Below are 72,089 nucleotides of genomic sequence, written 5' to 3' on the forward strand. Positions count from 1 at the left end.
AAAGGCTTTAATATTTATTAACAAAAAATTAAAAATCTATCTATCTATCTTCAACCTATCTATCTAAAAGAAGAGACATGAGCTAACTTTTAGAGCAAAAGAAGTAAGGGAAAGCAACATTTGATGAATGTTCTCTGGGTGTTAGAATTCTGTGTTGGGTAACCTGAGACAGTGGAAGACATCGGGCTTTTGAGTGAGTGGGGTCTTGATTTTGCTGCTTAGTTGTATACCAACTATGTGGATTTGAGTATGTTTTTTAAAAATTTCTCTAAGCCTCATTTTTGTCTGTAAAGTATGGTGCACTTTTAATTTACAAGGTAATTGTAGGGAAAGTATCTGAAGCACAGTAAGTAGGCATTCAATACATTTTAATTTTCTTTCTTTAATCCACAGTGGAATAAATAACACAAATATTGCATGATTTGTATTAACTCACATAATAGAAGTAGACTGGAACTCAGTTTTTTGACTCTCAGCCCTAGTGGAATTAAGTAATGACTCTAAGCTGGATCATTAGAGGGAGTTAATTTACCTATACTGGAATCTAAGTTATTGAGTCTTGAAGTCCTGTCCCCTCAACCCCCTCAGCAGATCATCTCATTTGTATATTTCAGATTCTCTCTATATTTCCTCTTCTCTAATAGCCTCACTGTGGGAAACTGCTTCACATACCCTTAATGTCTATGTTCTAATGAAGAATTGAAGACCAGTAAACCTTTGAAACTTTAATCCTAGAAAAAGTTGGTAAAGCCTGAAACACATCCAAGTATTTGGAAACAGAATGATTCTCCATTTCATCTTTTTTTTCTAATTACTTTGTTGTCGTCATTAGGAAATCTTAAGATTTTCATCAGTGATCATCATGGAAAAATGAACAAAATAGGTAATATAAGAGAAAATTTAATGTATCTAAATAATTTTAAAAAAATGAACAAATGCCTTGCAAATTCTATACTTCCTTGTGCCAAATAGCTTCATAATACAAAGAGAGTATTTATAAATGTCTACTGGTACTTCTATGTATTTAGTAAGTAGAACTTGTCTCACTTTCGCTTAATATACTCCCCAAAGCTGGTAAAATGTTGCTTAAAATAGGTTTAAGAGTCTGGGTTAGTGGCCTTTTAATTGTGCCAAATGGTTTATTAGAGAAGAAGCTGACCTCTGTTTATTGGCTGGATTCATTTCCAGTCAAATCCAATGTTGCTTTAGTCCTGATCCTTTTCTTGTTCTAGTTCCTTTTTCTCATTGCCCCCACAGCTTGTATACTCACCTTTGATTGCATTTTTATTTATTTTTATTTTATATTGGATTATAGTTGATTTACAAAGTTGCATTAGTTTCAGGTATACAGCAAAGTGATTCAGTTATGTATATACATTCTTTTTCAAATTATTTTCCTATTTTGGTTATTGCAGTATATTGAGTAGAGTTCCTTGTGCTATACAGTAGGTCTTTGTTGATTATCTAATTTAAATATAGTAGTGTGGGTAAGTCAATCCCAAACTCCCAATTTTTCTCTCCCCCTACTTTTTCCCTTTGGTAACCATAAGTTTGCTTTCTAAAGTCTGTGCGTCTGTTTCTGTTTTGTAAACAAATTTATCTGTATCTTTCTAGATTCCACATATAGGTAATATTGTATAATATTTTGTTTTTCTCTGTTTAGCTTGTTTAACTTAGTATGATAATCTCTAAGTCCATCCAGTTGCTGCAGATGCTATTATTTCATTTTTTTAAATGACTGAGTAATAGTCCATTGTATATACCACATCTTCTTTATCCATCCATTCATTGGGCAATGGATATTTAAGTTGCTTCTACATCTTGGTTATTGTAAATAGACCTGCAATGAACGTTGTGGTGCTTGTGTCCTTTCAAACCATAGTTTGCTCTGGATATATGCCCAGGAGTGGGATTGCTGGATCATATGGTGGTTCTATTTTTAGTTTCTTAAGTAACCTCCATACTATTCTCCATAGTGGCTATATCAATTTACATTCCTGCCAGCAATATAGGAGGACCCTCTTTTCTCCACACCCTCTCTAGTATTTATTGTTTATAGACTTTTTAATGATGGTCATTCTGACTGGTGTGAGGTGATATCTCATTATAGTTTTGATTTGAGTTTCTCTAAAAGTTACTGCTGTTGAGCATCTTTTTATGTACCTCTCAGCCATCTGTATATGTTCTTTGGAGAAATGCCTATAAAGGTCTTCCACCCATTTTTTGATTGGATTTTTTTTTTGATATTGAGATGCATGCATTGTTTGTAAATTTTGGAGATTAATCCCTTGTTAGTTGCATTGTTTGTAAATATTTTCTCCCATTCTGTGGGTTGTCTTTTTATTTTATTTATGGTTTCCTTTGGTGTGCCAAAAGCCTTTGTTTCATTATATCCCATTTGTTTATTTTTGGTTTTGTTTCCATTACTTTAAGAGATGAGTCAAAAAATATATTGCTATGATTTATGTGAAAGAATATTCTTCCTATGTTTTTCCTCTAAGAGTTTTACAATATTTGGTATTATATTTGGATGTTTAATCCATGTTCTTGGATTGGGAAGACTCAATTTTGTCAAAATGATTATGCCACCCAAGGCAATCTACAGATTCAATGAAATCCCTGTCAAATCACCAGTTTTTCACAGAACTAGAACCAAAAAAATTTAAATTTGTGTGGAGGCAGAAAAGACCCTGAATGGCCAAAGCAATCTTGAGAAAGAGAAATGAAGCTGGAGGAATCAGGCTTCCTGACTTCAAACTATACTACAAGACTATAATCATCAAAACAGTATGGTACTAGCACAGAAAACAAATATAGATTAATGGAGCAGGACAGAAAGCCCAGAAGTAAACCCACACATGTATGATTGGTTAATCTATGAGAAAGGTTGTTGTTGAGTCACGTTGTCTGACTCTTTGTGACCCATGGACTGCAGCCCACTAGGCTCCTCTGTCCATGGTATTTCCCAGGCAAAAATACTGGACTGGAGTCACCATTTGCTACTCCAGGGGATCTTCCTGGCCCAGGAATCAATCTCATATCTCCTGCTAGTCTCTTGCATTGCACACAAATTCTTTGTGCAATCTGGGGAGCCACTGGGGATTTTGACACAGAAGGCAAGACAATACAATGCAGAATAAATGGTGCTGGGAAAACTGGACAGCTATATGTAAAAGAATGAAATTAAAATATTCTTTAACACGCATACATAAAAATAAAACTGCATGTGTATTATTTTAAAAGGTCCTTTCTGGTTATCTCATAACTCAAACACAGAAATCTCTCACAACACAGAGGACTATGACTTAGCAGTAGTAGTAGTGTTAGTTGCTCAGTTGTGTCTGACCTCTTTTTTGATCCCATGGACTGTAGCCTGCAAGGCTCCTCTGTCCATGGAATGCTCCAGGTAAGAATACTGAACTAGGTTGCCATTCCTTTCTCCAGGGGATTTTCCTGACCCAGGGATCGAATCCAGGCCTCCTGCATTGCAGGCAGATTTCTTTACCATCTAAGCCACCAAGGAAACCCCAGACTATGACTTACACTCCAGCAAAACAACCAGTGCATGCAGTATGTTCAGTTTAAACTGACCTTCAGCGTCCCATATCTAAAATTATTTTCCCATTTTGGTTATTGCAGTATATTGAGTAGAGTTCCTTGTGCTATACAGTAGGTCTTTGTTGATTATCTAATTTAAATATAGTAGTGTGGGTAAGTCAATCCCAAACTCCCAATTTTCTCTCCCCCTACTTTTTCCCTTTGGTAACCATAAGTTTGCTTTCTAAAGTCTGTGCGTCTGTTTCTGTTTTGTAAACAAATTTATCTGTATCTTTCTAGATTCCACATATAGGTAATATTGTATAATATTTTGTTTTTCTCTGTTTAGCTTGTTTAACTTAGTATGATAATCTCTAAGTCCATCCAGTTGCTGCAGATGCTATTATTCATTTTTTAAATGACTGAGTAATAGTCCATTGTATATACCACATCTTCTTTATCCATCCATTCATTGGGCAATGGATATTTAAGTTGCTTCTACATCTTGGTTATTGTAAATAGACCTGCAATGAACGTTGTGGTGCTTGTGTCCTTTCAAACCATAGTTTGCTCTGGATATATGCCAGGAGTGGGATTGCTGGATCATATGGTGGTTCTATTTTTAGTTTCTTAAGTAACTCCATACTATTCTCCATAGTGGCTATATCAATTTACATTCCTGCCAGCAATATAGGAGGACCCTCTTTTCTCCACACCCTCTCTAGTATTTATTGTTTATAGACTTTTTAATGATGGTCATTCTGACTGGTGTGAGGTGATATCTCATTATAGTTTTGATTTGAGTTTCTCTAAAAGTTACTGCTGTTGAGCATCTTTTTATGTGCCTCTCAGCCATCTGTATATGTTCTTTGAGAAATGCCTATAAAGGTCTTCCACCCATTTTTTGATTGGATTTTTTTTTTGATATTGAGATGCATGCGTTGTTTGTAAATTTTGGAGATTAATCCCTTGTTAGTTGCATTGTTTGTAAATTTTTTCTCCCATTCTGTGGGTTGTCTTTTTATTTTATTTATGGTTTCCTTTGGTGTGCAAAAGCCCTTTGTTTCATTATATCCCATTTGTTTTTTTTTGGTTTTGTTTCCATTACTTTAAGAGATGAGTCAAAAAATATATTGCTATGATTTATGTGAAAGAATATTCTTCCTATGTTTTCCTCTAAGAGTTTTACAATATTTGGTATTATATTTGGATGTTTAATCCATGTTCTTGGATTGGAAGACTCAATTTTTGTCAAAATGATTATGCCACCCAAGGCAATCTACAGATTCAATGAAATCCCTGTCAAATCACCAGTTTTTCACAGAACTAGAACCAAAAAAATTTAAATTTGTGTAGAGGCAGAAAAGACCCTGAATGGCCAAAGCAATCTTGAGAAAGAGAAATGAAGCTGGAGGAATCAGGCTTCCTGACTTCAAACTATACTACAAGACTATAATCATCAAAACAGTATGGTACTAGCACAGAAAACAAATATAGATTAATGGAGCAGGACAGAAAGCCCAGAAGTAAACCCACACATGTATGATTGGTTAATCTATGAGAAAGGTTGTTGTTGAGTCACGTTGTCTGACTCTTTGTGACCCCATGGACTGCAGCCCACTAGGCTCCTCTGTCCATGGTATTTCCCAGGCAAAAATACTGGACTGAGTCACCATTTGCTACTCCAGGGGATCTTCCTGGCCCAGGAATCAATCTCATATCTCCTGCTAGTCTCTTGCATTGCACACAAATTTCTTTGTGCAATCTGGGGAGCCACTGGGGATTTTGACACAGAAGGCAAGACAATACAATGCAGATAAATGGTGCTGGGAAAACTGGACAGCTATATGTAAAAGAATGAAATTAAAATATTCTTTAACACCATACATAAAAATAAACTGCATGTAGTATTATTTTAAAAGGTCCTTTCTGGTTATCTCATAACTCAAAACACAGAAATCTCTCACAACACAGAGGACTATGACTTAGCAGTAGTAGTAGTGTTAGTTGCTCAGTTGTGTCTGACTCTTTTTGATCCCATGGACTGTAGCCTGCAAGGCTCCTCTGTCCATGGAATGCTCCAGGTAAGAATACTGAACTAGGTTGCCATTCCTTTCTCCAGGGGATTTTCCTGACCCAGGATCGAATCCAGGCCTCCTGCATTGCAGGCAGATTCTTTACCATCTAAGCACCAAGGAAACCCAGACTATGACTTACACTCCAGCAAACAACCAGTGCATGCAGTATGTTCAGTTTAAAACTGACCCTTCAGTGTCCCATATCTAAATGTCATCTTATCTAGAAAGTTTAAGGAAAGAAGAATTTTTTTCTCTGGTGCTTCTAATTTGGCCACTGAGAATTCTCCTCAATGCCTCATGCTCCTCCCTGACAGTACAGACGTGCTTTGAAGAATGCTTTGACTTCCACTTAGTATCCTTTGGCCACAGAAATGTTTTATCCATAGAATACTGATCCGCAGGTCATAGTAGAGGGAAAATCTCTGATTGTACACACCATATGACTCGTTTCTCAACAGAACTGCATCTAATTCAACTCTTCACAAAGGTTAAATATGTATACATTCCAGTTTCTAACCTTTTACCTGGTAGAGCATACCTGCTGTCTCACTGTTACCTTTCATCTTAGAGGGGAATATGTAATTCTTTTTGAATTATTTTAGAATACTTTTGGTGTAATTTATAATGGGTAATTGCCTTCAATTTGACTAAAGCAAATCATTGGATGGTCCTAACAGTCTGGAATATAATATTTTTTCATTATATTTATACTTCAGATGAATTTGGTCAAAGGAATTATGGGTATCACTGATAAATATACACTCACAGAGTAAAGGCAAATTAACATTGATTAAAGGAACTGGTAAAGTTTTATACACTTCTAAATTTCATATTTAGAGATTAAAGTGTTGGGGAAATTATGAATGAATGGAGTGCAGAGCACCTGGAAGAATGGAAAGTACTTTGGTTTAAGAATCAGAAACCTATACCTTGATCATAGCAGTGCTTCTAATTATGTGCACAATAGGGGCAAGTTAATCTCTTTGAGTCTCATTTACTTAACCTACAATAGATTTTGTTTGGGTGAGATTAAACATGATATTTAAATTTTCTAATGATTCTTTGGTAATTAGCATTTATTCAATGATGAAAAATAATGGAATTATAATTATATATAAAGCATATGTAATGATGGATATAAAGTTGCATATATATACATATAAAGCATATAAATGATGGATATATAGATATAAATTGTTTACCATTTAGAGTTAACTACCATATCAGTTCAGTTCAGTTCAGTTCAGTGGTCTCCAGTCATGTCTGACTCTTTGTAACCCCATGGACCACAGCACATCAGGCTTCCCTGTCCATCACCAACTTCTGGAGCTTGCTCAGACTCTTGTTCATTGAGTCAGTGATGCCATCCAACCATCTCATCCTCTGTTGTCCCCTCCTCCTGCCTTCAATCTTTCCTAGCATCAGGGTCTTTTCCAATGAGTCAGTTCTTCACATCAGGTAGCCAAAGGATTGGAGTTTCAGCTTCAGCATCAGTCCTTTCAATGAATATTCAGGACTGATTTCCTTTAGGATTGACTGGTTTGATCTCCTTGCTGTCCAAGGGACTTTCAAGAGTTTCTCCAACACCACAGTTCAAAAGCATCAATTCTTTGGTGTCCAGCTTTCTTTATGGTCCAACTCGTACATATACCCAGTTATTTGTACGTGTGTCACTACTAGTATAACAATAATTTTATTTTCTTTCACTAATAAAGTATATGACATGTTCTATTTATCACAAACATGACTTAAAATTTGGATAGTTCTTAAAATGTTAAAAGCTGGATAGAATATGTTCTAAGTCTAATCAGAGGAATGAGACTATTCTTTTGGTCTTTCATATAATTTCTTTCTCTAATAGTGGCTTGCAATCTTGAACACCCATTGATGAATTGTACTTTAGTTTGAAATCCAAAGGTGAAAGTGGTAAAAAAAGAAGTTTGAGTTTCTGGGGGAGGAGAAGATGATGGAGCATCAGATTCTGATTTAAGGAATTATCACTCATTTTGGTTAGATTAAATGTGCTTTGCTTTGATTTTTTTCTTTTAATCTGTAAATTTTGGGGATGATCTTTAAAGTCTGTACTAGTTTTCACATTGTGAACTTTGCCTTTTGATTTTATAGCAATAAACTTTCTACTCAAGGTATTATTTTTTGTACATATTTTTCTACTCCTTGTTATGTCTCTTTCTGTTTATAATAAACCCACATATTTTTCTTGCTAGGGAGGAGTATAATTTAATTGTTTTTATTTGACTAGAAATTACAGGACCCCATTAGCCTCCATTGCTAAGGGATATTTCAATTAATATCTTTGACAGAGAAAATCTGTGACTCATCAATATTATTTTCAGAGGTTGTGTGGTCTCAGGAAATAGCCACTTGGGGTTATGTTTAATAATGATTGCTCTGATAATCACAGTTGACTACAGTATCTGAGATCAACTCCTCAATATAAAACATTTCTTCTTATAAATGCTTTGGACAGTGATTAGACTGAGGAAAAGATAAATGTGATTGAGTTTTGCCTTCTTTGGACTTTGAATAGTATCCAGATATTTTCCTGTCATCTAGGTGTCCAAAGGTAGAAAAGAGAAATATGCATCTGACCCCATAGCAGAAGGCCTGTATTTGTTTTTGTGAGGATGAAAGAGAAGACAAAATGTAAGCTGATGAAAAGTTTATTGTCAATTTTTATGCAATACAGTTTTCTAGATCCTGTATACATGACAATAAATTAAAAAACAGCAGTACAGTGTTCCAGTGGTGGTACAAAAGATGCAAATATTCTAAATCTTAAACTACTACATTTTGTTGTTGTTGTTTAGGATACAGAATATGTTACAATGTTATTAGAGAAATTTTGGCTCCTAGACCACGTCTCTTAGCTTCTTGGATAGGTTTATCAACAATTAATAAATCAACCTGAAATATATAAAATTATTTTTAAATGCTCACTTTATTCCAGAGCATCCAATCACTTTGTCATATAGTTCTAAATATGTCCCAAATGCAATTTACAACCCATCCACTATTTTCTAAGAGCTCAATGATTATGGAGCCTTACAAAAAAAGCCTTGTACCAAACAAAAGAAACAGAATACAGTACTACAGTTAAATAGAAAATCAGACATATACCCCCACTACCAAAAGAAAGGATCATGTTAAATATCTTAATTCCATGTTGTGTGTTTCATTTCTCCTTTGGATTAGTTCTTATCTTGAGTTAGTTTGTCTTCCTTTGGTTTCAAATTATTATTCAAAGTAATAGCACCTTTGTTCTTTGATATATTCATAGAGTGGGGTATTGCTATCTAAGTAAAAGGAACCTGAATATGTTCTCTCTCTTCCATGGTAACCTCTGACCTCAGAGTCTCTTGTCTGCTTATCATCAACATCCTGATTGTATTTTCTCATGGTACCTGATGGACTTGATCCAGACTCTTGCTTTTGCCTTTCCCCACTCCATGTGGTTACATTGCTTGATAAATACCTAAAACTATTTTCTTCAATTCCCAAAGGGGCTTGGCTATCAAGTGAGTGACTGCCACTTGACTGCCCATAGCTGTCCCTTGACTGGCCATTATTAAATACTTGTCTTTCGTTGGTGCTGAATCCAGACTGACCCTGGATATGTCCTGATTGTCCATCACTTGATCCCTGTGCTGCTAAATTTGTGCTGGATCTTACCAGCTCATGAGAATATGAATCTCCTAAGTGCTGCTGGCTGGATTCATGTACATCTATTGTATTGAACTCTGATTGTCTATGCCTCAATTCTGATTGTTCATGAATCTTTTCCCCCCAGTACCCTTACTATCACTATGGGATCTTTGACTTCTAGTTGAACTAGAATCTGAATGGCTGTGGGCTGATAAGGGTTTTCCATGGTCAGATGCAGAGTGGTTACTAAGCTGACTGCTATGAGTAGACCCCAACCTTCCGGACTGAACATGAATATCTCTTGACTGTTCCTGAGTTGTGACTGAATGTCTATGACTAGATCCCTGTCCTTCAGTTGTACAAAATCCAGAGTGATTATGGGAATAAATTGACTGCCATTACTTATCTCTGATTGCCCAGGACTTGAATCTTGTCTTCCTATTTTGTCAGTTGCTTTTGATCCCATATAGTCAAAACTAGAAACTGATGGTCCATGACTAGATGCTCGCTTAGTGGTAGCATGGTCTGTTGACCTAAAAGGACTAGAATTGCGACTGCTTGTTCTGCTACCACCAGAAGGTCCATAACCAGACTGCCCATAGTCATATTCGGCACTCCCATAACTGCCATGTCTCCAGGCTTGATCTGATCTATGTCTTTGTCTGCTACTAATCTGTGATGTAGAATGACTTTTACCAAAATGGGCATGAGTGTGACTTGACTGTTTGTTTGACCATGTGGATTGTCCCTGACTAGAGTGCACATGTCCAGAGGTGTCTCCTGACTGCCCATGAGCAGATCTGTGTCTCCCTCTCACTGTGGCTCCTGACTCTCCATGTTGAGATCCAGCCTGCCCATGAGTGGATCCGGAGTGTCTCTCTGAGACTTCTGAATGCCTTTCACGGTCACTAGCCTCACTGTGACTTGATCCCCGTCTTCCTGTGTGACTGGACCCTGACTGTGTAGATTGCCCCTGACTGGCGTGGCCATGTCTGGTGGTGTCTCCTGACTGTCCATGAGCAGTTCCGTGTCTCCCTCTCACTGTGGCTCCTGACTCTCCATGTTGAGATCCAGCCTGCCCATGAGTGGATCCGGAGTGTCTCTCTGAGACTTCTGAATGCCTTTCACTGTCGCTAGCCTCACTGTGGCTGGATCCCCGTCTTCCTGTCTGACTGGACCCTGACCGTGTAGATCGTCCCTGGCTAGACTGGCCATATCTGGTGGTGTCTCCCAACTCTCTATGAGCAGTTCCGTGTCTCCCTCTCACTGTGGCTCCTGGCTCTCCATGTTGAGATCCAGCCTGCCCATGAGTGGATCCTGAGTGTCTTTCTGAGACTTCTGAATGCCTTTCACTGTCACTAGCCTCACTGTGACTTGATCCCTGTCTTCCTGTGTGACTGGACCCTGACCGTGTAGATTGCCCCTGACTGGCGTGGCCATGTCTGGTAGTGTCTCCTGACTGTCCATGAGCAGTTCTTTGTCTTCCCCTCACTGTGGCTCCTGACTCTCCATGTTGAGATCCAGCCTGCCCATGAGTGGATCCTGAGTGTCTCTCTGAGACTTCTGAATGCCTTTCACTGTCGCTAGCCTCACTGTGGCTGGATCCCCGTCTTCCTGCCTGACTGGACCCTGACCATGTAGATTGTCCCTGACTAGTGTGGCCATGTCTGGTGGTGTCTCCTGACTGCTCATGAGCAGTTCCGTGTCTCCCTCTCACTGTGGCTCCTGACTCTCCATGTGGAGACCCAGCCTGCCCATGAGTGGATCCTGAGTGTCTCTCTGAGACTTCTGAATGTCTTTCACTGTCACTAGCCTCACTGTGACAGGATCCCCGTCTTCCTGCCTGACTGGACCCTGACCGTGTAGATTGTCCCTGACTAGAATGGCCATGTCTGGTGGTGTCTCCTGACTGCTCATGAGCAGTTCCGTGTCTCCCTCTCACTGTGGCTCCTGACTCTCCATGTGGAGACCCAGCCTGCCCATGAGTGGATCCTGAGTGTCTCTCTGAGACTTCTGAATGTCTTTCACTGTCACTAGCCTCACTGTGACAGGATCCCCGTCTTCCTGCCTGACTGGACTCTGACCGTGTAGATTGTCCCTGGCTAGAATGGCCGTGTCTGGTGGTGTCTCCTGACTGTCCATGAGCAGTTCCGTGTCTCCCTCTCACTGTGGCTCCTGACTCTCCATGTTGAGATCCAGCCTGCCCATGAGTGGATCCGGAGTGTCTCTCTGAGACTTCTGAATGCCTTTCACTGTCGCTAGCCTCACTGTGGCTGGATCCCCGTCTTCCTGTCTGACTGGACCCTGACCGTGTAGATCGTCCCTGGCTAGACTGGCCATATCTGGTGGTGTCTCCCGACTCTCCATGAGCAGTTCCATGTCTCCCTCTCACTGTGGCTCCTGACTCTCCATGTTGAGATCCAGCCTGCCCATGAGTGGATCCTGAGTGTCTCTCTGAGACTTCTGAATGCCTTTCACTGTCGCTAGCCTCACTGTGGCTGGATCCCCGTCTTCCTGCCTGACTGGACCCTGACCGTGTAGATTGTTCCCTGACTAGTGTGGCCATGTCTGGTGGTGTCTCCTGACTGCTCATGAGCAGTTCCGTGTCTCCCTCTCACTGTGGCTCCTGACTCTCCATGTGGAGACCCAGCCTGCCCATGAGTGGATCCTGAGTGTCTCTCTGAGACTTCTGAATGTCTTTCACTGTCACTAGCCTCACTGTGACAGGATCCCCGTCTTCCTGCCTGACTGGACTCTGACCGTGTAGATTGTCCCTGGCTAGAATGGCCGTGTCTGGTGGTGTCTCCTGACTGTCCATGAGCAGTTCCGTGTCTCCCTCTCACTGTGGCTCCTGACTCTCCATGTTGAGATCCAGCCTGCCCATGAGTGGATCCGGAGTGTCTCTCTGAGACTTCTGAATGCCTTTCACTGTCGCTAGCCTCACTGTGGCTGGATCCCCGTCTTCCTGTCTGACTGGACCCTGACCGTGTAGATCGTCCCTGGCTAGACTGGCCATATCTGGTGGTGTCTCCCGACTCTCCATGAGCAGTTCCGTGTCTCCCTCTCACTGTGGCTCCTGACTCTCCATGTTGAGATCCAGCCTGCCCATGAGTGGATCCTGAGTGTCTCTCTGAGACTTCTGAATGCCTTTCACTGTCGCTAGCCTCACTGTGGCTGGATCCCCGTCTTCCTGCCTGACTGGACCCTGACCGTGTAGATTGTCCCTGACTAGTGTGGCCATGTCTGGTGGTGTCTCCTGACTGCTCATGAGCAGTTCCGTGTCTCCCTCTCACTGTGGCTCCTGACTCTCCATGTGGAGACCCAGCCTGCCCATGAGTGGATCCGATGCCTGGATTTGTGTTCCTGTCATACCTGGAGGATCGTCTCCTCTGATGACTCTGACTGAGTCCTGCAGAATGGTCTTTCCACTGTCCAGCTAGCCCTCCACTGGCTGACTCCATGGAATCCAGCCTGGATCTTCCCTGCTCTGTGCTTCCTGCCTGACTGGACTCTGGACCCAGGTGTGTAGATTGTCCCTGACTAGAATGGCCATGTCTGGTGGTGTCTCCTGACTGTCCATGAGCAGTTCTTTGTCTTCCCCTCACTGTGGCTCCTGACTCTCCTATGTTGAGATCCAGCCTGCCCATGAGTGGATCCTGAGTGTCTCTCTGAGACTTCTGAATGCCTTTCACTGTCACTAGCCTCACTGTGGCTGGATCCCCTTCTTCCCGCCTGACTGGACTCTGACCGTGTAGATTGTCCCTGGCTAGAATGGCCGTGTCTGGTGGTGTCTCCTGACTGCTCATGAGCAGTTCCGTGTCTCCCTCTCACTGTGGCTCCTGACTCTCCATGTGGAGACCCAGCCTGCCCATGAGTGGATCCTGAGTGTCTCTCTGAGACTTCTGAATGTCTTTCACTGTCACTAGCCTCACTGTGACAGGATCCCCGTCTTCCTGCCTGACTGGACTCTGACCGTGTAGATTGTCCCTGGCTAGAATGGCCATGTCTGGTGGTGTCTCCTGACTGTCCATGAGCAGTTCTTTGTCTTCCCCTCACTGTGGCTCCTGACTCTCTATGTTGAGATCCAGCCTGCCCATGAGTGGATCCTGAGTGTCTCTCTGAGACTTCTGAATGCCTTTCACTGTCACTAGCCTCACTATGACTGGATGCCCGTCTTCCTGTGTGACTCGACCCTGACCGTGTAGATTGTCCCTGGCTAGACTGGCCATATCTGGTGGTGTCTCCCGACTCTCCATGAGCAGTTCCGTGTCTCCCTCTCACTGTGGCTCCTGACTCTCCATGTTGAGATCCAGCCTGCCCATGAGTGGATCCTGAGTGTCTCTCTGAGACTTCTGAATGCCTTTCACTGTCGCTAGCCTCACTGTGGCTGGATCCCCTTCTTCCCGCCTGACTGGACCCAGACCGTGTAGATTGTCCCTGACTAGAATGGCCATGTCTGGTGGTGTCTCCTGACTGTCCATGAGCAGTTCTTTGTCTTCCCCTCACTGTGGCTCCTGACTCTCTATGTTGAGATCCAGCCTGCCCATGAGTGGATCCTGAGTGTCTTTCTGAGACTTCTGAATGCCTTTCACTGTCGCTAGCCTCACTGTGGCTGGATCCCCTTCTTCCCACCTGACTGGACCCTGACTGTGTAGATTGTTCCTGACTAGAATGGCCATGTCTGGTGGTGTCTCCTGACTGTCCATGAGCAGTTCTTTGTCTTCCCCTCACTGTGGCTCCTGACTCTCTATGTTGAGATCCAGCCTGCCCATGAGTGGATCCTGAGTGTCTCTCTGAGACTTCTGAATGCCTTTCACTGTCACTAGCCTCACTGTGGCTGGATCCCCGTCTTCCTGCCTGACTGGACTCTGACCGTGTAGATTGTCCCTGAGTCGCTTGGCCATGTCTGGTGGTGTCTCCTGAACGTCCATGAGCAGTTCCGTGTCTCCCTCTCACTGTGGCTCCTGACTCTCCATGTTGAGATCCAGCCTGCCCATGAGTGGATCCTGAGTGTCTCTCTGATAATTCTGAATGCCTTTCACTGTCGCTAGCCTCACTGTGACTGAATTGCCTTCCTCCCACCTGACTAGACCCTGTGTGAGCAGAATGTCCCTGACTAGAGTGGCCATGTCTGGTTGTGTCTTCTGAATGTCCATGAGCAGTTCCGTGTCTCCCCCTCACTGTGCCTCCTGACTCTCCATGTTGAGATCCAGCCTGCCCTTGAGCAGATCTTGAGTGTCTCTGTGAGACTTCTGAATGCCTTTCACTATCACTAGAGGACTGACATGAGCCTGATCTATGTTGTCCAAAGCCAGAAGACTGACTTGAACTTGACCCATGTTGGCCAAAGCCAGATGATTGTCCTGAGCCCAATTCATGATGGCCATAGCCAGACTGCTGTGATCTACATTCATGGTGTTCAAAGCCAGAAGACTGACCAGAGCTTGAACCAGCTTGGCCAAAGCCCGAGGATTGACCTGAACCAGATCCATGTTGGCCACAAGTAGACTGTCCTGATATAGACTTCTGGTGTCCAAAGCCTGAGGATTGAGCTGAGCCTGATCCATATTGTCCCTCACCAGAGTACTGACATGAGCCTGACCCATGTTGACCATAGCAAGCCTGTCCTGATGTAGACTCATGGTGTCCAAAGCCAGAGGACTGACCTGAGCTACATCCACAATGTCTAAAGCCAGAGTACTGACCTGAGCCTGACCCATGTTGGCCAAAGCCAGAATATTGACCTGAGCTGGATCTATGTTGACCACATTTAGAAGTTTCATTTGAACTACACCTCTTTTGATGAGAGTTTGAAGAGTTTCCACCGGAACCAGATCCATGTTGACTATAAGTAGAAGACTGACTTACTCCTGACCCATATTGTCCACAACAAGAGGACTGACATGAACCTTTTCCCTGTTGTCTTCCACAATTCTGTGGTTGACCACATGTTCTAGATCCATATCCTTTCTGCCTAGTAGACTGGCTACCGGAGCTAGGCTCATGTTGACCATATCCAGAGGCCCAACCTCCGGAGATACATCTATGACCTTCTCCACTACTTCCTGATTGATAACCTGATTGTGTATAGCTAGATTGGTTTCCTTGCTCTCCAAATCTACCTGCCTGACAAGAACTAGAAGTGGTTTTTCGTCTTCCACACCCACCTGAATTGCTGGAACCACATGCATGACTTTCCCTCCCACCATCTCCTGAACATTTAGAGCTAGACCCATGTTTTTGTCCTGCATAACTTGACTGAGTAGAGTTTGATTCATATTCATATGACAGACCACCATGACCTCTCCATCTACCACATCCAGACTTGTATTCATCCCCAGATACCCTAGAGGGGCTAACATGTGACTTGTTTCTTTTTCCCTCCAGTTCTCCAGAGCTGGAACCATGCCTTTCTTTGCCATTACTCCATGAGTAACCAGAGCTGGACCCATGGCGCCTTTTTTCAGATCCCTTTTGGTTCTCTGAGCTAGATAAACCACCTTGCCTTCCCAGCCTTCTGGAGCCGGACCCATGTCTGTGTTTTGGAGTTCCCCTAGAGCTCCCAGAACTATAACCATGCTCCTCTCCCTCACTCCAACTTGAATATCTGTAACCTGAGTTTTGTCCTGACGTATCCTCTTCTTCGCCTCCTGTTTCACTTTCTTCCTCTCGGTGTCGGTGACTACGCCTGCGCTTTTTTGACCCTGAAGCTTTGCAGTATTCTTTGCTGAGAACCTTGTTGCAGGCCATAGCCAGTTTGAATACCATCAGAAGAAACTCAGTAAAGTCCAGTCTTCGGTCATGATCTCGGTCCAGCATATGCATGATGATATCCACTGTGTCTGGATCATCTGGGTTCTGTGTACAAGCAACACACCAAAGAAGATCTGGTCAGCCTAGTCCATATGCTCAGCTAAAATATCTGGGTAAAGCTGTAGAACTGTGGGAGGCTTCCCTTGTGGCTCAGGAAAGAATCTGCCTGCAATGTGGAGACCTAGGTTCGATCCCTGGGATGGGAAGATCTCCTGGAGAAGGGAAAGGCTACCCACTCAAGGATTCTGGCCTGGAGAATTCCATGGGCTGTATAATCCATGGGATTGCAAAGAGTCAGACACGACTGAGGGAATGTTTGATGTTAGGTATTTTAATCCAATCAAGAAATACTTTCGGCTAAAACAGCCTAACAACACCTAGCAGGTGTGAAGAGGTAATAAGAAAGAATATAGGCCATTGGGATCCTCAGCGCATACAATTCAAGGACCTAAGCTAGAGAAGTAGATTCTCAGGTATGGTAAATAAGGGGGAGTTGAATAAACCAAATTCAGTACCTGGTGTGTTTAACATACATTTAAAACCTTGCCTGATAATATATTCTATGTTATGATCTATAACTTTGAAGCTAATAACTGAGTCCTTCCCAAGTAAATAGAAAAAAATATTCTTGTATTTTGTTTTCAGTTTTTAGTCACCTTGGTTACTTGATCAACACCCCTTATACATGTTTTCCCTCTCTATGTCTTTTCTTCCTCATTTGCTAGGGTAATTTATAAATTGATAGCACAAATTTATCATTTGCTTTTTTAGAAGGAAAAACCTGGGGACACGAAAAAGTCTGTGGTGAGAGGAAGAAAATGATCACCTCTTTAAAAATAAATGTTGCCTCAACAGACTTTCTGATGTCCCCCAAAAGTACCACTTATAGTGTGAGCTCAAAGACCATGGGGATTGTGCACTTTTTAGCTATTCCTTGGTCATATAACATAATGTACAGGATGCTAGCAGTTTTCAGTCCTGGTACATGATCCTCACCTTCAGAATTGGACGAAACTCTTTCTCCAGAAGTTCCTTTAGTTCATCCTTGCTCAGTGTGCCGCACTCCCCATCCTGTTTGGTGTATTTGTAGAAAGTATCAATTACGGTGACAACACTTCTCAAGAGATTGGTCATCTTTTTGCAGGTTTAAGTGAACCTGAAGGGGAAAAAAAAGATCCTATCATTCAATTTATTTTAAAATATAAACAGTTCTGATTTTAATAGTAGTCATCTTGATTTTTCAAATATCCTGTCTCTTTAAACCAAAATACCTCAACAAGTAAGAATAGGTCAGGGGTGATACAATACATATAAACACAGTGAAAGCTAATCTTGTTAACTTTGAGTTACTTTGCTAAGATCGAGCCATACATGGCATGTTATTTACTGATCTGGAGCTAGATTTCAGATCTCCATGTCCTGGATGAATATATTCTCTACATAGCATCTCTACACTTTGTGTACTTTGGTGTTCTGGGTGTTGTCTTGGGGCTTCCAAAATTTCTAGAACCACCGAGATATATTGCTCCAGTCTCTCTGGCTAGTTTCACTGTTTTTGTTTGTTTGTTTGTTTTTTAAATCGAATGTACCAGACCATCTAACATGCATACCTGCCTCCCCTCTGGGTACCAGAAGCTAAATTGGACTGTTAAGGGATTTAGCAAATTAACAGTGGACAAAGTGGGCTAACTCTACCCTGGTGCTTCAGAAGCATGAGATTGCTCTCATCAAAGCTTACAAGATATCCTAATCTCTGCTTTAACCAAATCTCTGTTTACTTTCAGTAATCAGGGGAAAAGATTCAGCAATGCAGACCGCAGTTTGACTAGAGGATGATTAGATCTTGGAGCTCTGAAAGTTGCCACTGAACAAGGATGGGTTTCTACAACAGTGCTGGTCTTTTCCCTATTTCAACTGGACAACCCAGAAAATATGGCACAAAAAATGACTAGGAAGAGAATGTGGAACAGCCTATAAGAAACAGATTTCTACTTACATTATTTTCCACAACAAAGAAAAATTTATTCTAAAAAGACCATGGAATAAACTAAACTGACCAAACAAATAAGCAAACTAAAAGAAGAAAAAAGAAAGAAATGAAAAGGAGGGAAGGCAGGAAAACCAAATATATATTAACTCTGTCTTAGCTCATACCCCTGGACTTATACCATGAACAATAGCCAACCAAATATCCACTGATGTAGCTGGATGAGTTTTCTCTCACCTGGTTCACCAAAGGAAAAAGTAGGATAAAGCCTGATGCAGCTTGCAGGGCGACAAAAGATTGAGCTAGTGGCCCTTATATAGCTAACATGTGGGTGCTGCCCTCTGTGGGTTGGACTGATTCATTTTCAACAATCCTATCTCCTCCTCTGTGTTTATCTTCCAACTTCTTCACATTCTCATCTCTGAGATGATTGCAGAAAGGCTGGTACCGGCCCACCCTCCAATATGAGAACATGTCGCACAACATTTTTCTCAGGGTCATACACTTCTGAAAAGCAGAGATTATGTTTTAGAGGACAAATGTAGTTCAATCCCTTTACTGTCCACCAAAAGTAGCAAAATGTAAGCTACTTGGCAGCATGTAATAGATGCTTATGTAATTGAAAATGAACCTGGGCCACCAGGCTAATCTAATTAATGTCTTTTTGCAATAATAATAGCTACTATTTATTGAGAATTTAGTATGTACTAGATACTGTGCTGAATTCTTTTCATATATCATCTCATTGAATCTCTACAACATTTCTATGAAGTTTGTACTGTATTCCATTTTACAGATGAAGAAACAGGTTCAGAGATCATAAGAGCCCTCTCTAAGGTAACTCAGCTTGTAAGTGGAGGAACTAGGGTTTGAACTTGTATCTATCTTATCATAAGGCCCTTTCTTTTAACCATTATACTAGCTTACCTCTACTATATACACCTATTACACAAAAAAGCATGCAGTTTTAGGAAATGTATGAAAGTATATAAAAGGAGTATTATCAGCCAGGAAGAGAAGAAACATACTTTCTGGAAGGCTTTTTTCTAGGCTATAAAATTATGTTAATGGGCTATACATAAAAGTCATTTTTTTCAGAAGTGTTCAAGTTGAATTTAGAGGGGGCTTTCTTCTAGCATTCTGCTATTCATTGGTAGTCTGGCAGTTTTGGGCCTAGACCCTTGGGAAAAATGTCATTTATGTACATAAAGTATATGAAATGTAATACCTGAGGGAACTGCCTGACATGGCAGTTTTACATGCTTACATATTTATTCTTTGCAATAGTCCTGTGAGGTCAGTATTATTGTCATTCTCATTTTACAAATAAGGAAATGAAAGCATAGAGAAATTTAATAATTTGTCCAAAATCACATCTCAGAAGTGGCAACACTAGAATAGAAACCCATACTGTCCAATGCTAAAGCCTGCCTCTTAATCACATATATACCACATATTTGGGGTCAGTCAGTTCCTATTTGGGTGCTCCTTCAGGGAAGCCATTTATTTTATTTACCTCACCATCTTAGACAATGCCTAGTACTTAGTTGGGAGAAGGCAGTGGCACCCCACTCCAGTACTCTTGCCTGGAAAGTCCCATGGGCGGAGGAGCCTGGTGGGCTGCAGTCCATGGGGTCGCTAAGAGTCAGACACGACTGAACGATTTCACTTTTACTTTCATTCACTGGAGAAGGAAATGGCAACCCACTCCAGTGTTCTTGCCTAGAGAATCTCAGGGACAGGGGAGCCTGGTGGGCTGCCGTCTATGGGGTCACGCAGAGTCGGATATGACTGAAGTGACTTAGCAGCAATGAACAAACCATAAAATTCAACCTTTTAAAGTATATAATTCAGTGGCTTTTAGCATATTCACAGAATCGTGCAGCTAGGTTTCAGTTAGTGTTCTTAAGTTTCTTCACTTCTCAATGCTTCAGTTTTCCCTCTGTAATAACTGCAAGGTGTTCTTAGTTTCAGGGGAATAAGTGGACACCTGTCAGATCATTTCAGCTGGAATTTTGGAGGACAGTTATGATCCTACCAGAGGCCTAAGCACTATTTGGAAAGAAGACAAAATAATGTAGGGATCAATTTGATGACACCTGCAGAGAATTTTCCTGCCTGGCTTCTGAAAGATTGTTTAGTCCAGTGAAGCAGAGGCCTGAAGTCAGGGGTTAGGGCACAACTCACCTTACCATTTCTCCGTGTCTGGACCTTCTTCGTACACTGTTTGCTCATCTCATCAGACTCTGATTTTAGGCCCATTTAGTGAAGTTGTGCACTGTTGGCAAAAGGATTGTCTTGAGAGGGAAGCAACACCTTAGAATATTAAAAACAACTTTCATTATATCTGTAAAAGTCCTAGCTTCAGGTTTTTTCACTGAATATCAGCTGCATTTTGTTTCCTATCTCACCGTATTCATGGGGGGCCTTCTCCAAGTTAAATGAGTCTCCTTCAGCTTCCTGTTAAGTTCAAAGGGAATTCTGTAAGGGCCTAAATGATCCTGTTCCTATCATTAAGAACCAAACATTTCCTCTGTGCTGGGACTCTTAGGAGTTTGGGGTTTCTGAACAAACTCGACTTAGAACTGATAACCTCAGAGTTGATCCAGGGACGCTGATAGCTATTAAATGTCTCTTTTCTGTAAAAACAATTTAGGGAACTGTTCTTGGCTCATAATATGATGTAGTAGGAAGAATACTGACTTTTCAGTAAGACAGACTGTTTTTATATTACAGCTCCAACATTTACTACCTATAATATCTCGGGCAAATTTCTAAATCTGAGTCCCTTTCCATTTCTGTGAAATGAGAATAATGTCAGACGTGAGACAAGATAATATTAGGGTAATGTTGACGACATAAATAAATTTTTAAAAAAGAATTTAATTTCTTTTCTTTCCTTCTTATGTTCAGGTTTAATCTGACTGGTAGGGGGTTATCAGTAGATTTTGGGGGGTGATGTTTCTTGGAGATGGTTCTTAACTGTTCCCTCCTGGTAATCTCTCTTCCTAAGTGAAATCAGAGGCCAATTGGGTTGAACTGTTGGAATCTAGCCTTCAAAGGAGCTTATATTTTCTGTTACGAGAAGTTTGTTTATGAGAAGTTTGTGGTGAAGATGGAACCATTAGCCGCACCAGCTGAGAATGTCCCCACACCTAGATCCATTTCTTGTTTTCTTACGTCACTGTTGATATCTCAAGATTCATATACCGGAGCAACAGAATCTCACAAAGAGACGTCTACTGACACATCTAGGCTTTTAGTCTATAATGGGAGGCTTCAGTGACTTGTTCTGTGAAGATGGAAGTGAGATGCGCCAGCTGGGGCCTCCAGATGCTTGTTGAAGTCTACTCAGGGCCATTTCTGAAGGCTGAGTTTCAGAAACTCAAGTGGTGTTTGCAGTCACAATATCTGTCACCTGTGATAACAATATGAAGAAGAGGCTGCTCCCCAATGGATATGGAAACTTACTGACTAGACAAACCCGACTAAAGAAGAAGGAACTTGAATTAGCACTGGAGTTTAGGATTCTCTAGATCATCTAGAATTTGTATTTTGACAATTTGCAACATATGATTATTAAGTAAGATGGGATTTTTTTCCCTTAAAACACATATAATCTGTACAATAAAAGTAATTTCCCTGAAAGGCTTTATATATATATGTTCAAAATGTTAACTGGAGCTCTTCCTTCAAAGCATTCAGAGCATCACATTCTTTTAAATATCACTTGGTAGGAGAAAATATTGGCTGTTTAAGCATGAACTTGATTTTTTGAATCATTTATAAGCATTTGGAACCAAGTTTCATTACAAAGAGAATAACTCATAAGATTGTTTAAAAGGAGGGAGAGTCCATTTTTAAGTATGAATTTAAAGTAACCAAATTAATTTATTCAGTACAGTGGCTCTCAGCAATAGCATATTTTTGAGGACTTGCTGTGCTCCTAAGGCCATTTTCTTTGTGTGAATGCGCTTCCAGTGGTGAGGCAGTCCAAGATTGTATGAAATAGTATAATGAAGCTAGATTAGGACTGAATATTGGCCTGGAGTCTGGCATCAGAAAAGACTGTTGTTATTCATTTGCTCAGTTGTGTCTGACTCTATGTGACCCCATGGACTGCAGCACGCCAGGCTTCCCCCTTCACCAACTCCCGGAGATTGCTCAAACTCATGTCCCTTGAGTCAGTGATGCCATCCAACCATCTCGTTCTCTGTTGTCCCCTTCTCCTCCTGCCTTCATTCTTTCCCAGCATCAGGGTCTTTTCCAATGAGTTGACTCTTCACATCAGGTTGCCAAAGTACTGGAGCTTCATCCTCAGTCCTTCCAATGAATATTCAGGGTTGATTTCCTTTAGGATTGACTGGTTTGATCTCCTTGCTATCCAAGGGACTCTCAAGAGTTTTCTCCAGTTTGAAAGCATCAGTTCCTCGAGATATAAGCAGAGAGTAACATGGAAATTTACAATACCATATGTAAAATATATAGCCAATGGGAATTTGCTGTATAACTCAGAAAACTCAAACAGGGGCTCTGTGACAGTCTAGAAGGGTGGGATGGGGAGGGAGATGGGTGGGAGGTTTGGGAGGGAAGGGTGGGACATGGGTATACCTATGGCTGATTCTTATTAATATATGACAGAAAACCATAAAATTCTGTAAATCAATTATTTTCAATAAAAAAAAATAATTCTTCAGCATTGAGCCTTCTTTATGGTCCATCTCTCACATCCATACATGACTACTGAAAAAACCATAGCTTTGACTATATGGACCTTTGTCTGCAAAGTGATGTCTTTGCTCTTTAACATGCTGTCTATGTTGTCATAGCTTTTCTTCTGAAGAGCAAGAGTCTTAAAATCAGAAAAAAATTGGCATCAGTTAAAGATTTATATGTACGTGGTACACACACTCATACACATTCACTCCTCTCTACACATATTCTCACACACATTTAATATACATTATTAAAGATTTATAATATGCAAAGGCCAGTGCTAAGCATGGTCTCTTCTATGAAGGTATATTAGTTTGGGATTATTTATGAGCCTCAGGTTTTCCATCACATCCTTTCAACAATCTTGACACTCTCCTGTTTGAAAGCATATTGAGGATTTGCGATTTTGGATTGCCCAGGATACACTATGTGCACACAATTACACAAATATATAGATATGTATATACATTTATTCATCCCCACACCATTAAATTTTAACAAGGGACAGACTTGCTGTACAGTACCAAAATAAGGCTGATTTTGCATGCCTTATGGATGAGGAGAAAATTGACAAAAAATATCTTAGACTGCCTAGGATGACATCTTTGTATACTTTAAAAAATTTTTATTCAAGTGTAGTTGATTTTCAATGTAGTGTTAATTTCTACTATACAGCAAAGTGACTCAGTTATACATATTTGTATTCTTTTTCATGTTCTTTTCCATTATGATTTAGCACAGGATATTGAATATAGTTTCCTGTGCCGTATAGTATGACTTTGTTCTTTATCCATCCTATATAATCATAGTTTGCATCTACTAATGGGGTGACATCTTTGAATAGGACTAGGGAAAAATAAATATAACACCTCTATGAGTTACAGCTATCAGGTTTTATTAATTTTGGATTAATTAGTTTTATTGATTGTTTCCATTATCTCTGATAATTTTGTTTTCCCTTTAAAATTAATTATGTTTATTTTGTGCATTAGTCACTCCATCTATGTGCTAATTTCTTGCCTCTGGGCACTAATGGTGCATCAGAGTTTTAGTCTTCTGGAGTTATCTAGCTTAAATCACTTCTGAGCATTTGGACTCTTAGAGGAAGGATAATAAAGTGGGATCTGTGGAAAAGCACATCTGCAACGTCTTACTTTTTCTTCAGGGGGAGGTTTTCTCCTTGGGGACTGGTAACTTAATTTATGGATACTATATCACCTCTTTAGCAAGATAATTGTAAAAGGCAGATAGAGTATTTCATGTAATTATTATGGGTTGACTAAAATCTCAGGATTGACCATGTTCTCTAACCCAATTGCCCCACCTCCTGCTCTTAGTATTGCTCTGGTCAAAGATACTTGGAGCAGAATCTGTTCCTTGAGGGTCCAGGACCCCTGGCATAGGGAGACCAATATTAAGCTTTTTGAGATGTTCAAAGATGACATCCCACTCATTTCTGAGATGAATATGGCTAGAGAGGCAGATATGCTCATGAAGAGTGGGGCTTGGGACCTTTGCTACAAGAGGAGCAGTTATTAGCCCAGACTTCTTTCTCATATTCATTCCCGAAGTCTGTTCCACACAGAAGAATTCAGGGCAAAGTCAGAGTAGGACTCTTAAAGAAATGTGTTTCTTGACTTCTCCCTAAAAATGAACACAAATTCTACAGCCAAGTTGTTGAGCCCAGTGATTAAGAGCATAAAACTTGGAATCTGACAGATCTAGGTTGGAATCCTGTCTCTGCCACTCACTAGTTATGTGACTTAATATCTCTTTAAATGTGAGGCATTTTCTTCATAGGTGTTGTTATAAAGCCTCAAAGAATTAAGTCAAGTGCCTGGAACGAAACACTCATTCAACAAGAGGTAGAAATTGCTGGGTTTTTGCTTAAAAAAAGCTGTCCTTTTTTTTATCTGATTAAAATACTGTGTTTTTATGCCTATTGTGTATGTTGCTCCTAATAGTTTTGTTTTGAGAGCTAAAATCATAAGTCAGATGTGCTCAGGATTAATTAGCATTTCTGGGCATCAGTACTGTACAAAGTGATCTATGATTGGTCAGCTTGGGGGAGGGTCTCGGTTCTGACTCAGTTGGCTGATGGATCACACTGATTAAAGGTAATTATGAGGCCAATAATCTAGATGCTATCTGTAGTGATGATGATGACACAAACTCCGTTCACGATGGATATAGAATCTTCAGATGAGAATTGTTCACTTTTACATCAGCAATTCAAAGCATAGGCCCTAGATTTGCTTTCAAGGGCACATCCATTGTTTCCTTCTTTCTTCTCCATTCGTTCTATGATTGATCCGCTGCCAGGAAGGGGGTCTATGGCATATTTATCTTGCTTTTACAATCTGTACCCTTTCTTCCTCTAGTTACATTCTAGCCTCTGGAAGCCCCTTCCTGGTTGTATATGCTTCCTAGCTACCTCATCCTCAGTAGGAACACTTACTCTACCCAAACTTTGAAACCATGGATTCTTTCAGAGTTTTATAGATAGAAAAATCCTTCTGTCCCTTTTCTTTCATAAAGAAGCTAGAGTCCTAGCAGTCTTTAATGGCTTATGGATTTATGGGCTTCTCTACCGCCTCTTACCCTCCTACCACAGAGAATTCTGATGAACAGATAGTTCTAAGGGTTTCGAATTGGCCTAAATGTCAGGGAGACATTAGCTGACTGAGGTGTATTTTGCAGTTTTGCCTTCTTCTACCTACATGTAAAGCTAAGCTATCAAGTTCAGCTGCTTCTTTCTCCTGCAAGCTGCTGAAGGCTGTTAGTGGCCGAAATAGCAAAACTCAGCCCACTTTAGGGCTTTATGTAAAGCCAGAGGCAAGCTGAGTCAGGTGCATACTAGGCAAGTTCAGATCCTGCCAGCCGTAGGACTGGTTCCCTCAGCTGTTGGTTCCAAAACCCGGCCATCTGGGGCCTCGGCTAAGCTATTTGTCAAGCAGCAACGTGAGTGATAAGACAGGCTGGATCTCTATTTTGAGAATGATTGTGAAGGGAGGGACCTTTATATTAATTTAAATATAGATTCTGTGGCCCCCACCCTAAGAAACTCAGAGGCTGGCTGCTCTAACCCACCTCTGCATCAACCCTGTAGCAGAGGACTGTACATCAGCTCTTAGCCAGTTTGAAAAAAGAGTCCCATATGCCTTAATTCTTATAACCAAGAAATATTCACAGGAGCTGATATGTACTGGGCCATTAGAAAAGAAATGGGAAAAAAAGGTATGAGGTAGAAAGTCAGTGCCCATTCTCTAGACACAACCTCAACCATAAGAGAACTAACCCTTAAACCTTTTGTGAAAATATAAAAGATAAATATGAGAGTATAATACAGAGTATAATACAGAGAACACTGGTTCATTATTAACTTCTTTCTTTCTCTCGTACCTCAAAGGCAAACTGTCAGCAAATCCTGTTGATTCTTCTTCCAGATGGTACCCAGAATCTATGCAATTCTCACCATCTTCACTTTTGCCATATGAATCCAACTGCCATTGTTTCTTGCTGGCTCACTTGCCTCCTAACTGATGTGCCTGCTTCTACTCTCAGTTTTGTACAGTATATTGTCAAGATTGTAGACCGCCTTGATGTTTTAACACAGAAGGCTGAGCATGTCACTCCCCTGCTTTAGAGTAGGTGGAAGCCCGAGAAAGACTAGAAGGTCTCTGACCTCATCTCTTGCTGCTCTCCTTACTCTCTCTTCTTTAGCCATACTAGCCTCCCTGGTGTGCCATGACCTTACCAGGCACGCTCCCGTCTCAGAGTCTCCTCTCTCTAGAGCACTCTTTTGCAGCTAGTGCACTCTCATCTCCTTTGAGTCTCTGCTTGATTATTGCCTCCAGGATCCTCCCACTTCCATCAACTAAAATCTAGGAAACAAAAAGGAAACAAGTGTTTTCACCCATTGGACAACAAACAACACAGGGAAAATAAATAAAGTGAGCAAATAATAATGTCTCCAGCTTAAAGCCTAGAGATAGATGCTCGCAAATAATAATGTCTCCAGCTTAAAGCCTAGAGATGCTCTATGAACTTTACAGGGAGAGAACACTTATAGGCTATAGCACAAGAGAGGAAATCTAAGCAGGGCCAATTCATTAAAAGAACATCATAATTCTAAGTGTTTAATGAACCAAAACTGAATAGAACTGCAAGAAGAAATAATCATTTATAGTCAGAGATTTCAAAAATCCCTCCAAGTTATTGATAAAACCGGTAGACAGAAAATCAATAGGATATGGAAGGGCTTCCCTGGTGGCTCAGATAGTAAAGAATCTGCCTGCAATGCGGGAGACCTGAGTTCGATCCCTGGAGAAGGAAATGGCAACCCACTCCAGTACTCTTGCCTGGAGAATCCCATGGATAGAGGAGCCTGATGGGCTACAGTTCATGGAGTCACAAAGAGTCGGACACAACTGACTTTCAGGTTATGGAAGTCTTGAAGAATAGTATTAACCAACTTGACCTAAGTGACAGTTTCAGAACACCCAAAACCAGAATATGCATTTTTTTTTAGGTGCACATGGAACATTTATCAAGATAGACTGTATTCTGGGCCATAAAACAAGTCTCAGTAAATTATAATGATTCAACTTCTACAGAGTTGATCACAATGGAATTAAATTAGAAACTAACAGAAAGTTGTCTGGAAATTCAAATATTCAGAAACCAAAACACACTTCAGGATAATCTGGGATTGAAGAACAAATCAAAGGAGAGATTAGAATGTATTTAACTTAATAGAAATGAAAAAAATATATGTTAAAATTTGTGAGTTGAAGCTAACTAGTGTTTAGAGGAAACTTTGTAGCACAAAAAAGTCTATATTAGAAAAGACAAAAAGTCTCAAATCAATGACATAAGCTTCCACTTTAAGAAACTAGAAAAAAGTAAAAGCAAATTGTACCTAAAGTAAGAAGAAAGGAGGTAATAAAGATAAGTGAATATCTCAATGAAATAGAAAACACAAACATAATACATAAAAGGCAGTGAAAACAGAATCTGGTTTTTGGAGGAGATAAACAGAATTGAAAAACCTTTAGCCAGACTAATTAGGAAGAAAGAGAGACAGAAAGGTGACATAAATTTTCAGTATCTTAATGAGAGATGGGACATCACAACTAGCATGGGGATGACCCAGAGAGATGTTGTGGGGAGGGAGGTGGGAGGGGGGTTCATGTTTGGGATCGCATGTACACCCATGGTGGATCCATGTCAATGTATGGCAAAACCAATACAGTATTGTAAAGTAAAATAAAGTAAAAATAAAAAAAATACAAAAAAAGGTTAATAAGGGAATATTATGAACAACATTATGCTAATAATTTAAACAACTTAAATGGATGAATTCCTCAAAAAATTAACTATTAAAGCTTACTCAAATATAAGTGACTAAATTGAATAGACCAATATTTATTAAGTTAATTGGTCAGTTCAGTTCAGTTGCTCAGTCGTGTCCAACTCTTTGTGACCCCATGGACTGCAGCATGCCAGGCTTCCCTGTCCATCACCAACTCCTGGAGCTTGCTCAAACTCCTGTTCAGTGAGTTGGTGATGCCATCCAACCATCTCATCCTCTGTCGTCCCCTTCTCCTCTTGTCTTCAGTCTTTCCCAGCATCAGAGTCTTTTCAAATGAATCAGTTATTCACATCAGGTTGCCCAAGTATTGGAGTTTCAGCTTCAGCATCAGTCCCTTCCAATGAATAGTCAGGACTGATTTCCTTTAGGATGTACGGGTTGGATCTCCTTGCAGTCCAAGGGATTCTCAAGAGTCTTCTTCAACACCACAGTTCAAAACCATCAATTCTTTGGCACTCAGCTTTCTTTATAGTCCAACTCTCACATCCATACATGACTACTGGAAGAACCATAGCCTTGACTAGACAGACCTTTGTTGGCCAAGTAATGTTTCAGCCTTTTAATATGCTGTCTGGGTTGGTCATAACTTTTCTTCCAAGGAGCAAGTGTCTTTTAATTTCATGGCTGCAATCACCATCTGCAATGATTTCGGAGCCCAAGAAAATAAAATCTGTCACTGTTTCCACTGTCTCCCCATCTATTTGCCATGAAGTGATGGGACCAGATGCCATGATCTTCGTTTTTTCCATGTTGAGCTTTAAGCCAACTTTTTCACTCTCCTCTTTCACTTTTATCAAGAGGCTTTTGAGTTCCTCTTCACTTTCTGCCATAAGGGCGGTGTCATCTGCATATCTGAGGTTATTGATATTTCTCCTGGCAATCTTGATTCCAGCTTGAGCTTCATCAAATCCAGAATTTTGCCTGATGTACTCTGCATATAAGTCAAATAAGCAAGATGACAATATACAGCCTTCATGTACTCTTTTCTCTATTTGGAACCAATCCATTGTTCCATGTCCAGTTCTAACTGTTGCTTCTTGACCTGCATACAGATTTCTCAGGAGTCAGGTAAGGTGGTCTGGTATTCCCATCTGAGAATTTTCCACAGTTTATTGTGATCCACAGAGTCAAAGGCTTTGGCATAGTTGATAAAGCAGAAGTAGACAGTTTTTTTCTGGAATGCTCTTGCTTTTTCTATGATCCAGTGGATGTTGCCAATTTGTTCTCTGGTTCCTCTACCTTTTCTAAATCCAGCTTGAACATCTGGAAGCTCTGGGTTCAGGTACTGTTGAAGCTTTGCTTGGAGAATTTTGAGCATTATTTTGCCAGCGTGTTAGATGAGTGCAATTGTGTGGTAGTTTGAACATTCTTTGGCATTGCCTTTCTTTGGGATTGGGATAAAAACTGGCCTTTTCCAGTCTTGTGGCCACTGCTGAGTCTTCCAAATTTGTTGGCATATTGAATGCAACACTTCCACAGCATCATCTTTTAGGATTTGAAATATCTCAACTGGAATTCCATCACCTCCACTAGCTTTGTTTGTAGTGATGATTCTGAAGGCCTATTTGACTTTGGACTCTGGGATGTCTGGTTCTAGGTGAGTGATCACACCATCGTGATTATCTGGGTCCTTAAGATCTTTTTTGTGTAGTTCTTCTGTGTATTCCTGCCAGCTTTTCTTAATATCTTCTACTTTTGTTCTGTCCCTACCGTTTTTGTCCTTTATTGTGCCCATCTATGGAGGTCAGGAAGCAACAGTTATAACTGGATATGGAACAACAGACTGGTTCCAAATAGGAAAAGGAGTACATCAAGGCTGTGTATTGTCACCCTGCTTATTTAACTCATATGCAGAGTACATCATGAGAAACGCTGGGCTGGAGGAAGCACAAGCTGGAATCAAGGTTGCCGTGAGAAACATCAATAACCTCACATATGTACATGACACCACCCTTATGGCAAAAAGTGAAGAGGAACTAAAAAGCCCTTGATGAAAGTGAAAGAGGAAGTAAAAAAGTTGGCTTAAAGCTGAACATTGAGAAAACTAAGATCATGCCATCTGGTCCTATTATTTCATGGCAACTACATGGGGAAACAGTGGAAACAGTGGCTGACTTTATTTTGGGGGGCTCCAAAATCACTGCAGATGGTGATTACAGCCATGAAATTAAAAGACACTTACTCCTTGGAAGGAAAGTTATGACCAACCTAGACAGCATATTCAAAAGCAGAGACATTACTTTGCCAACAAAGTCCGTCTAGTCAAGGTGATAGTTTTTCCAGTAGTCATGTATGGATGTGAGAGTTGGGCTATAAAGAAAGCTGAGCGCTGAAGAATTGATGGTTTTGAACTGTGGTGTTGGACAAGACTCTTGAGAGTCCCGTGGACTGCAAGGAGATCCAACCAGTCCATCCTAAAGTAGATCAGTCTTGGGTGTTCATTGGAAGGACTGATGCTAAAGCTGAAACTCCAATACTTTGGCCACCTCATGTGAAGAGTTGACTCATTGGAAAAGACCCTCATATGGGAAGGATTGGGGGCAGGAGGAGAAGGGGACGACAGAGGATGAGATGGCTGAATGGCATCACCGACTCGATGGACATGAGTTTGGGTGGACTCTAGGAGCTGGTGATGGACAGGGACGCCTGGCGTGCTGCAATTCATGGGGTCGCAAAGAGTTAAACATGACTGAGCGACTGAACTGAACTGAACTAAATGACTAGTGAATGCATATTTGTTAAATCTAGAAAAATGTTACTTATGAACCTATTTGCAAACCATAAGCAAAGATACAGACAGATAGCAAACCTACGGACACCAAGAGGGGAAATGATGGGGCGAGGGATGCATTAGGAAACTGGGATTAAGAAATGCACAATACTATATATAAAATGGTTGGATGGCATCACTGACTAGATGGACATGAGTTTGAGCAAGCTCCAGAAGTTGATGATGGACAGGGAAGCCTGGCGTGCTGCAGTTCATGGGGTTGGACACAACTGAGTGACTGAACTGAACTGAATATATAAAATAGAAAACCAATGAGAAGCTACTGTGTGGCACGGGGAACTCTACTCAATACACTGTGGTAACCTAAATGGGAAGGAAATCCAAAAAGAGGAAGAGTATACATACGCTTCAGTCGTGTCTGACTCTTTGCGGCCCTACAGACTGCAGCTCACCAGGCTCCTCCGTCCATGGGATTCACCAGGCAAGAATACCAGAGTGGGTTGCCATACTCTCCTCCAGGGGATCTTCCTGTCTCAGGCCCTGAACCCGTGTCTCTAACATCTCCTGCACTGGTAAGCAGGTTCTTTACCACTAGCGCCACCCATACATGTGTTTGATTCACTTTACTGTACAGCAGAAAGTAACATTGTAAAACAACTATACTCCAATAAAAAAATTTAAATATATACACTAATGGTAAATAAGCATGTGGAAAGATGTTCAGTATCATCAGTCATTGTATGTGTGCCTGCTCAGTCGTGTCTGGCTCTTTGCAACCCCATGAACCCCATGGATCCCATGGACCCTGCTAGTCTCCTTGTTCATGGGATTTTCCTGGCAAGAATACTGGAGTGGGTTGCTGTTTCCTCCTCAGGGGATCTTCCCAACCCAGGGATGAAACCCACTTCTCCTGTATTGGCAGGAGGGTTCTTTACCACTGAGCCTCCTGGGAATCCCAGCTATTAGTCATCAGGGAAATGCAAATTATTAATAAAACTACAATGAGATACCACTAACACCCAGTAGAACAGTCTCTTTTAAATCTAGTAATACCAAGTACTATCTAGGATACAGAGCAACTAGAACTCTTGCAATGAAAAAATGTACAGCTGCTTTGGAAAATTAACAGTTTCTTATGAATGTAAATGTACATTCACTGTCTGACTTCACAGTCTCACTCCCAGCTATTTATTTCAAATGAAGTGAAAATTTATAAGCACATAGAAGCCTGTAAGCAGATATTTATAGTAGCTTCACTTGTGATAACCAAAGACTAAAGACAACTGAAATGTCCTTCATATGATGAATCAGCCATTCAAACAAAAGTGGATTCACAGTTATACACAACAAAACTGATGAGTCTTAAATCCATTTGCTTAGTGAAAAAAGCCAGGCTCGGAAGGCCAAATTCTGTGTGACTCCATTTACGTGACCTTTTGGAAAAAGACAAAGCTATAGGGATGGAAATCACTTGTGCCAGATCCTGGGGCTGAAGGGAGAGGTTGGCTACAAGGGTACATGAGGGTTATTTTTTGGGGTAATGACACTGTGCTATGTCTTGATTCTGATGGTGGTTAAACAGACATTCGCATTTGTCAAAGCTTGCAGGATTGTATATTAAAAGGATTACACTTTAGTCTATGCAAGTTACATCTTAATAAAAAATTTCAATACATTTAAAACCTATTACCTTTATGATAACTTCTGTTGCTAGTTTATTGTTTCCTTTTTTAAAATTAATTTTTATTGGAATATAGTTGCTTTACAATGCTGTGTTAGCTTCTACTGTACAGCAAAGTGAATCCGCGATGTATACACTTATATCCCCTCTTTTTTGAATTTCCTTCCCGTCTAGGTCACCGCAGCGTAGAGCTCCAGAGCTATACAGTAGCTTCTCATTCATTCTCTATTTTATACATAGTATCAATCATATATATATGTCAATCCCAATCTCCCGATTCATCCCACCACCCTTTCCCTCCTTAGGGTCCATATATTCTTTGTTCTCTATATCTGTGTCTATTTCTGTTCTGTAAATAGGATAATCTATGCCATTTTAAAAGATTTCACATATATGCATTAGTATACAGTATTTGTTTTTATGATTTACTTCAGTCTGTATGGCAGTCTCTAGATCCATTCACATCTCTACGAATGACTCAGTTTCATTCCTTTTTATGACTGAGTAGCATTAAATTATGGGCTTCCCTGGTGGCTCAGAGGTTAAAGTGTCTTCTGGGTATATGCCCAAGAGTGGGATTGCTGGGTCATATGGTAGTTCTATTTTCAGTTTTTTAAGGAACCTTCATATTCTTCTTCATAGTGGATGTATCAATTTACATTTCCACCAACAGTGCAAGAAGGTCCCCTTTTGTCCACACTCTCTCTAGCATTTATTTTTCATAGATTTTTTGATGATGACCATTCTGACAGATGTGAGGTGATACTTAAAAATGGTTTTAATTTGCCTTTCTCTAATAATTAGTGATGCTGAGCATCTTTTTATGCATCTCTTGGCCCTCTGCATGTTCTCTTTGGAGAAATGTCTATTTAGGTCTTCTGCCCATTTTTTGTTTGTTTGTTTGTTTGTTTTTTGATATTGAACTGCATGAGCTGTTTAGATATTTTGGAGAGTTATCCTTTGTCAGTTGCTTAATTTGGAAACATTTTCTCCAGTTCCAAGTACTGTCTTTTTATCTTGTTTATGGTTTGCTTTGCTATGCAAAAGATTTTAAATTTAATTAGGTCCCATTTGTTAAAATTTGTTTTTATTTTCATTACTCTAGGAAGTGGGCCAGAAAAGATCCTGTTGTTATTTATGTCAAAGAGTGTTCTATGTGGCCACTCTATTTAATATCCCCTTTCCAGCACTCCCACTTCTGTTTCTCTTTGCTTTATTTTTTCCATAGTGATTATCATTAACCAACATACTATGTAATTTACTTATGTATTATGACACTATCTGTTATGGTATGTATCTCTCTGGTATGTAAATTCTATAAGGGTAGCACTTTATCAGTTTTACTTATGGCTGTATTCCAAATACCTGGAACAATGCCTGACACTTCATAGGATACACAAAATATTTATTGAATGAAATACTCTGGTTTCTCTCAGATTGTATAAATCTTTTCCCTTTGGTTTATTGAATACTGAATAAATTAATGAATAATATAGCATTAGGATATCTCCTGTTTTCTTATATTTCTTCCTAGTTTATTCCCTGGATAAATTATATAGACTCTCTCTTTATTCAGCTATCTCTTCTATAAAATAGGGTGATAACATATGCTCTACTTCAAAGGGCTTCATGAAGATAAAATGGGAAAAATGTATAAAAGTTTATTATAAACTCAATAGTATATAAAATATTACCATCATTATTATTGCTTCTTAAAATTCATATAATCTTTAATTTTTTGTTTATGCCTTTCTTTTCTTTTTCCCACTTATGCAACAAGAACAGTCTCAGATCTGCAACTTAGCACCTTGTTGTCTCTTGATCTAACTATTTAAAATGTGAAATGTTTTGTCAGCCCAACTAGATTTTAAGTTCAGACAGTGGAAACCATAGTGCTATATCATATGCTTTGAATTCTTCCTGATAAAATGATTTTGTTCTTTTTATTCAACCAAGAACCCAACCAATGCAAAGGCCTCAAGGTGGGATGTACCTAGCAAGTTTAGGGAGCAACCAGGAGGCCCGTGTGACTGGAGCAGAGTGAATGAAGAGGAGAGAAATCAGAATGTGTGGTCCACAACTTTAGGCCTTAGATTTGGCTTTTACTTTAAGTGAGATGGGAATTATTGTCAGGTTTAGAACAGAAGGGTGATCCGATTTCCTTTTTCAGGGCTTCTTTCTACCCACTTCAGTTGAGAGTAGACTGTGAAGGAGCAAGGGTAGAATTGAGGAGACAAGTTATGAAGCTATTGCAATAATGCAGGCAAGACATGATTTGTTAAATATATAATTATTTTTGATCAAATTTATCCTTGTTCAGTTGCTAAGTTGTGTCCAACTCTTTGTGACCCCATGAACTGCAGCATGCCAGGCTTCTCTGTCCTGCACTATCTCCTAGAGTTTGCTCAAACTCTTGTCCATAGAGTCGATGATGCCATCCAACCATCTAATCCTCTGTCACCCTCTTCTCCTGCCCTCAAAAGTGTTTCCTTATTTACGTAAATAAGCAACAAAGGAAAAAAAATATTTTGTCAATTCACATGTCATCAGGCTTAGAAAATATGATCATTTTACTCTATTTCCTAAACACGACATAGTAAACATAATACATGCTGAAAAGTTGCTTATTAGTTGGTGGATTTAAATTCTTGTTAACAAGGTTGACAGTTGCGCAGTCTTCTTAAAGAATCTAAAATCATCTTGTCTTGCTCTTTCAGCCTGCAGGTAGAGATGTACCTGGGACCTTTTCCAGCTGGAGGTGATGGTTGTGAAATGGGCCAAGCTGTGTGACAAAGCCACCTAGGACTGATGTACTGGGCTATCCTCCCCGTCTTCTACTGTTGCTATTCTGGGTCACTAGCACCAGTCAGGAGCACTCGACACACGGGGCCTCCTGTGAACAGGCCTGTGTGCATCCCAGCACAGCCCAGGTCCTGTCCAGCAATCCTGCCTGCTCACTGGGATACAGCTGGGGACACCACTACTGATGATGATTATATTTTAGTATCTGGAAATTATTTACCAAGGAAGTTACGACTTCCAGGGCATCAATGAGGGCCTCACAGAAGTGAGTTTTCTTCAGTTAAGAGCACAACATCTGAAGTAAAATGGGTTTGGGTTTGATTCTTCTTTCTGTTTCTTGGCTGGGTCACCCTGGTAAGTGATTGAATTTCTGTGATCTTGCATTTCCTCAAATGTAAAATTGATATTCATTCATTTAATCGCTCATTTACTAAGCATGAGCTAGACATTGTGCTAGATGCTGGGAATACAGTGGTGAATGAATAGATGTGGTCTTTGCCTTCAAGGCATTTACATTATAAAGGTTAGTAATAATAATTATCTCATAGTGTTGTTCTAACGATAAATAAGAAAATACGTGGACAGTGAATACTATGGGTCAGCTTCCCCCCTGTTACCTTTTCTAGGAGCTGCCCACACCCTTCGAAGCCCTCCCCATGGTCATTTGGTCCAGGTCATCCGCCCAGTCAGGACAGGCCAGTGAATACCTTTTCTCGAGATTCAGTGCTAGCGCTGTGTTTCATCCTCAGCCTCTACACAGTGTCTTAAATGGAGATGGCATTGACTCCAGAAGTGTGAACAGCGGTTTCGTCTGAGAAGCAGGAAAAACCACTCTCTAGGAAGAGTGAGTGACGAAGCAGGGAGCAGAGGCACGATGAAGACTGGGGACGCCAGACGACAGGAGTCCCAAGGGCACGGCCCTCGCCGACTCCGGTGCACTGCTGGGGCCCACTGCGTCCTTGCCCTTAGGTCTAGGGACACTGCTTTGTATCTTTATCTCTGCAGTAATTTGGTTTAAATAAGCTCAAACTAGTCTTTATTACTCCCAACCAGTCACAACACACTGAAGGCACTGAAAAAGTGAAAGCTGGGACTTTGCTGGTGGCCCAGTGGCTGGGACTCCATGCTCCCAGTACAGGAGCCCTGGGTGAAATCTCTGCTCAGGGAACTAAATTACACACGCTACAGCTATTGATAAGAGTTCATATGCTGCAACTAAGACCCATTGCAGTCAAATAAATATTTTTTAATATAAATTTATTTTAATTGGAGTCTAATTGCTTTACAATATTGTATTGGTTTTGCCATACATCAAGATGGATCCGCCAAAGGTATACACGTGTTCCCCATCCTGAATAATCATTATTTAGAAACATGCAACTTCCTGTATTTCTTCTATTCCTCCTTTCACTCCCAGAACACACCCTCTACCACCACCACACACATCTTTAGGCAGAACATCACTGTCTCTCCAGTTCTGTCTGCCCCAAGTTCTGAACAGTACCCTGGAGAGCTCCATGTGGATGTCTTACAGAACCATCACACCGAAACCTAACATGTCCCAAACTGAAATTCCTTATCCCAATCAATTCACTTAGCTTCATATACTTCTTCTGTCTGCCAGCATTAAAATCACTCATCCAGTTGCTCAAAATCCTGCAAGTTATCCTAGATTTCTCCTGCTCAAGCATTTCCCACACCCATTCAGTCAACAACCTGTATGGTGGTAATGGTTTAGTCTTTAAGTCGTGTCTGACTCTTGCAACCCCATGGACTGTAGCCTGCCAGGCTCCTCTATCCATAGGATACTCCAGGCAAGAATACTGGAGTGAGTTGCCATTTCCTTCTCCAGGGGATCTTCCCAACCCAGGAACTGAACTCAGGTTTCCTGCATTGCAGGCAGATTCTTACCAACTGAGCTACAAGGGAAACCCCAACAAGCTGTATAGATTTTGCTTTCTAAACACCTCATGATTTCTTCTCTCTACTTCATCCCCACAGTGACTGCAGCTGTTTCAGTCATATCGTTACTCTTCTAGACTCTAGTTCTGGCTTCCTATCAGTCTCTTTTCTTCCATCCTGCTGTCTTCTAGCTCACTTTTCTCATTTCAGCCAGAGAAAACTGTGTGGGAAGTTAAGTTGATCAAATCATGCCTCTCATAGAGTAACCAACCATCCTACTTTGCCCAGAATTGAGGGGTTTCCTGGGTCTCAGGAGTGCCATACTACAACCAGGATGATCCTCACTTGAAAGGGGTGATTCATCTCCTCCCTGCTTAAAAGATTTAAATGACTTCATTACATGCAGAACTGATCACAACAGAAGGAAGTAGAAGGAAACATTTCTTCATCTCACCTTTCTTCTCTGCACCTCCCCATAGTGGATGAATGATACATTAATATCAAACTCCTTTGTAATTCTCTAAACACACAGTGCAGTTTCACACCTCTGTGCTTTTGCACGGGCAGCTTTTCTACTGAAAATAAACTCCATCTTCTGTCTGTCTGCAAGCTGATCTGTCCTGCAAAACCTTGTTCAAATTGCTGCTTGGTCTGTGAAGTCTTTCTGGACACCTTCTCTCTCTTTTTTAAAGAAACCACTCATTCCTTGAGTTCATTGATCTCCTTATACATATTCATGTTTGCTCTAATTCCACTGAATTGTAATATTTTTGGTAACCTCTTTTCTAGACTACTCTTTGATGGTAGGAACTTGTCTTATCTCTTCATGGTATTCCAGCCTCTATACCTGCCAGGCACACAGCATGGGGTTGGGAAAGTTTGTTGAACAGAACCAAACTAAACTTTAATGAATTATGACTGACAAAGTATTCATGTATAATTAGTTCATTTGATCCTCACAATAGCCATTAGAAGTATCATTATCTCCATTTTAAGAAATGGATTCAAGGAGACCACTTGAGTTGCTTCAATCATACAGATGGAGGAGAGGAGACAAGCTCAAGCCTAGACTTTCTGACCTGAAATCCATTGTTTTATTCATTAGAACCATGCGGTTATTTGCATAAAGTTCACTTTGGGAGATAGAACAGTAATCCTCCAGAGATGGCTGTATCCTGATCCTTGGAACCTGTGAATTGTGTTACCTTATGTGGCTAAAGGGATTTTCAAATTTGTTAAATCAAAGTTCTTGAGATGGGGAGTGTGTTCTGGGTTATCCAGGTGGGCCCAATGTAATCACAGTGGTCCTTATAAGAGGGAGGCAAGAGGGTCAGAGAGAGGAGGTATGATAATGGGAGCAGAGGTCAGAATGTTGCAATTTAAAGATGGAGGAGGGATCCATGAGCCAAAAAATGCAGTCAGCCACTAGATGATGGAAAAGCAAAGAAATGCATTCTCTCCTAGAGCCTCCAGATGGAATACAGTATTTGTGTTGCATACTTTTAGATACTCCTAGATGGCATGGCTCCAGCATTTCACTTCCTAGACCCCATGTCTCAAATGATCAATTTTAGGGTAATAATGGTGTAGTTTGAGAACTACCTATTGATTGATTTCAGTAGCATTCATGTAGACACTTGGTAAATATCCATTGATTTATGTTTTGGAATCTATAAGTGTGAATTTTCAAAATCAGATACAGAAACCAATCTCATGATCTTTGCTTGATCCTCTCTAAACTCTGGGAGAAGGTTTATTATTTTCCATCATAGAGATTAACTCAGTATGAAATGATCTCCAGTGGATCTAATTAGGAATGGACACAATCATTAAGATAGGACTTCTAAGGGGCCAACACAATGTCTTCCTGCAACCCTACCCAGTATGTTACATTTTTCAATTTGCACATAAGTGAATTTGTACAGCATCTCAACTCTAGATATCTGCTTATCAATATTTCTTATTCCTATAATTTTATACACACAAACAAATATACAGTCTTTTTGTTTGTTTTCCACAATGTTTATCACTTGCTTCCTCTGTGTTCCTCCAGCTTCTTGTTTAACTCTTGGCCAAGGATAAGAGCATGACCATAACCAGATAATATATTCATAAGATAGTAGATGTTGTCTTGCCTTATTTTGAAAGACTGAACTATTCTATCACTCTTTAAAAGTTATATTTGATTTTATCAAATATAACGAGGTGGGGGGGGTGGTTCAGGATGGGGAACACATGTACACCCATGATGGATTCATGTTGATGTATGGCAAAACCAATACAATATTGTAAAGTAATTAGACTCCAATTAAAATAAGTAAATTTACATTGAAAAATAAAGTGAAAAGCAGAAAAAAAGTTATATTTGATTTTAAAAAGGAGAATTTAAGCCAGGACATGGAAGCAACCTAGCTGTCCATCAGCAGACAAATGGATAAGAAAGCTGTGGTACATATACAGAATGGAGTATTACTCAGCCATTAAAAAGAATGCATTTGAATCAGTTCTAATGAGGTGGATGAAACTGGAATCTATTATACAGAGTGAAGTAAGTCAGAAAGAAAAACACCAGTACAGTATATTAATGCATATATATGGAATTTAGAAAGATGATAACGATAACCCTATATGAGAGACAGCAAAAGAGACACAGATATAAAGAACAGTCTTCTGGACTCTATGGGAGAAAGCGAGGGTGGGATGATTTGAGAGGGTAGTGTTGAAACATGTATATTATCATATGTGAAACAGATCGCCAGTCCAGGTTCAAAGCATGAGACAGGGTGCTCAGGGCTGGTGCACTGGGATGACCTAGAGGGATGGGATGGGGAGGGAGGTGGGAGGGGGGTTCTGGATGGGGAACACGTGTGCCCCTGGCTGATTCATGTCCATGTTTGGCAAAAACCACTACAATACTGTAAAGTAATTGGCCTCCAATTAAAATATATTAATTAATTAAAAAAGAGAAAATACTAAAAAAAAAAAAAATAAAAAGGAGAATTTAGAGGAGTCTAGAAAGAAATGCTGAGTCCTATTCTCATATGCTAGTAGTGCATGGGACAAAATGTCTTTATCCCCAGTGATATATGTAGGCAGGGAAAGTCCATTAGAAATGGGAGTGGGGAGATACAGACAACTAATAAATGAATGAATATATGACAGATGGTGATAGGTACTGTGGAGAAGATAAAGGAGGATTGGGAGTTGAGGGTGTGGGGTGTATTTTATATATGGTGTTGAGAGAAAGCCAAACTGAAAAGTGACATTTGTACAAAGGCGAGAAGGTAGTGAGGTCTCAAGCTCCCTGTGCTCCCAGGGAAAAAGTGTTCTAGGGAGAAATACAAGGGTAAGGGTCCTGTGGTAGGAGCTGTTTGGTGCATTGAAGGGATAGCAAGAAAGTGTGGCTGGAGTAAAGTGAGCAAGGGAGAGAGGGATAGAAGATGAGATTAGAAGTGTGGTAGAGGCAAGGTCTTATGCCATGAGACAGTTGCTGAACAGGAAAGTTTTGAGTGTAAGCTAGGCCAAGCTGTAAGTGTGACCAGGCACAAATAAAAAAGCTATTTGGTGGTTGTCAGAGGGGAGTAGAGTGGGATTGGGTAAAATGCGTGAAGATCAAGAGGTACAAACTTTCAGTTATCAAATAAGTTAAGTCATGGGATATATGGTACAGCATGGTGGCTATAGTCAATACCACTGTATTCAAACTTGAAAGATGCTAAGAAAGTAAATCTTCATAATTCTCATCTTAAGAAATAATAAATTTTGTAATGTTATATAGTGTCAGATGGTAACTAGACTTATTATCATTTCATAATATATACAAATCATTATGTTATACATCTGAAGCTAGTATAATGTGTTAATTACACTTCAGAAATACATATATTTCATAGTATGTATTGTATATCAGGGGGAAGGAAAATAGAGAGTATGCCTGGCAAACCTAGGTGAACACATCTTTATTTGCCCCATATTTATGGTAAAATAGGCACAATGGCACCAAGAGAACAACTGGGAAGAGGAATCAGATTTTAGTGCAGAGCCAGTGAAGATATTGTTACCATATGCTTATTATGTGCCAGGAATATACTGAGCACTTTAATTGCAGTATTTCTTTAATCCTTACTATTATTAGCCCTGTTTTATAGGTGAGTTATGGAGAGGTTAAGCAACTTTCTCAAAGTTAAACCAGGATTTAACTCGGGCAGTCTGGCTTCCTAGGTGGCACAGTGGTAAAGAATCCTCCTGCCAATGTAGGAGACACAAGAGACGCAGGTTTGATCCCTGGGTCAGGAAAATCCCCCTGGAGGAGGAAATGGTAACCTGCTCCAGTATTCTTGCAGGGAGAATCCCATGGACAGATGAATCTGGCGGGCTGTTGTCCACGGGGTGGCAAAGAGCTGGACACAACTGAGCATGGGCATGAATGAATGAACAAAGTCTACACTATGGATTACAAAAGCAGGCAGCCTCTGTATTTGAAATAAGAGAAAGACAGCTGGCTGTCAAAGAGGATTCAGAAACCAAGCTTCCTCATGCCTTGACTAAATTAGGCCCTCATTGTGTTTAAACTCTGTTACATCCTAGCAATTAGCTAAACCCTGTGTATTCAGTTGGCTTTGGAGCCTGCACTACCTGAGGCATGATATTTCCAAGAACATCTTGTTCTCTAAACAACTAGCTGGGTATAATCATGATGAATCACTCCTTAGGAAGGTGTTGAAGAGGATCCAGTGTCAGCCCACAATGTGTGCAAATCCCATACCCATGGCCTGGTTCTTTATTGACGAGACTGCCAAGAATGCAAGGCTTTTGTCTGAGATGATAGCATCCAATTATGCAAGAGTATTGTGGAAGTAATGGCACCCAAGAAGTCTGCTGTCAAGAATGCAGGAAGCATGCTAGGTTGACAGGTGCCAAGAATCCACAGGAATTGTGTCAGCAGTGTGCCCAGCTTGTTTCCAGATGACATTGCCACGGAAAACAGAGTTGAGGTGTAGTGGTTGTGTTAGTCGCTCAGTCGTGTCTGACTCTTTGTGACCCCAAGGACTGTAGCCCACCAGGCTCCTCTGTCCATGGGATTCTCCTGGCAAGAATATGGAGTGGGTTGCCATTCCGTTCTCCAGAAGATCTTCCTGACTCAGGAATTGAACCTGGGTCTCCTTCTCTAACATCTAAGCTACAGGAAAGTCCCTTGAGCTGAGTGCAGGTCCGAATAATTAGATTTGGGTTCTTTTTTCCTTTCAAAAAAGGTTAGGACACCTGTGTCAATTCTAGATCGGGTATATCCATCTTGTTTTTATTGAAAAGGGAGCCAATATGAGTACTATGGGAATAAGAGATTTAATGTAGGAATCAGAGATTATGTCAATGTGGGAGGAACTGAGATTGAAGGTCTCCAGAGGGATCGAGAAAAAGACGTGTGTGGGGAAGTTCTAGAAACTGGCCACCTTTACCTCCTTAGAATAAGGGCTTCCTCTTTGCTCCTACTGTCCATATTTCACATACGTTTCTTTCATCGAAAATGAAAGTGAAGTTGCTCAGTCATGTCCGACTCTTTGCGACCCCATGGACTGTAGCCTACCACACCCCTCTGTCCATGGGATTTTTCCAGGCAAGAGTACTGGAGTGGGGTGCCATTTCCTTCTCCAGAGGATCTTCCCAACCCAGGGATTGAACCTGAGTCTCCTGCCTTGTACCAGATGCTGTATTGTCTGAGCCACAAGCAAGTTCTTTCATTGACAAACGGTAATTTCAAACTATATAGGAAGAAGTTCTGGGCAGTGTGGTTCTCAGACTTGAAAAGGCATGATGTTGGAGATGGTGTGAAGTTTGTAGCAGATAATGTGAACCTGGGATAAAATCTCCAAGAATGCAAGAATCAAGTGATGGAGAGAAGAAATATACAAATTACTTTCACCAATATCCTCTACTTTTGACCTTCATCCTTATACTACACATCCTGCTCAGAATCCTTATTTTGGACTGACAAACACATGATTGTCCCAGCATTCACAGTCTTAGCAAAGGGTGAGAAACTTGCAGGATCAAGCTAATTAAGGAAGCTTCTCACCAATGCTAAGTTTTCAGTGTCTTCACAGTGTTACCACATTTTGTTGTGATCCACACAGTCAAAGGCTTTGGCATTGTCATTAAAGCAGAAGTAGATGTTTTTCTGGAACTCTCTTGCTTTTTTTGATGATTCAGCAAATGTTGGCAATTTGATCTCTGGTTCCTCTGCCTTTTCTAAATCCAGCTTGAACATCTGGAATTTCACAGTTCACACACTGTTGAAGGCTGGCTTGGAAAATTTTGAGCATTATTTTGCTAGCGTGTGGGATAAGTACAATTGTGCAGTAGTTTGAGTATTCTTTGGCATTGACTTTCTTTGGGACTGGAATGAAAACCAACCTTTTCCAATCCTGTGGCCACTGCTTAGTTTTCCAGATTTGCTGGCATATTGAGTGCAGCACTTTCACAGCATCATCTTTTAGGATTTGAAATAGCTCAACTGGAATTCCATCATGTCCACTAGCTTTGTTTGTAGTGATGCTTCCTAAGGCCCACTTGACTTCACATTCCAGAATGTCTGGCTCTAGGTGAGTAATCACACCATCATGATTATCTGGGTCATGAAGATTTTTTCTGTATAGTTTTTCTGTGTATTCTTGCCACCTCTTAGTATCTTCTGCCTCTGTTAGGTCCATACCATTTCTGTCCTTTACTGTGCCCATCTTTGCATGAAATGTTCCCTTGGTGTCTCTAATTTTCTTGAGAAGATCTCTAGTCTTTCCCATTCTATTGTTTTCCTCTATTTCTTTGTACTGATCACTGAGGAAGGCTTTCTTATCTCTCCTTGCTATGATTTGGAACTCTGCATTCAAATGGGTATATCTTCCCCTTCCCCTTTGCCTTTAGTTCTCTTCTTTTCTCAGCTATGTGTAAGGCCTCCATGATGAAAGTGAAACAGAAGAGTGAAAAATTTGGCTTAAAACTCCACACTCAGAAAACTAAGATCATGGCATCTGGTCCCATCACTTCATGGCAAATAGATGGGGAAACAATGGAAATAGTGACAGATTTTATTTTGGGGGCTCCAAAATCATTCCAGATGGTGATTGCAGCCATGAAATTAAAAGACGGTTGCTCCTTGGAAGAAAAACTATGACCAACCTAGACAGTCTGTTAAAAAGCAGAGACATTACTTTGCCAACAAAGGCCTGTCAAGTCAGAGCTATGATTTTTCCAGTAGTCATGTATGCATGTGAGAGTTGGGCTATAAAGAAAGCTGAGCACTGAAGTATTGATGCTTTTGTACTGTGGCGTTGGAGAAGACTCTTGAAAGTCCCTTGGGCTGCAAGGAGAGCCAACCAGTCCATTGTAAAGGAAATCATTCCTGAATATTCATTGGAAGGACTGATGCTGAAGCTGAAACTCCAATACTTTGGCCACCTGATACGAAGAACTGACTCATTGGAGAAGAACCTGATGCTGGGAAAGATTGAAGGCAGGAGGAGAAAGGGACAACAGAGGATGAGATGGTTGAATGGCATCACCGACGCAATGGACATGAGTTTGAGCAAGCTCCAGGAGTTGGTGATGGACAAGGAAGCCTGGTGTGCTGCAGTCCATGGGGTCACAAACAGTTGGACATGCCTGAGTGGCTGAACTGAAGCTGCTGTAATAAAATGACTAAATATTTAATGGCTTAATGAGCAATTAGTTTATTAGCCTATCAAGTAAACAACCTAAAGTTAGGGTTCTAAGATCAGGAGACATCTCTGAAACACACAGGTTTCTAGGCTAATTGTTGCTCTGTCATCTTCAGCCTGTGACTTCCTAGGTCATTCTAGTAATTACCATTCCAACTAGTAGAAGAAGGAAAAGGCAGATATCCAAGGACAAGGATTTCTTCTTAAGCAAATGAGAAAGAAGTTCCATATTTACTCCTGGCCCAGCCACATGCTAGATACTATTCATGTGGAAAAAAGGAGAAAATGGAATCCGGTAGATAGTTAACAATCTAATCCACAAATGGAAACATTTACTAAATGGACTTCACAAAATTTTAATTTTCTCTTCTTTCTATAATCCTTTATGCATCGCAATCTACCCCATTGCCTGTACTAGAAACGCAAGACTCATCCTAAAGTTCACTCTTTCTTACTTCCCAAAGTGAGAACATTCCCATCTGTGGGGAGAGAGAAAATTAGCTGAGATGGCACGTTCAGACTCTCTCACACCACGTTTTGTAAATAGCTATATAACAGCTGAGATCCCTTAAAGCACTGTGTGCATCACGAGGTGCTTGCTTGGTCGTGGCTTACTTTGTGCAGTAGGGATGTATGAGCTCCACCCCAAAAAGCGGCGGCATGACTTCTGTGTCTTGGCTGTGTCTGGTGGGTCAGCCACGAGGGGAGAGGATACCGTGTGTTCTGCTCCTGTGGCTGCCACACCAGCCAGGAGAGAATAAACGCATCTCCGGCTCCTTGAGTTTTCTTCTAGCTTCCCTGCTGGCCCCTTGCCTATCATGCGTTCAAGGACCAGTGTGCACAGCGAGATACAGCGAGACAATTGACGTCATAAAGAGGATCAGCAATACTCCCTCAAAAAAGAAATCTGACCAAATTCTGTCAATTCTAGTGTCTGCATACTTCCTTGAACCGTGTCCCTGGATTTCTGAAATGGCTTCCCAAGTGATCTCTACTCTTGCCACCATCTAAGTAATCTGCCCAACCTCCAGCATGAACTTTCTAGAATATGAACTGAATCATAGGACTTCCAAATTCTTCAGTAGGTACTCAATACTGTTTAGATAAAATGCAGACTTCTAGCATGGATTAGGAAGCCCTTCATGAGTAGGTGCTCAATGAATATTTAAGGATGGATGCTGATTTGGCCCTTGCCTGTCTCTCTGGTCTTGTCAGCTGCTACTGCCCTACATCTACCTGTGTGCAGACATATGGAAGTTCTCTGGGGTCTCTGTGTCTGCCGTGTCATTTCCTGGCCCCTGCATCCACGAGAGCTGCTCCGTCTACCTTCAGTGTGCTTCCTGTGTTCTCTTTCTCCCACAAGGCTCAATTAATTCAAGTTTTATTAGTTCAAATATGCCTTGTCTCCTGAAAACTGTGTATATACAGTATAGCACTTGTCACACTCTGCTTTAAATCAGTCTTCGTGTGTATGATTCAACAAATTGATTAAGTGTTTATGATATGCCAGGCATAACCCCTGATGCCCTTGTAGAGCGTTAGGAGACAGTACAATATGGACACTTAATTAGATTGGGGGTCAAGAGCCAAGGAAAACTTCTCTAAAGAAGTGACATTTAAGCAGAAACCTAGAATATAAATTTGGTACTTTTCCTGCCATCACTTTCTTATCTCCCATTTACTTCTTAACCCACTGTTTTAATCCCTGCCCTAGGCATTCAAATGTGTATTTTTCCCTTTACCTCAGAAGACCTGCTCTGCTGGTGGCAAAGTCCTTCCCATTATTTTTAAGATTCCGTTTCAGCCATTCTCTTCTGTGAAAACTTTCCTGACTCTCCCAGGCAAAATTAGTTCTTTCTTCCCCATTTTAAATCTGTCTCTATCACTACACTCATCATGCAGTATGTGACCTCCTAGAGATGAGGATCTATCCTGTACGTTCTGCATCTTACTACTTCCTGTCTTTTCCCTTAGAACCTTTGGGATGTCACGTGTGACCTAAAACTCCCTGCTTGCTTCAAATATTCTCTTATGACATGGTTCATACTCCTAATGATTTCCTGTTTAAATACATTTCAGCTTACCAGTATCTATCCTAAAATGTGTCACCCTTAGCTGAATTCAACTCCAAAGATGTGATCTAGCTGCACAAGACAGAGGAAGCCTTTTACCTCCCTTATTCTGAAGCTAGACATCTAAGACATCCTAAGATTATATTGATTTGGGGGACAATTATACAACAATATGGAGTCACTGAGTTGACTGTCCAAGAGTGACTCCTGCTAAACCAATTCAGCCTTATCCTAGAGTTGTGCTGCTACCTTATTAGACTCAAAGAAAGAATTTTACATTTGCCCCCTTTAAACTTCTTGTTTTATTCAGCATCAATTCAACCTGCATATATATATATATATATATATATACATATCTACCCATGTATATATGTATATGTACATATAAATGTGAATATATATATATGTATATTTGGAAACCATTTCTAACTTGAAGGTGTTTATTAACCATCCCAGCTTTCTGTCATCTGTAAATTTGATTCATCAGTTTTAGAAATCAACATTCAAATGATTAATAAAAATGTTAAATAGAATAAGATGTGGATAGAATGCTGGCATGATACTATACACTTTCTTAATAAAGATTTTATTTCATTAGTCATCACCTTTAGTTTTAGTAAAATATAATCATCCATATATTCAAGATTCCTCTAACTTGTCACACGAATAGTATAAAAGATCTTGCCCTGTTGAAGTTCAATGACATACATTTTCAGCATAATGGAATAATAATGATATACATTTAAATTAAATTAAGAATGCAAATACTTTTATGGAGCTAAAATGGAATGAACAGTCAACATGGCTTTTATGCAAAGAAGCACCAAGGAAGTAGCACCAGGACTTTTAGTAGAAAAAGTTGAAAGTAGAGAAACTGGGAAAAACAGGCAGCAATAAGAATGGCTGTGGATGGGACCATCAGAAGACATTTTAAACTGAGACTTAAAGAACATCATAGGAACAAATTAAAAGAAGAGACTCACACAGTTATGTTATATATCTTCCTTCCTTGGGCATTGTGGTAACCTTATGAAAGAAACATTAAAGCCTTAACTGAAGACTTACAGCTAGAGGTGGATCTGTCAATTTAACCCAGATCTCTCTGGCTCTAGAAGAGTAGGAGGTTTTTGCTTTTTCTCCTATACTAGATGGCTCAGTTTAAGGAGGAGGTTTTAAGGGAATCTAGAAGGCTAATTACTCCAGTGTTCTTGCCTGGAGAATCCCAGGGACGGGGGAGCCTGGTGGGCTGCCATCTACTGGGTTGCACAGAGTCAGACACGACTGAAACGACTTAGCAGCAGCGGCAGCAGAAGGCTAATTACCAGTCAATCCTAAAGGAAACCAATCCTGAATATTCATCGGAAGCACTGCTGCTGAAGCTGAAGCTCCAATAATCTGGCCACCTGATGCGAAAAGCCAATTCATTGGAATAGACCCTGATGCTGGGAAAGATTGAGGGCAGGAGGAGAAGCGGTCAACAGAGAATGAGATGGTTGGATCCACTGCTGACTTAATGCTATGAATTTGAGCAAACTTGGGTAGAGGATGATGGCTAGGGAAGCCTGGTGTGCTGTGGTCCGTGGGGTTGCAGTCAGACATGACTTAGTGACTGAACACATGGAAGGCTAATATGGGCTTCCCTGGTGGCTCAGACGGTAAAGCGTTTGCCTGCAATGTGGGAGACCTGAGTTCGATCACTGGGTCAGGAAGATCCCCTAGACGAGGAAATGTCAACCCACTCCAGTATTCTTACATGAAAAATCCCATAGACAGAGGAGCCTGGTAGGCTCTAGTCCATGGGGTTGCAAAGAGTGAGTGACTTCACCCACATGTGGGTTCACAGGAATGGATTCTAGACTCAGAGTGAAGAGGCTTTTCTTCGATAAATAAGAAAGGTAAGCCTAAAATAATGTTAACCTAACCTTTTAAGCGCAAGTCAACCTGGAAATAGCAAAGAGAGGCTCAGTCACATTCTAGGTCCAAGACTAAAAGAATGATCCTTCCAGCCAGGGGAAAAGCCTAAATAATAAATTGGTGACTGGAGTTGAGGCTTGGGCTTGAAACAGATGTATCTTCACAATAATTTAAGGCTGATGAGAAAGCAGACGGTACTGGCCCCAGACCTGAAAGCACATTCTATAGACAGTTTCCAGGGACCAAGCTGCCTGCAGAAGAGATTGATGTTGTTCAGTCACTAAGTCATGTTTGACTCTGTGACAGCATGGACTGCAGCACACCAGGCTTCCCTGTCCTTCACTATCTCCCAGAATTTTCTCAAACTCATGTCCATTGAGTCAGTGATGCTCTCTAACCATCTCATTCTCTGTCATCCCATTTTCCTCCCTCCTTCAATCTTTCCCAGCATCAGGGTCTTTTCCAATGAGTCAGCTCTTCGCATCAGGTAGCCAAAGTATTGGAGCTTCAGCTTTGGTATCAGTCATTCCAATGAATATTCAGGATTGGTTTCCTCTAGGATTGACTGGTTTGAACTCCTTGCAGTCCAAGGGACTCTCAAGAATTTTCTCCAGCACCACAATTCCAAAGCATCAGTTCTTCGGCACTCCAGCCTTCTTTATGGTCCAATTCTCACATCCATATGTGATTACTGGAAAACCCATAGCTTTGATTACATGGACCTTTGTTGGCAAAGTGATGTCTCTGCTTTTTAACACACAGTCTAGGTGATTACTAGGTAGATATACTTATTGTCACTCATTTATGGATGAGGGAACTGAGGGCCAGATACATTAAGCAACTTGCCCAAGCTTACGTATCCAATGGCAGAAGTGGGATGTGAGCCCAAGTTGTCTGGCTTCAGAGCCTACTCTGTCTACTGAGGCCGCGTTGCCTCTTTGGATGGTACGTCCTCTATGAAGCCCTCTCAGGCTCCCCATCTGAGTTCCCAGAGAGCCAAGTTATATTTCCATGAGTATTCACATGAATACTTTAATTACCTGTACCTTTAATTACCTTGCATTGTTTCTCTCTCTCTCTCTCTTTTTTATTTGTACAGATGTGAGCTCCTCATGAACAGAACTGAGGCCTTGTATTCCCTCTACATCAGCACAGGGGCCTGGAACTCAGTGACATTCAGTGGAGGCTTGCTAGATAAATGTCTTATAAGACAAGATTATTCGTTTAAGCAGTAGTCATCAACTCTGGCTCACTTAGGCAGAATAGCATTTCGTAGGGAGGCTATCTACAGGTTTATAGACTCAACTGGAGGGTAAAGGACTATGCTAAGAAAATAGGCAGAAAACTAATGGAGTGAAGCAGCAGGGATTTGTTCAGGATTTGACTGTATGGGAAAAGGATGAATTATTACAGGCAAGGTACTCAAAACATTGTTAGTCATGTTGTAAGAGACTGGCAGTGTTTGCTGTTATTGTGCATGTTGGGTCTTGAAGAGTATTTCATTCGCCAGCTGGAAGAAGAAGGACCAGTGTATAACAAGTCCCCTGCCTGACAGGGCGCGGTGTGCTGGGGAATTGCTGGAAGCTTGATATAACCAGGCAGTAAAGGATGCCAAGAGGGCAGAGCAGGGGTAAAGCAAAAGCTGAGTCTGTAAAGGAAGACAGAAGGCAGAGCAGATGGGGCCTGGCAACTATGTACAAGAATAACATCCTCATTTGGAAATGAGGCAAAGCAGGCAAACCAGAACCAACGGTGGCTTTTAAATAGGGCAATTGAAGTGCTCAGCACACACACAGGGTCTGTTCGTGAGATGCCTGAGGCCCATTTAATTGCATATGAATGGGTTTCCCTGCTAGGGATAGAAGGGCGGGCAGGACTGGAAGACTTGTAACCTTGACTCCTGGACTCCTGAACACTGGTGAAAATCACTGAAGAACTTACATATAAATCTTGACCACATCTTGACAGTGAAGCATATGAAGGCATGACTGCTGAGGTGACCCTGAGTCTGGAGGACTTCATCAGGGAGTTGTCCCCGGGCAAGCAAATCCTGAGCTTGCTTTGAGGGAGGGGTCTTGCTTTGCCTCATCTTAGCTATGAAAGGAGGAAGCTTCTCTGGTGGTTCAGACGATAATCTTCCTGCAATGCAGACCTGGGTTTCATTCGTGGGTCGGAAAGATCCCCTGGAGAAGAGAATGGCAACCCACTCCAGTATTCTTGCCTGGAGAATTCCATGGACAGAGGAGCCTGGCAGGCTACATACAGTCCACAGATCACAGAGTCAGATACGACTGAGTGATTGACACTTTACTTTCTTGCTCAGTGAAGGAAGGAAGAGCCAGACAGAGGTCCGCCTGGCCGGCGGTTGCGTTGCAGAATTCCATAGCTGACTCGTCCGTGGCCCTCCTCCCGCTGTATCGTGCTGCTGCCACAGGCAGCCTCAACACGACTCTTGGCTGTAGGTCAGGTGGAATAGTTCCCAGCATAGCTTCTGGGGCCACTGGGAAGAATCCCTCAAGAAACAGCCATAAAGTCATCTACAAGATTCAAAGAGAACCTCGTAAATGCGCTCCCGCAGTGTCCCTGTGTGGGTGAGAGACTTTACGAGCTCTGCAAGCCTGAAACCACCTTGTAAAGGCAGAGCGCGGGACAGAGAGGAGACATTCCCGGGGTGGAGCACACGCATCTGCCTGTAGGGCCGCCTCCTCCTCGGCCAAAGCTAAGAGCCTATTTAAGGAAACTCAAGTTTTAAAGAAACACAATTATTTTTCCCTGAAAAAAGCAATATGTGTTCATGATGGAAAAATTGTAAGATGCAGAAAAATACAAAGAAGAAAGTAAAAATCTCATAATTTCACAATTCAGAATTCACTGCTGACATTTGGCTTATAGCTGTTTAGTATTTCATTTACATATGCATGTCTGTATGCATTGGTATTGTATAAATGTATATGTGTTTGTGTATACATATATAAATGTATTTTATTACAGTAAATTAAATACAATTTACCGTTTTATTAATTTTAAGTGTTCAGTTCTATGGCATAAAGTACGTTTGCACTGTTATGCAATTCTCTCCACTATCCATCTCCAGACAATTTTCACCTTCCCAAACTGAAACTATGTACCTATTGAACACTAACTCCCCAATCACTCCCTCTCCCCATCCCTGGCACCCAGCATGAGTTTTACAAATATGTTTTGAGTCCCTGCTTTCATTCTTTTTGGGTGTATACCCAGAAGTGAAATTACTGGATCATATAGTAATACTGGGCTTCCCTGATGGCTCAGATGGTAAAGAATCTGCCTGCAATGCAGAAGACCCGGGTTTGATCCCTCGGTCAGGAAGATCCCCTGGAGAAGGGAATGGCAACTCACTCCAGTATTCTTGCCTGGAGAATCCCATGGACTGAGGAGCCTGGTGGGCTACAGTCCATAGGGCTGCAAAGAGTTGGACCTGACTGAGCAACTAATACTTTCACTTTCACAGTAATACTATGTTTTATATATTTTAAAAATTGATAATATACTCATAATTTTATATCAAATTGTGAGCATTTTCCAATGTCATTATAAACTCCTTTAAAACCTAGTTTTTAATGACTACCTAGTATTTATTATCTTGGCATCCTATTCTTAGATATTTTTATTATTTCTAATTTTTCACTAGTACAATACTATAACAAACATCCTATACACAAATATTTGAATATATCTGATTATTTCCTTAACATGATAAACTCTTAGAGGTAAAAGCATTGTCAGAAGATAACATTTTTAAAGCTTTTGATGTATATTTATACATTTTCTCATAAAATTTTCTCCAATTTTATACACTTCAGTGATGTTTTACCCACCTTACTCAAACATTATATTAAAAATAATTCATTCTTTTTGCAACCTGACCCACCTCCAACACCACATTTCTGGTCCTGGCTTCTTAAGAACCTTATCAGGCTAAGGTTGTGGGTATACAGATTAGAAAGAAGACTTTGGAAGTATTATTATAATTATCATTATTAGAGGAGAAGAAGAGAAACTGGCAGTTTCTTATATGAAAAAGAAAGAGGAAGATTGGTGAAGCGGGAGGGCTAAGTGCAGATGGGAGAGGGGAGAGCACGGGGCACTGATGTTTGTTAAGCATGCTTTACATACGGTCTTACTCTGTCAACAGCTCTATAAGTTATAAGCTATGGTTTTTCCAATAGTCACGTAAGAATGTGAGAGCTGGACCATAAAGAAGGCTGAGAGCCAAAGAACTGATGCTTTCGAATTGTGGTGCTGGAAAAGACTCTTGAGAGTCCCTTGGACTGCAAGGACGTCAAACCTGTCAATCCTAAAGGAGATCAACCCTGAATATTCATTGGAAGGACTGCTGCTGAAGCTGAAGCTCCAATACTTTGGCCACCTGGTGAGAAGAGCTGACTCACTGGAAAAAACCCTAGTGCTGGGAAAGATTGAGGGCAAAAGGAGAAGTGGGTGGCAGAGGATGAGATGGTTAGATAGTATCACTGACTCAATGGACATGAGTTTGAGCAAGCTCAGGGAGATAGTGAAGGACAGGGAAGCTTGGCATGCCGCAGTCCATGGGGTTGCAAAAAGTCATACATGACTTAGCAACTGAACAAGAACAACAACAAACAATAAACAAACCTTTATTTTCCAGTGACGAAACTGAAGCTCAGAAAGAGCCTTGGTTATAAAGTTATATAGATGGTAGGTGGCAGAGCCAATTCAGCTAACACAGATACTCTGACCCCCAGGACTGGCACTGATCTCTTTCTTCACTATAATGCTCTCAGGAGAAGACCAGAACCCTATGATACAGGACAAAGAAGATGTGGGCAAGGTCAAAAGGAAAAAGCTTGGTACAGACAAATTTTGTGGTTAGTTCCTAGACCCAGGGAGAGGCATGGGCTGTAATTCCGAGTAAGGGGCTGAAAGTTGCCTCCCTGTGGCAGATGGTCAAACTCCCCTGCAAAAGTGTGTGGGTTTAGCACTTGCGGCATGCCATGGAACTAAGTAATCTGATTGATTCAACAGATCTCACAAAACACAGCGCAGCCACCTGCAGGCCCCACGTCTTCCTAGATGAGGTCCTTATGGAAGTATGTGGAGCAGAGTCATCAGTAGCTTATCCTGATGGCCAAACTCAAATGGGGAGGCAGATGGCCAAAACCAGCTAAGTGAGAAAGATCAGGTTATGGGTAGAAAGTCATATCTGTGGTTAACCTCAGATTTCTGCATTGCTGCCTAAGTGGGGATAAATTATACCCTATGTTATGTTAAGGGGTGACTTAATCTTTCATTGTTTGTGGGTGTAATTAAGTTTTCCAACACCCTTTCATAAGACAAACACTTCAACAATACATATGGTCACTGATCTTATCATAAAATAGATGCTATAATTAGAGCAGTGAGTTCCTGGCTTGTGTATCATGGAAAACTGAAGTGAATTTTAGTCCTCTGCTTTATTAGGATTACTATGTGTTTGTTGTGAGTGGTAGGTAGCGGAAAAAGTCCTCGATGAAATGTCAGAGTGTTTTTGGTGGAGAGGGTCTTATAGTTATGTGAATAGAGTTACAAAACAGCTTTCTCTGCACTGGAGAATAAGTGCAGATAACCATTTTCAAGATTGACAGTGGTTGTAATGGACCTTGGAATCATACCGAAGCTAAGATTACTTTAGGGGGGCCTATAGGCAGACAGCATGGGCACTTGCTCTCTGAGCTAAGATTCTTTGGTTGTTTCAATATACTTTCCATTATATCTATTAATTTCATTTAAGTTCCTTGACAAAGAGACTAGGTCTGGTTCCTTTTATAAAGTGCCAAGCATAAAACTGTTGTTGTTGTTCAGTCGCTCATTTGTGTCCAACTCTTTGCGACCCCCATGGACTGGAGCATGCCAGGCTTCCCAGTGCTTCACTGTCTACCAGAGTTTGCTCAAAAGAGATAGTCCATTGAGTCGATGATGCCATCCAACCATCTCATCCTCTGTTGCCCTCTTCTCCTCCTGCCTTCAATCTTTCCCAGCATCAGGGTCTTTTCTAATGAGTCAGCTCTTCACATCAGATTGCCAAGGTATTGGAGCTTCAGCTTCAGCATCAGTCCTTTCAGTGAATATTCAGGGTTGATTTCCTTTAGGACTGACTGGTTTGATCTCCTTGTAGTCCAAGGGACTCTCAAGAGTCTTCTCCAATACCACAGTTCAAAAGCATCAATTCTTTGGTGCTCAGCTTTCTTTATGGTCCAACTCTCATATCCATACATGACCACTGGAAAAACCATAGCCTTGACTAGATGGACCTTTGTCAGCAGAGTGGTGAACCTGCTTTTTAATCTGCTATCTAGGTTGTTCATAGCTTTTCTTCCAAGGAGCAAGCATCTTTTAATTTTACAGCTGCAGTCACCATCTGCAGTGATTTTGGAGCCCAAGAAAATGAAGTCTATCACTGTTTCCATTGTTTATCCAACTATTTGCCATGAAGTGATAGGACCAGATGCTGTGATCTTAGTTTTTTGAATGTTGAGTTTTAAGCCAGCTTTTTCACTCTCCTCTTTCACCTTCATCAAGAGGCTGTTTAGTTCCTCTTCATTTTCTGCCATAAGGGTGGTGTCATCTGCATATCTGAGGTTACTGATATTTCTCCCAGCAATCTTGATTCCAGCTTGAGCTTCATTCAGCCTGGCATTTCACATAATGAATAAAGCTGGTATTTAGTAAATTCATAGTAATACACAAATAAGCATGCAGCATAGCCTTGCATTTTTATTATTTGTGATTATTTATATTTGGATTAGGATTAAAAGACTGCAGTCCATGGGGTGCCAAAGAGTTGGACACAACTCAGCAACTGAACACCAGCAGATTATAAAACAAGGTAGATTTCAGCCTGTGTATGGGAATTTTCCTCTGCAGATGGGAACTTTCCCTTGGAAGACAAAAGCAGAGCCCAAATGATGCGTGTATGAGGATAGGTGATGGAATGTCTCATGAAACAAGAGACTGATTTTTCTGGTCAGTGTGGCCCAGCTTGTTCCAGTTTGTTAAATATACCTCTCAAATTTAGATGGAAAACTTGGGGCCCTGATAGCTGACTCTGGTTTCCCCAACCACACACACCCTCCGTTCTGCTTCCTGAATCTTGTGAAAAAATAAGCCAATTAGAGATCCACTCCCTACCCTCTTTTTGGGTCACAGCCTAGTTATCCTGAGAGGGAGATTGATGGTAGTGAGAAACCGATTTTACATGGTGAACAGAACAGGGGTTTGAGAGGGAAGGGAGGAGGGCTTCTGTTGCATGGGTACATTTAGAATAATTTTCTGACATTCAGCCTTGATCCTCAGATTTTCTTTGATATGGAAATCTCCGCAGTTGTGACATGGTCGAGATCAGCTGCTAAAAGCCGTAATTATCCTTATAAGAAAGAAAGCCCAACCTGTGAGAAGCCTCTATATCGGATCAAGGTCAAGCTGATTAGGACCATTTGTATCTTCTCCTTCTTCAAACATCCCTTGCTTTATAAATAGCTAGAAGCTATTCTGCTATCATTTATCTTTGTATAATATATATATGCATATACATATAATTTTTGTAAGATTATAATTTTATGTTTTACATAGAGATGGATAACTTACAAATATAATTTACATAGTCATCTGCACATGTAATAATAGATGTACATTTTCATATAGATATTTATATGGCAATTTGCATTAAGAGGAGGGTGTGGAAGGGATTTATTGTTGGTGTTTTTTTGTATTCATCTCTTTCTTGCTTATTTTATGATTTCTCTATGATAAACATCAAATTTTCTCAGTTTAAAAAAGGATTTCAGGAATTCCCTGGCAATCCAGTGGTTAGGACTACATAGCTTTCACTGCCAAGGGTCTGGATTCAATCCCTGATTGGGGAACTAAGATCCCAGAAGCTGCACGTCCTCCCTTCCCACAACCCAGCCAAAAAAAAAAAAAAAAGATTTGTTTTTCTTTATTTAAGATATTTCCTTGGAGAAAGAAGTGACAGTCCACTCCAGTATTCTTGTCTGGGAAATCCCATGGACAGAGGAGCCTGGTGGGCTGTAGTCCATGGGGCTGCAAACAGTCGGACATGACCTAGCAACTAAACAACAACATTTAGGGTATTTAAACACATGCACTGAGTTCCCACCTACTCAGTACACGATGGCCCAAAGCCCAAGTAGAACCTGGGGTCTGGAACAGCAACAGGATATCTCATTACTATAAAAGGTTTTACATTTTATTTTTTCTGAGAAAGTTCAGTTCAGTTCAGTCGCTCAGCCGTGTCCGACTCTTTGCAACCCCATGAACTGCAGCACGCCAGGCCTCCCTGTCCATCACCAACTCCCGGAGTTTACCCAAACTCATGTCCATCAAGTCGGTGATGCCATCCAGCCATCTCATCCTCTGTTGTCCCCTTCTCCTCCTGCCCTCAATCCCTCCCAGCATCAGAGTCTGAGAGAGTAGAGGCTTCCAATGGCATGCATTACTATATTGGCTCCCAGGAACCCAACAATCATTCCTATTAGAGCTGACTTCATTTTATCTCTGGTGATGCCATTTGTTTTTCAGAGAATCCTTAGATAAACTAGAACAATTATTCTTCCACATTTCACCCAGAGCCATGGGCCTCAAAACTGCCTCAGCTGCTGTGGTAGCACCAGGGAACTGGAGTCTCTTCCCCTAGAGATCTATTTAGTGCTGTAAGAGGAAGGCTCAGGAGCCCCTCTCAGCCTTGATGGGTAGAAGGCTGTATTGCCTTGGGAGGTTAGCTGTGTCTGTTTCAACAGGCCCCAGTCCAGCTCCTCAGACCCTCCACAATCATTGGCCTTGTGGATTTCAAAGTTTCTCACCATTCAGGCCGGAGAAGGCAATGGCAACCCACTCCAGTACTCTTGCCTGGAAAATCCCATGGACGGAGAAGGCTGGTAGGCTGCCATCTATGGGGTCGCAGAGAGTAGGACCCAGCTGAAGCGACTTAGCAGCAGCAACAGCACCATTCAGGCAACAATAGAGGCAAAACCATTTGGCTTTTTTTCCCTTAGTTTTTTCTCTGTTAAATGGAAATACATAAGGATAGGATTGTGCCCACTCCATCCCAAACCTTGACCACTTTTTGCAAATGGGTAGAAAGGAATCACCATTTATTGCCTGTGGTTCACATATAACTGGGGAGCACTCAGGACACTCCACACAGAGTCGAGGGGCCTAGAGCAGCCCTGGGATGACTCTAGAGCGGTCTTGTGAGTGGCTAAGACAAGGGTGAGCCACAGCCATGGTCTGAAGCGCCCTGGGAGAAGTGCATAGAATGCTGTCTTCTGCTTTGAGGCAGGAGAGACAAGGGGTGTATACCTCACGGCCCTTCTGCATGGACTACTCCAGGCGTGTACTTTCTCACATAAGATAATCAGGTCCCCATAAGGCCGTCCCTGCCCAGTGGAGCCACAGCTCCACAGATGAAGCAGGGCCTGCCCCAGACCAGGTGCGAGGAGCCCATTTGTCAGTGGGAGCAGCTCTCTGAAGGACACCTCCCCCCAAAAGAAACACATAAACAAAAACAAACATGCCCACTGTCAGTTCTGCAGCTCAGAGCAGCCTGGGGTGAGTCACTGCTGAGATTTCAAGGTCACTTCCTCCAGAGGCTGCTGTGCCTGGTGCCACGCTACTGAGTCTGTCCTGGTTTCTGATACCATGTGCCATTCCAGCTTAAGCCAATTTGTTGCAGCAGTTCCTTTAGAGGCATCATTCCTCTCCACCACCAGGGGGCAGCAGCGAGGTACACCTACTCTTAGTGAACCAAAGGTACCCGATGGGAAAAGTTTGTGGGGCTTTTGCAGTGGGGCTTCAGCCCCGTGTTCCCAAGGATAGGGCCACTTTTCAAACCATGTATCTGGGGCTTATGAGCTTTTCAAAGGCCAACAAGATGCTTGAGTAAAAAATAAATAGATGCCATTCTATATATGGGGGTTTCCCAAGTGGCTCAATAGGTAAAGAATCATCTGCCAATTCAGGAGACTCAAGAGACATGGGTTTGATCTCTAATTCAGGAAGATCCCCTGGAGAAGGAAACGGCGACCCACTGCAATATTCTTGCCTGGAAAATTCCATGGACATTCCTGGTGGGCTATAGTCCATGGGGTCATAACTAGTCTGACATGACTGAGCACAGCACAGCATTCTATATATAATGTGTATGTCAGCTCCAAAATTAAAAAAAATATGCTAACATATATATATAATGGAACATTACTCAGCCATTAAAGAGAATGAAGGAGCACCATTTGCCACAACATGCGTGGACCTAGAGACTGTCATGCTGAGTGAAGTCAGTCAGACAGAGAAGGAGAAATATTGTATGACATCCCTTAGCAAATGCCCTGGTTCAAAGGGGCTAGGGCACACACACAGTTTCCCAGAGGAGAGGAGAGCCTGCTTGTGTGGCAGACTCACAGCTGCCAAGCCCAGAGCCTAGGACTGACCTTCATGATTTCGGTTCATTGATTTACAAGAAACATGAATGTTGAGTTCATGAGCTCTGTTGAAAGAACGCTAGTCACTCACATCCCTGGACAGTGCTTTCGCCCACATGGACCCATATCATGAATGGTCACAGAAGCAGAGAGAGCGAGTTCATTTCCTGATGTGGAGGTTAATGGCATCCAAGCAGCCATTCACCTGATGGATTTCCACAGATACATAGACCTTGCCAGTGGGAGGTGGTGGTCTTGCCTAGACACAGACTGCTTATACGGATCCTGCCTCATTGACTCCATGACTCTTTTCTGTATTCTGAAAGGTGAATGCCTTAAAGTTGAGTCAGATTCTGTTGACTTGGATTCAATTCTTTCTTTTTAAGGTTCACCATGGATATGTCCCTGATTTGATCCATTCCAATGTTTAACATTTATGAGAAATCTCTATTCATTTATACCTAAAACCTGGAGGAAGGGGGACTTTCACAGTAGCTTCCAGATCCATCCAGCAAGGCACAGGGAGGACTAGAGGGGGCAGGCTGCCAGGTTTCACCTCTCCACGACTCATGGTTGCTTGACTTCTCTTTCAGAACCACTTAAGCTTTCATATGTCCCTGGACTGTTCCAGGGCAGCTCCCTTCCTCCTCCTGGAAGTTCCCTGAGAACAGAAATCCTGAGGGTGGCGTCTATCCCAAGGTGTCAGTGGGCTCCGTGCTTTCATGGCCAGAATCTCCTTTTGGGGCTGGAGGTGGGACTGGAAGGACCACTCTGGAAGGACACCCTCCCAACCCCTTTGGGTAGATCCTCACACACTACCATGCCCTTTCTTCTCTGTGAGGATGATCAGCCACTGAGTTTATACCTAAAAAGTCTGAGTTGAGTTTTACTGCTGCCAGTTTCTAGTTTCTAACAAGCAGAGGCATTACTTTGCCAACAAAGGTCCGTCTAGTCAAAGCTATGGTTTTTCCTGTGGTCACGTATGGATGTGAGAGTTGGACTGTGAAGAAAGCTGAGGGCCAAAGAATTGATGCTTTTGAACTGTGGTGTTGGAGAAGACTCTTGAGAGTCCCTTGGACTGCAAGGAGATCCAACCAGCCCATTCTGAAGGAGATCAGCCCTGGGTGTTTTTTGGAAGGAATGATGCTAAAGCTGAAACTCCAGTACTTTGGCCACCTCATGCGAAGAGTTGACTCACTGGAAAAGACTCTGATGCTGGGAGGGGTTGGGGGCAGGAGGAGAAGGGGACGACAGAGGATGAGATGGCTGGATGGCATCACCGACTTGATGGATGCGAGTCTGAGTGAACTCCAGGAGTTGTTGATGGACAGGGAAGCCTGGTGTGCTGTGATACATGGGGTTGCAAAGAGTCGGACACGACTGAGCAACTGAAGTGAACTGAACTGAACTGTGACTTTGACAGCACTAAAGAAACTCCATTTTCTTATTTGAAATGAGCTTGATTATAGTTGCCTTTCCATATTCACAAGTCTGCATAGAGATTATACAAACTTTAATGTATTATATTTTAACAGATAATTATTGAATGCTACTATCTGTCAAGATCTGTTTCAGAGAAACGGCAAGAACAAAACAGGCAGATGTAATAACGATGAATTTTGTCAAATTCTCTCCAGTGAGGCTGTGTCATTTCTCATGCTCATCAGAAAAATGTGGGGGTACCTCTTCTTTACACCTTCATCAGCAAAGTCTATTCTCAGAAAGTTTTCTCAAGTCTATTGTCTTTTAGAATTTTGCCAAACTGATGTTGAGAAGTGGTATCTAGATGTAGTTTTGTGTTTCAGTTGGTACAAAAACTAAGATCACGGCATCAGGTCCCATCACTTCATGGCAAATAGATGGGGAAACAATGGAAGCAGTGACAGACTTTATTTTCTTGGGCTCCAAAATCACTGCAGTGGTGACTGCAGCCATGAAATTAAAAGGCGCGTGCTCCTTGGAAGAAAAGCTATGACCAACGTAGACAGCATATTAAAAAGCAGAGACATTACTCTGTCAACAAAAGTCTGTTTAGTCAAAGCTATGGTTTTTCCAGTAGTCATGTATGGATGTGAGAGTTGGACTATAAAGAAAGCTGAGCACCAAAGAATTGATGCTTTTGAACTGTGGTGTTGGAGAAGACTCTTGAGAGTCCCTTGGACTGCAAGAAGATCAAACTAGTCAATCCTAAAGGAAATCAATCCTGAAAACTCATTGGAAGGACTGATGCTGAAGCTGAAGTTCCATTCCTTTGGCCACCTAATGTGAAAAGCTGACTTCTTAGAAAAGACCCCGATAATGGGAAAGATTGAAGACAGGAGGAGAAGGGGATGACAGAGGATGAGATGGTTGGATGGCATCATTGACTCAATGGACATGAGTTTGAGTAAGCTCTGGGAGTTGATGATGGACAGAGAAGCCTGGAGTACTGCAGTCCATGGGGTTGCAAAGTCGGATACAACTGAGGACTGAACTGACTGATTTTTCATACATATTCTTCTTCCTCTGTTTTTGTTAGTTGTATTGTGTTTATATTTAGAGCACATAATGTAAAATGTTATTCTCTCAGCTTTTCCTCCCTTTTTAGTCTTAGTCTATGGTTAAATATGTTGAAATGTCTTGTATCATATTCCATGGCAAACACTTTTATGATTCTCTGTCTTGTTTGTTTTGGAAGCTCATTCTCCAATACAGTCCTTATTAAAGGATTGTGAGAATACTATTCCATGTTTCCTTGCAAGTCCTTTGCTATTTGTCCTTGGCCTTTATACCTAAAGGCTAGTAGTTTGGTCAGTTCAGTCACTCAGTCATGTACGACTCTTTACAATCCCATGAACTGCAGCACGCCAGGCCTTCTTGTACATCACCAACTCCCGGAGTTTATTCCAACTCATGTCCATTGAGTCGGAGATGCCATCCAACCATCTCATCCTCTGTCATCCCCTTCTCCTCCTGCCTTCAATCTTTCCCAGCATCAGGATCTTTTCAGATGAGTCAGTTCTTCTCATCAGGTGGCCAAAGTATTGGAGTTTCAGCTTCAACATCAGTCCTTCCAATGAACACCCAGGATTCATCTCCTTTAGGATGGACTGATTGGATCTCCTTAAAGTCCAAAGGACTCTCAAGAATCTTCTCCAACATTACAGTTCAAAAGCATCAATTCTTCTGCACTCAGCTTTTGTTATAGTAGGGACAGATACAAAATCACTTTGTCCTCAGAAGAACAACCTTACCTTTTACATATGCTTCCTCACTCTTCTGGCTCTAGTTCTGAGTTTTTGTTTTGGGTATTAGTTTTCTATTGCTGGGAAACCAATTACCAGAAACTTAATGGCTTTAAGTTGTTCCCTTGCATCCTTGGAAAACAGAAGTTTAAAATCAAGGTGCTGGAAAGGGAACTAGAGGCTCTGGGGAATTCTATTTCCTTACATTTTCTGGCTTCTAGAAGTCACCTGAGTTCCTTGGCTTATGACACGTCTCTACAACTCCAATCCTTTTGTTGATTTTGGTCCCCTTGCCTCACCTTTATGAGGACCTTTGTGATTACACAGGGCCCACCTGCATAATCCAAAACAATATCCTCCTCTCAAGACTCTTAATTTAATCACATCTACTAAGTCCCATTTGCTATATCAGGTAATATATTCACAGCTTCCTTGGATTAGGACATGGACACTTTGGGAGATAATTATTCAGCTTAATACATTCTGTTTGCTCCTAGGAGACTTCCCTTTTTTCCTGTAACCCAACAATGTAATGAAAAAAGGAGCTTTATGCAGGATATACTTGCTTTCTTGTGGAGGCCCTTCAGAGTATCTAGTCTGCCATTCTATCAGAAGCCAAATTTCCCTTAAGAAGTTCCTAAACACTTCGTGTAGGCTCTGCTCCAAACTTTGGGACTCAGCATCTCTAGGGTTAGCTTTATAAACTTGTATTTTAAAACCTACTTCTGAGGTGATGCTCACAATAAACCAGAATGGAGAGGTTCTACCCCATAACCTGTTCATATCCAATGAGTGAGACATCATGAACAATCAGAGCTGACATGGGTGAGAGAGAGGGAAAGGGGAGCCCAGGCTCTTGGCTCAGTTCCTGGGAACATACGCCTTTTCCTTCCTTTACACAGTCCCTGGAGGCCTTCTTCCATTTATTGATATCCTTAGGTCAGCCTTCCTTTGTGACCTTACAAGGTAAACAGAGACTTTGCATTGTAGAATTAGAGATTGTGAGATTACCTTTTAGAGACTGAAATTACCTTTGCCTACCTAAGTCCTGCTTGTCCTTTAAGAGCATTTACCAAAAAAAGCCTCTTCTGGTTGCAACCTTCCTGATCCATTTCTGCCAAATATAAAAGTATGGTATCTCTTCTCTTTGACTCTGAGGACCCGTGAAATCTTTTTTTTTAGAGGTATAGTTGACTTACAATTTTGTGTTAGTTTCAGGTGTATGACAAAATGACTTGGTTATACATATATGTAAATGTATATATTGTCTTTTTTCAATGATTTTCTATTATAGTTGATTATAAGATATTGAATATAGTTCTCTGTGCTATACAGTAAAACCTTGTTACTTAAATCTATTTTATTTATGGTATTATGCATCTGTATTCCCTTCTCCCTTCCCCTTTGATAACTGTAAGCTTGTTTTCTATGTCTCGGAGTCTGCTTCTGTCTTGCAAATAAGTTCACTTGTACTGTTTTTTAGATTTTACATATAAACAATATCATATAATATTTTTCTTTGTCTGACTTACCTAACTTACTATGATAATCTCTGGGTCCATTTATGTTGTGGCAAATGGCATTATTTCACTCTTTTTTATGGCTAAGTCGTATTCCATTGTGTATGTATGTAATACATCTTCTTCATCCATTCATCTGTTGATGGACATTCACACTGCTTCCATGACTTGGCTATTATACATTGTGCTGCTATGAACATTGTAGTGCCTGTATCTTTTCGAAGTAGAGCTTTTGTCTTTTCCAGGATACATGCCCAGGAGTGGAATTACTGGATCATATGGTAAATGTATTTTTAGTTTTTTTTTTTAAGGAATCTCCATACTCTTCTCCATAGTGGCTGCATAACTTGTGGAATCTTGCACAGTGTTTTGCCAACCAGATATTCTACAAGGGCAGGGACCACACCCGGTTCATCACCAAAGTCCTGTCATCAAGGCCCTGTAGTCTTTAGCCCATCATGTTAATAGTAATTGAACGGAACATGAAGCCCAGGTGCTTAGGAAGCTTTTATTGATGCATCAGGATAGATGAGGCAATGGACAGACAGCAGAATCTATAAAAGTAACTGAAACCCCCCACAAGCTAAGGAAAACACGGCACAAAGGGATGAGTTGTTGCATGTCTTCGTGCCCCTGAGAGGGTCTGCTCAGCAGAGCAGGTAAGAGAGAAAACTTTAGAACAGCAGTCACCTTGCAGAAATGGCCTCACGGAGAAAGAGCTAAGAGCGAAGTACCACGATGATGAGCTAACGTTCATGGACTTGCTAGCCGGACTGGCCAGGGCACAGCAAACCAACTGCCCTCTGCTCTTCTCTGTGCTGGGCCCTGGAGTCCAGGGCCGGGGCACTCATGGCTTGCTGCTTTTGAAGTAGGAATACAGTCCCCTGGCTGTGAGGCCTCGCTTCCCTTCTGGCTGGGCCGCCTCCCGGCCTTGTGCTGAAGGGACACCAGCGTGCAGGCTGCCCTCGTCCTGCCTTCGGATCACCGTCTCCCTCGTGTGGTCATCAACCCACTCCTGATGAACCACGGTGGGCTCTCTTGCTCCCTGGGCTCCTGTTGCACTGCGCGGGGGCTGAGTACTGCTTCTGTCCTGCCTGCCCGTCACAGTCTGGGCCTGCCCTCCCAGCACTGTCTCTCCTGCCTCGCAGTTGCTCACCTGTGTCTGTCTTTGACTACTGCCTGGCTGCCTCTGGGGCTGGCCCTGTTCTCCTGCCCCGGGGTGGCTTGTAATCTGGCCGCTGTCCTGTCCCACGGCCTGGGGGGCACCTCCCTGTGTCTGAATGTGTCCTCCTGTCACAGCCTGTCTCGACTGATAGGCGTCTTGACTGTGGACCTCAGAGCCTATGATGGACTCCTGTGACTGGATGCTAGTGTTTCCTCTCTGCTGGCTCCTGTCAAGCTCCCTGGTCTGAGTGTAGGTCTGGGTTTGTGAACCTGGCTGTGTCTGAATGTGTCCTCCTGTCACAACCTGCCTTGTCTGATACCTGTCTTGACTGTGAGTCTCAGTCCCTCTGGCCTGGCCACAGGTGGGCTCCCGTGGCTGGGTGCTGGCGCTTCCTGTCTGCTGGCTCCTGTCCTGCTCCGTGGTATGAGTGTGAGTCTGGGTGTGTGACCCTGTCTGTGTCTGAATGTGTCCTCCTGTCACCACCTGGCTTGTCTGCCTCCCATCTTGACTGTGGGCCTCAGTCCCTCTGGTGGACTCCCGTGGCTGGGTGCTGGCGCTTCCTGTCTGCTGGCTCCTGTCCTGCTCCGTGGTATGAGTGTGAGTCTGGGTTTGTGACCTTGTCTGTGCCCGAATGTGTCCTCCTGTCATCACTTGGCTTGTCTGGTTCCTGTCTTGACTGTGGGCCTCAGTCCCTCTGGCCTGGCCACAGGTGGACTCCCGTGGCTGGGTGCTGGCGCTTCCAGTCTGCTGGCGATTTTGTTCCACCGTCTGGGTGTGTGACCTTGTCTCTGCCTGAACGTGTCCTCCTGTCACCACCTGGCTTGTCTGCCTCCCATCTTGACTGTGGGTCTCAGTCCCTCTGGTGGGCTCCCGTGGCTGGGTGCTGGCGCTTCCTGTCTGATGGCTCCTATTTTGTTCCACTGTCTGGGTGTGTGACCTTGTCTGTGTCTGAATGTGTCCTCCTGTCACCACCTGGCTTGTCTGACTGTGGGTCTCCGTCCCTCTGGTGGGCTCCCGTGGCTGGGTGCTGGCGCTTCCTGTCTGCTGGCTCCTGTCCTGCTCCGTGGTATGAGTGTGAGTCTGGGTGTGTGACCTTGTCTGTGTCTGAATGTGTCCTCCTGTCACCACCTGGCTTGTCTGCCGCCCATCTTGACTGTGGGCCTCAGTCCCTCTGGTGGACTCCCGTGGCTGGGTGCTGGCGCTTCCTGACTGCTGGCTCCTGTCCTGCTCCACTGCCTGACTGGCACTTGTCTGAGTCTGAGTTATGGTTCCAGGGACGGCCTCACTTGTCTGGTGGGCTCTGTCCTGGTCCCTGGCCTGTGGCTGTCTCTCTGTCCCCCTCTCTCTGGTCTGAGGACTCTTGTCTTCTCGCGTTCTCTGGGCCTGCTCCACGTGGCCCCTTGCTTGTGTAGACTGGCTCACTCCCTCCTGTCTCTGGGACGCAGATTGCCTGTCCTGAGCAGAGCTGATGTCCTGACCCTGGGTCTGAGGCACAGGCCCTCCCAGCCCCCCAGAAGCCTGCTCACTCTGTGTGTCGCTGCTTCCTGCCGGGCCTTGTCTGTTCCCAGGCCTTCCCACTGCAGTGCTGCCTCTCTGTCCTGCCCCTGGTTCCTGGGTGGCTGCAGGGGCAACACGGCCAGACTCCTGAGATCCACACGCTCCCTCAGGACCCTCACTCAGTGTCTCGAAACAGGCCTGGGCGACTTTGAACACCAAGACCAAGAATTCCTTGAATTCCACCGTCCCTGTGTCATCTTCGTCCAGCAGGCGCAGGACTTCATCCACAGTGGCCGGGTCATGGGGTTTCTGCGGAAAAGATGAGGCTATGTCAGAACCCCTCCTCTGAGGAGGAAGAGGTCAGGCCAGTCAGCTAAGCTTCCAGGCATCCCACCTCTGGGCCTGGGGGCCCAACTGCTTGGCACCCCACACTGCACACACACACACACACACACACACACACACACACACCCTGCTACCACAGAAGCACTAACACAAAATCACTCTCACTGAGTCCAGCCTCTCTCCCTCAAGGGCTCCTGAAGCATGCTTTGTTTTATATCCTGTGTGTTGGGCCCAGTTCCCAGTCTACAGGAGAACTAGATAAAGATTTCATGAAGAATGGCTAAATGACTGAGCTTGTAGATTCTTCAGGCTGCCCTCAGCCCCTGGACCCTGGATGGAGGTGGTTTTTTCTCCAGCGAACCCAGCACCAAGAGAAGCTCAGCAGGAAGATGGCCCCGTGGGAATTCTGTGAGGTCCTCACTGAGGGGCTCAGGTGTTTTCCCAAGTTGGGGCATCTGGTGGGTTGCCCTCAGTGTGCAGAAGCAGCACCGTGCTGTGCCCACACCTACCTGCCCCCAGGACTTTCACCATCCCGGTTGCTTTAGCTGTACACCAAAGGCAGGGAGAGTCAGGGAAGTGCATCAGGGCCCTGGGGCTGTCTTGCAGGGAGGGGCTCCCAGAGTCTCTCCCAGCTGCTACACCTCACTTCTGATGCGACCTCTCAGTTGGTATCTTGGAGCAACTGCTTCCAGACAAGCACAAAGCCGTGCTTCTCATGAATGCTCGTTACTGCTGATCACACTTCCGGTAGACGTAGAAGTGGCCGCCATATCAGATTTAAGAAGCAGCAGAAAGTAATGATTGCCATTTCTAGAATAGTCAAAGGCTCTGTTCCTCTCTGAGCTGTCCCTTTAGTGTCCTCTCACTCTGTCTCCAAATTAGAATTAATTGAAGTCAAGGTATTTTCTTTAAGGACCAGGCCCATGACCATCCCTGCTCCCTCTCCTGCTCTTTCTCTGCTGCGCAGCCTCCGTTAGGACTGGCGGGCATGGGTGTAGCCGCTTAGCATCCCAAGGGGAATATGGCCCTTCTCTCTTCCCTCCTGCTCCCCGCACCCCGACCCGTGAGTCTCGTACCACGATGACGTCAGCGAACTCTTTCTCCAGCAGCCTTTTCAGCTCCCCTCTTTCCAGCACTGCGCAGTCGCCCTCTGTTCTGGCATAGCGCCTGAAGGCTTCGATGATCCCATTAATGTTTCGCAGTAACTGCGGCATCTTCGAGTCCTGCTGAAGACAGAGGAAAAGCCCCCACTTGGGGGCTCCGTAATCAACCTAGCTGTTTCCTAGAGAGCATTCTTGCTTCTAAGTCCTTTCTTTGCCTGTTCAGCTCCGCCTTGGGGTCCTCTGCTGTGTCTTCCTTGGCATTGCCTACGTAACGCGTTTCACCAACGGGAAGGAGGAGCAGGTGTGGTTGCAGGCGGGGTCTAGATGCGGCCCCATCACCTCCCTGTCAGGTGAGCTGAGGCATGCCTCTCCATGCCTCAGTTTACTCACTGTGAAATGAAGGCAGTACTAGTATTTATTTTATACGATTATTGTGAAGATTTAAAGAGATTTTTCATATAAAACACTTGGCAGATGCTGGCAAGACTAAGTGCTAGCTATTAAATATCATTAGCAGGTTATTATACCCACATATAATTTGTGCATATCTATATACACTCTTCTGCTCACCAGGCACTTTCAGAGGCATCATCTCCTGTAATCCTGATTATCTTCACTTTTTTTTTCTTCACCTGTAGGTGAAGAAATAGGCTCAGAGAAGTCAGGTCATTTACCCAAGGCCACACAACTTGTAAGGAGCCAAGAAATCCTAGAAGCCAAATGCAGTGAGCTTTCTAGACTGTACCCCATGGACAGGGCAATGCCATTGCTATCACAGGTATTAGGGTCCTGCTGGGAACACCCACAGGCAATAAGTACATATGTGGGTCAACTCCTGCTTCTGATGGGGGCCAAGAAGGAACCCCAGGGCTCAACTCTGCTCTTTCTGGCTTCCTTTTCGGAATGTGTTCACGGAGAAACTGGGTTGCCAGCTGCCGGGAATACTGTGGAGGTGGCACCTTCCTGGGTGGGAGGCCATCCAATTCTGAGAGTCCATTCTGAATGTGACCTCTGTCCTCAGTGCTGGGACCTGGGAGGAAGTCAGCTGCCCATAGCTGTGTGGCTCCTCCACGGCCCTGGTGGCCTGTGAGGAACTGAAGGGAGAGTTTCCCTGGTTTCTGGATTTGGTGGATGAGCAAGAGGCAAAGAAACCTGGAGATGCATTGAGCAGAAGCCGTGGAGAGCCCAAAAGAGATGACCATCACACATGGTGAGCTTCAGATGCAAGTGGGGGTTGTGAGGAATGGAAAGCTACAGAAGCTGGAAAACCACGGGGGAAAGTACCATGGAGGAAGGAAGGAGAAGGCCGTGGGGGAAAGAAAGGCATGATTAGAGAGCGAAGTGAGGAAGGAGGGAAGGTGACTCTGCTGGAGGGAGCAGATTATGTGGAAAGTTACAGACCCCAGGGTAGCTCTTCAAGGGTGTCCTTGCTACCATCTAGTATCCAAAAGTCATGGGCAGACCTTGCTTCCTTGTGTAGGTCAAAACTCAGACAATTGCACCTCAACAGAGAAGTGAAAAGATCTTAAAAAAAAAAAAAAATCCTTGTGGAAGATGGAGGCCACTGACCTTTAAACTGTACAGATAATAATAAGATAATAAGATAACATTTGAGTCACATTTCAAATCCCTTAGAATAAATGTGCAGACTCATGACTTTCCTGGGGGTCCAGTGGTTAAGACTCCATGTTCCCATTGCAGGGGTTCGATCCCTGGTCGGAAAACTAGATCCCATGTGCTGCAACTAAGTTTGCCGGCTGCAACTAAGACCAGGTGCAAATAAATAAATAAATAATATTAAAAATGAAGTGTCAAAACAACAAAATTCATGAACTCATCTTGCCTACATATGGCCCTGGGGTGGGGGAAGGCTGCCATGTAAGCCTCTCCCTCCACGAGAAATCTCAACTCCACTGTTGGGTTTGGCAGAAGTTGCTTGGTGGCACAGACTCTGAGCACTGCAGTGAGGCTTCCAGAACCTTAAAAACCAGAGACGTTAGCTGCTCTAGGAAGGCACGTGGGTGACTCTGTTGCTCTTGCCAACACAGCCTCGCAGTGAGAGGAGCTGCTGCCAGGGCAGCCGCAGGGAGGAGGAGAGAGTATAGCTGCTTTAGGAAAATACCTGGTTTGCCCAGGGCCCATCAGAGCAGACGCTTTCTGCCCACAGCCACCACTGATAGCCCTATAGCCACCAGTGATAGCCCTACAAGACCCTATCTGGTAGCCCTGGTTTTATGAACTCAGATCACCAAGACACTGAGAGTGAGAAAGAGGTTCCTCAAGAGGGGACTTACCTAATGCACAGGTAAGAGTGAGAAAAAGGTTCCTCAGGAGGGAACTTACCTAACTCACAGGCAGGATGAAGCAAGTGGCTGTTATGCGGTCTGTGGAGTACCAGGTGAGTGGGACGGAAACCTTTTATAAGGGATTTAAACAAGGCTGGTGTTTTAGACAGGATGTCCCCGCCTCACGGGAAGGCTTGATTCATCCGAGCTCACCCAGCCCAGCTTCACCTCCCTTCTTGTCTGTTTCACCTACTGGTCTAATTAGCAGGCCCCTCCTACCACATTTGGTATCCTCTGTCCAGCTCTCATCTCTTCCTGGGTCTATCTCCTCATGACAGGGCATCACCTTTCCAATGTGATGGTCTTGGCACAGGTAGGGGTTCCTGGTAAGCATTCTTCCTCTTGGTGTGACTGCCCAGTCATGGACTCCCTCCTCCTTTTTTTTAAAAATAGAAACATTCATGAACATAGCCATCTACTAAGGGTTATCCTTTTCAACGTGGTCACTTTGTGAGGCTACACATGTTTTTCTGATGATGTTGCCATTCCTTAGAACATTCTTGGGATTTTTCTTGTGGAAATTGCCTTTCATACCAAATTTATGAGACATGAAAAAACTCCTGTCTCGTGCCTTGATGGTTAGCCTCATTTTTTTAAAAATCAAAACAAAGAAGGCTAATACCTCTTGGCCCACAAACCCATCCTATATGTGGGTAGCTTCTTACAGCTGGTGAGAGAAGAGGCTTAAGATGACTGTGTGTAACCCCTTCATTGAAAAGACAGGGAACTCAGCTGATCAACTGATCAGCAGTTATTTATGGAGAGCCATTCGGACACAGATCTATGAGGGCTGAGGACTCAGTGTTGACCAGCAGGTAGGTTATGTCAGCAGGCTTATGTCTCAGGGAGTTAGCCGGCAGTCACATGAGAAAGTCCCCAAGAAGGTAACAGTAATGGCAATCACTCTTTGATTTGACTTCATTCTCATTGCTATCTCATTTCCTTGGATCCTCATGACAGGGGCCCTTTTGACTTGACAGAGCCAAGCCGCTTTTATAAATGAGGATACTGAAAATTCTCAGAGAAGTGGCTACTCCATGTGGAAGGGACAGGGCTGAGAGAGCCCTTCTGCTTTGGGCTGTGGTCCCTCCATCCTAGCACCCTGCCACTTATTTTTTTCTCCATGACTTTTGACATTTTCCATACATCAAATTTGTTCTCCATGGATGAAGAACAACCATCCTTGAGGATGCTGAGAAGGAAGAATTCTTTGTCCTGAAGTCAAGCCCAAAGGAGCTCCAAAGCCACACTTTGCAGAAAGTACTAATAACTCTTCAAGTGCCTCTGGGTGGGGAAAAGCATCTTTGCCATCCTCACTTACGTGCCAGAGTGTGCATACAGGAAAGACAGTGACATGATGGGCAGGTGCAGGGAGGACCTTGGTTGCAGCATTTGGCATAGCAAACAGCCCCGCA

The 72,089-nt window shown here is 42.4% G+C and overlaps 2 protein-coding genes across 2 annotated transcripts; both read right to left on the minus strand.

The window, feature by feature from the left end:
- LOC102187909 (filaggrin-2) lies at positions 12,343 to 18,378 on the minus strand. Its single transcript, XM_018046520.1, has 5 exons — positions 18,316 to 18,378; positions 17,088 to 17,247; positions 14,216 to 16,136; positions 12,651 to 12,864; positions 12,343 to 12,538 (listed from the first exon to the last, which is right to left on the minus strand). Exons 2-5 carry the CDS (start codon positions 17,223 to 17,225, stop codon positions 12,343 to 12,345), a joined length of 2,469 nt encoding a protein of 822 aa, XP_017902009.1. The 5' UTR covers positions 17,226 to 17,247; positions 18,316 to 18,378.
- CRNN (cornulin) lies at positions 64,715 to 70,732 on the minus strand. Its single transcript, XM_018046119.1, has 4 exons — positions 70,673 to 70,732; positions 68,303 to 68,476; positions 66,574 to 67,190; positions 64,715 to 65,940 (listed from the first exon to the last, which is right to left on the minus strand). Exons 2-4 carry the CDS (start codon positions 68,438 to 68,440, stop codon positions 65,067 to 65,069), a joined length of 1,629 nt encoding a protein of 542 aa, XP_017901608.1. The 5' UTR covers positions 68,441 to 68,476; positions 70,673 to 70,732; the 3' UTR covers positions 64,715 to 65,066.

Source organism: Capra hircus, chromosome 3 (assembly GCF_001704415.2).
Source record: "Capra hircus breed San Clemente chromosome 3, ASM170441v1, whole genome shotgun sequence".
NCBI lineage: Eukaryota > Metazoa > Chordata > Mammalia > Artiodactyla > Bovidae > Capra > Capra hircus.

What these genes read in the sequence shown, in the direction of transcription:
- LOC102187909 (XM_018046520.1), bottom strand. Translation starts at nt 17,225, where the DNA reads ATGACCAATCTCTTGAGAAGTGTTGTCACCGTAATTGATACTTTCTAC. An exon ending in AGTTTCGTCCAATTCTGAAG is followed by an intron (nt 16,137 to 17,087) that starts GTGAGGATCATG and finishes GCTTGTACACAG; the next exon opens with AACCCAGATGATCCAGACAC. An exon ending in AGTGAGAGGGAGACACGGAA is followed by an intron (nt 12,865 to 14,215) that starts CTGCTCATGGAC and finishes GAAGACAAAGAA; the next exon opens with CTGCTCATGGACAGTCAGGA.
- CRNN (XM_018046119.1), bottom strand. Translation starts at nt 68,440, where the DNA reads ATGCCGCAGTTACTGCGAAACATTAATGGGATCATCGAAGCCTTCAGG. An exon ending in AGTTCGCTGACGTCATCGTG is followed by an intron (nt 67,191 to 68,302) that starts GTACGAGACTCA and finishes TCTTTTCCGCAG; the next exon opens with AAACCCCATGACCCGGCCAC. An exon ending in TCAGGAAGCGCCAGCACCCA is followed by an intron (nt 65,941 to 66,573) that starts GCCACGGGAGTC and finishes GCAGACAGGAAG; the next exon opens with CGCCAGCACCCAGCCACGGG.